General features: G+C 43.8%; 1 protein-coding gene across 1 annotated transcript; it reads left to right on the top strand.

Moving 5' to 3' along the window:
• The first annotated feature begins 14,867 nt into the window (after positions 1 to 14,867).
• On the top strand, positions 14,868 to 58,511 carry fbxo42 (F-box protein 42). Its single transcript, XM_038773133.1, has 10 exons — positions 14,868 to 15,029; positions 21,756 to 22,013; positions 24,952 to 25,068; positions 27,155 to 27,289; positions 44,795 to 44,948; positions 49,580 to 49,690; positions 51,765 to 51,861; positions 53,371 to 53,427; positions 55,494 to 55,610; positions 57,256 to 58,511. Exons 1-10 carry the CDS (start codon positions 14,978 to 14,980, stop codon positions 58,390 to 58,392), a joined length of 2,235 nt encoding a protein of 744 aa, XP_038629061.1. The 5' UTR covers positions 14,868 to 14,977; the 3' UTR covers positions 58,393 to 58,511.
• The last annotated feature ends 491 nt before the right edge of the window (positions 58,512 to 59,002 follow it).

The following is a 59,002-nucleotide window of genomic DNA, read 5'->3' as shown; positions in this document are numbered from 1 at the left end:
GTTTTAAAGGCTTTTGTCTGGCAGAGTAGATGTTAGGAAAGGGAAAGTGTTTCTGGTTTGATTCTCACTGGACTGCCTGGACTCTCTTCAGCTGTCCGACAGAGTAGTTCAGGGTGAGGAGCTCACATCCGAATTAAGAAACTCAGACCAGGAGAATGCTGTTGAGCAAAGGGCTGACTGAGGTCACCATGCCAAGGGTAATCTTCAGGTTTCCCAGGGCTGGAAGTGGACCCCTGTCCCAGGGAAGGGTGTCCCACGGGTCAGTCCCTCAGCCAACCAACCAGGACCCTTGGACCTCCCATTGCAGCCTGACAGTGACAGAGGGGCACATTATCAATGCCTTGAGCCCCCTTCAGCTGTCATCACGGCAGGGCAGGACTTGGCCAACCTTGCACTAAGGCCTGCCTGGTGGATTTCCCAGTGGAGTGGTCAGTGAATCACTGTGTGGGGGGTAATAATCAGGCATCCAACCCGTGAATTGCATGCTAAACCTGAATTTGCATCTTCCTGGACGGTGGTGGTGCAGCAGAGCTTTGCAATGGGTCTGGCGCCGATCCCATTTTATAAGCGACCCGCCACTCTCTGTCTTGTTATGCTCTAGGCGTAGCATAAGCGGCTTCCTTGTGGTGCACTTGACAAAGGAAGGTTCAGACGTGGAGATAACTTCAACACGTTTATTAAACTATTTACACTTCTCCTACTCGGGTTTGCCACTACTGTTAATCCTTCTATAGCTACTCAGACTGACTAACCAGTCTGCTACAATCCACGTGGTGGGAGTGATATTGAATCAACCCTGTGTCTCTACTCACTGACTGTCTCCACTGGAAAGAGGCAGATCATGTGTGTGGTGTCCTTTATATATGGTTGGTGTAATGCCCTCCTGTAGTCGCATCACCTCTGTGTGTATCGTGAATGCCCATTGGTCGTGTCCTATCTAACTGTTCTATTGGTTGAGTGTCTGTGTGTCATGTCTCTGGTGCTCCCTCTAGTGTCTAGCTAGTCTACATGTATTTACATTAACCCCTTGTGTATTTACAGTGATGCACATCACCACACTCTCCACCCAATCGGGAATCGGGATACCGGTGTCAGACAATGAAGAATCCACCCCCTTATCTTATGCAGTAAACTTTTATGTGGAACTTTATCAAATGCCTCTTAGAAATCCAAATGTTGGTTGCACTTTATCACCCTGCTTGTTTCATCCTCAAAACACTCTAATAAATTTATCAAACACAATTCCTTTTCACAAAATCATGTTGACTCATGTTATGTTTTTCTAAATGTCCTGTGTAATGGTGTGTATATTGACTGGGATGTAAAGAGTTAACAAGTTAATGATAATGCTTCTTACCACTAGAGGGAACCACAGAACAGTCATATCTATATATGAAATGAAATGAAATGAAAATCGCTTATTGTCACGAGTAGGCTTCAAATGAAGTTACTGTGAAAAGTCCCTAGTCGCCACATTCCGGCGCCTGTTTGGGGAGGCTGTTACGGGAATCGAACCGTGCTGCCAGCTTGCCTTGGTCTCCCTTCAAAGCCAGCGATTAGCCCAGTGAGCTAAACACCATGTGACTTTGGGGATTCTGGAAGTAACCAGTTAGGAGAGAGCTGGAAGAGTGCCAGGCATGGGAGCAGGTATACTTGAGAAGTTATGTTAGATAGAACATAGAACATAGAACAGTACAGCACAGAACAGGCCCTTCGGCCCTCAATGTTGTGCCGAGCCATGATCACCCTACTCAAACCCACGTATCCACCCTATACCCGTAACCCAACAACCCCCCCCTTAACCTTACTTTTATTAGGACACTACGGGCAATTTAGCATGGCCAATCCACCTAACCCGCACATCTTTGGACTGTGGGAGGAAACCGGAGCACCCGGAGGAAACCCACGCACACAGGGGGAGGACGTGCAGACTCCACACAGACAGTGACCCAGCCGGGAATCGAACCTGGGACCCTGGAGCTGTGAAGCATTTATGCTAACCACCATGCTACCCTGCTGCCCCATAGATAGAGATAGAGATAGATAGAGATAGCATAGTTTAATATAGAAACCTTCTACTTGAGGAATGGGAATGAATCTTAATTAATAGTGTAATAAATTTATAGTTTTGTTCGTTTTTGTGTTTTTTTAAAATTTAATTTAGAGTGCCCAATTAATTTTTTCCAATTAAGGGACAACTTAGCGTGGTCAATCCACCTAGCCTGCATATCTTTTAAGTTGTGGGGGCGGAACCCACGCAAACACGGGGAGAATGTGCAAACTCCACACGGACAGTGACCCAGAGCCGGGATTGAAGCTGGGACCTCGGCACCGTGAAGCTACAGGGCTAACCCACTGAGCCACCGTGCTGCCCTATAGTTTTGTTCATTAACAAAGCTTTGTGTTCTTTATTCAACACTACGCATTCAAGCCTACCAGATAGAGCAAAATAGAGAACACAACCTCCTGCTACTACCTCCTTAATAATGGATTCTAGCATTTTCCAGTGATATTAGACTAATTGGCCTATAGTTTCCTACTGTCTGTCTCCCTCTTTTCTTGAATGGTGGGGTTACATTTATGGATGTAGGATGCAGGCCATCAGGTCCAGGGATCTTGTTAACCTTTAGTCTCAATAGATTATCTCCCATAATTTCTCTAGTGATTGTTTAAGTTCCACCCTCCCTTATGTCTTTTACCGTGAAGACAGAAACAAAATACTTCTTCAAAGTCTCTTCCATTGCCTTGTTTTCTATTATTAATTCCCCATCCTCATCCTCTAAGGGACCAAAGCTCAGTTTTTCTACTCTTTCGCTTTTCATATACTTGTAGAAGCTTTTACGTCTGTTTTTATATTTCATGCTAATTTTTACTTATACTCCAATTTCTCCCTCTTTATTTTTTTTATGTTATTCTTTCCTGGTTTAAAAAAAAATCACTATCACTAATCTGTGTAGCATTGTACATCTTTTGTTTCAATTTAGTACATAGATAGAACAGTACAGCACAGAACAGGCCCTTCGGCCCTCGATGTTGTGGCGAGCAATGATCACCCTACTCAAACCCACGTAACCACCTTATACCCGTAACCCAATAACCCCCCCTTAACCTTACTTTATTAGGACACTACGGGCAATTTAGCATGGCCAGTCCACCTAACCCGCACATCTTTGGACTTTGAATTTGATACCATCCATAACCTCCTTAGTTGGCCACGGATGTTGCATCTTTCCTGTAAAGTCTTTCTTTCTCAACGGAACATTTCTTTGTTGAGAGTTATGAAATATCTCCTTAAATGCCTGCCACTGCTCTTCTATCTTACCTTTTAATTTCCTATTTCACTTCAGCAAACTCGACCTTCCTATCCTTGTAATTGTCATTATTTAGGTTTGTGATTCAATCTTACATTTCTCATCTTCAAATTGAATGTGAAATTTTACCTAGTCATTTGACCATTAAGTCATTAATCCCGACTCACTACACATTATCAGGTCTAAATAGCCTGTGTCCTAGTTGGCTCTGTAACATATATAACCCTCCCCTTGCCCCAGTGATTTTCTTTTCTATTTTCTTATCTCCAAACTGATTTTACATCTTGATCCTCGGAACCAAGATCATTCACCCTACTGTATTGATCTAATCAATTATTAACAGAGCTACCCCACCTCCTTCTAATTTCTTCCTGCCCTTCGAAGTGTTAAAGACCCTTAAGTAATCAGGTCCCAGCCATGGTCACTTTGCAATAATTTTTCACTATATTTGAAACTGTCTCAAATAATAAAGCATCTAAAGTCTGTGTCTTTTTCAGAATCTGAGTCTGATGAATGTGATATGAACATTCAACTCCGTGGATCCCCTGCTGTTAACATGCAGATAGGCAAACAAGACTGCTGTCCAGATGTAATTGAGCATTTTTAATATCGATTGTCTTCCCTCTAAACTATAGTGCATCTCTTTTTCCTTGCACCACAATCTATTTTGCCATTTAATCTCTGCTGCCTCCCACCCTATCACAGATCCTTCTTTTTGTTTTTAACCTCCGTTTCCCACTTTTCCAGTGCCTTGTTTAAAATATGTTTCATCCGTAACTTTTATCAATTGATGCTGAAAGGCCATCAATGTGAAATGTTAGCTTTGATCCTCTCTCCAAAGATGCTGTCTGCCTTGCTGAGTGTTTCAAGTAAATTCTGTTTTAATTCATCATTACTCACTGCTTTCTGTCTCTCAGCCAGTTTTGTATCCAAGGCACTGTTCCTTTAATCCATCAGTTTTAATTTTGCTGACAAGTCTATTATGGGGTGCTTTGTCAAATGCTAACCTTCAAACTAATAACTACCCCCAGAAATATTTCTATTTTGTTCTACTTGCCCTCTCTGCAAAGGCACAGAAAATTGTTTGTTATGGGCCAGCGTTTAGAGAACACCAAAGTGTATCATGGAGTTGATCTGACCCACGACTTTTACTAGATTGTGGTATGGGGAGCACACAGCCCACTCTACAGGTGTGGTACAGCAGAAATGGAAAAGTATTTTTTAAAGCAAAACAATGTTTATTCTATTAACTCAAGTTAACCTTTTTAAAACAAACAGTGAACATCTTAGCAACCATTAATTCAAATACAACCCCCAAAGAATACAATGCGCATGCTGTCCTTTTAACATCCAGAAGACTTACAAAAAACATAACCTTTAACAGAAGCACATCAGGTTAAAGTCACTACTCAGAACATTTATAATTCTGAATTCACCAAATCATCAAGAGACAGTCTATCCATGGCAGAGAGAACAGCAGTACAGCTGCTTTGTCTGGCTTCAGCTCCAACACTGAAAACGAAACCAAAAAGACTCAGGCACACCCAAGCTTTTCTCAAAGTGAAACTAAAAAGCAGAGCCAGTGCTCAGCTCCACCCACACTCTGACATCACAGCAGTAACATGAGCAGACAAACACGTCTTAAAGCGACATTCTCATGACACTCCCCCCAAGAAAAAAATAACCTATCAACTTCAAGATGGTTTCATTTTTCACCTTTCCACCATCCTTTAAGAAATGCACACAGTAAATATACTTTATCATTTAAAAAAAACACAGGCAAACTGGTACAACAATATAGCCCATTTTTTTTGTTGTTCTTCTTCCAACTGCAATCCTTCTTGATTGACAGTCTCTTTGAACAAGAAGGTCCTTGCATGATCCATGCATTTCTCTACGCCTTGGCATTTCTCTTTAAAGTCAGATACTTTAGTTCAATCTGATCACAGAGTCCCTTGTAATTCTCCAACACATGAGCATTGGTTATCACAGCTTTCAGGCAGTCAAATGCCTGCTGAAAGTCCGCTGTCCACTGAAATTTCATCAATGGAGCAACCATGCTACAAAAACTTTTCACAAATGTTCAATCAAATCCACTCATGCCAAGAAATCGCATTATTTCCCTTCGTCTTGAGGGAGTACCTTCAAGAAATGGGTGTTTAAGAAATGTACCTTTAAGAAATGGGTGTTTAGCAGTGATGCCAAAGTGTGGGTGGAGCTTGGTTGTCTGTCAGCGTTTTACTTTTGTTTTAGGCTGTTTGCTGCGGGGTGTGTTTTAGTTTCGTTTTCAGTGTTGGAGAGTAACTCCTCCACAATCTTTTTAGCTGTAATATTACGTACTGGAATGGCCTGTGGAAACCTAGTAGACACATCCATTATAGTCAAAAGATATTGATTCACACTTTTCGTTTCAGGAAGCGGTCCTATGCAATCAATTAGGATCCTTGTAAAAGGTTCCTCAAATGCTGGAATGGGTATTAAGGGCGCTGGTTTTATCACTGCTTGAGGTTTCCCTATCACTTGACATGTGTGACATGATTGACAAAATTTAACTACATCTTTATGTAGTCCAGGCCAATAAAAATGTTTTTGGATTTTAGCTTGAGTTTTTCTTATTCCCAAATGACCTCCTACTGGTACCTCATGTGCAACTCGCAACACCTTCTTTCTATACCCTACCGGCAATACTACTTGATGGACTTCTGCCCACTTTTTATTGGCCTGCATATGTAAAGGTCTTCATTTTCTTATCAAAAGCCCCCAATTTGTTATGGGCCAGGGTTGAGAGAACCCCAAAGTGTATCATGGAGTTCACCTGACCCACAACTTTTACTAGATTGTGGTATGGGGAGCACACAGCCCACTTTAAGCAGAAATGGAAAAGTATTTTTTAAAGCAAAACAATGTTTATTCTATTAACTCAAGTTAACCCTTTCAAAACAAACAGTGATCACCTTAGCAACCATTAATTCAAATACAACCCCCAAGAATACAACACTAAGTAATGCATACGCTGTCTTTTTAACATCCAGAGGACTTACAAAAACATAACCTTTAACAGAAGCACATCAGGTTAAAGTCGCTACTTGGAACATTTATCATTCTGAATTCACCAAATGATCAAGAGATAGTCTTTTCATTTTTTTTTTTTTAATTTAGATTACCCAATTATTTTTTCCAATTAAGGGGCAATTTAGCGTGGCCAATCCACCTACTCTGCACATTTTTGGGTTGTGGGGGCGAAACCCACGCAAACACGGGGAGAATGTGCAAACTCCACACGGACAGTGACCCAGAGCCGGGATCGAACCTGGGACATCAGCGCCGTGAGGCGGTTGTGCTAACCACTAGGCCACCGTGCTGCCCGAGATAGTCTTTTCATGGCAGAGAGAACAGCAGTACACCTGCTTTGTCTGGCTTCAGCTCCAACACTGAAAACAAAACCAAAAAAACACAGACACATCCAAGCTTTTCTCAAAGTGAAACTAAAAAGCAGAGCCAGAGCTCAGCTCCACCCAAAATCTGACATCACTGCAGTAACATGAGCAGCCAAACATCTCTTAAAGTGACATTCTCATGACACTTGTCATGATATGCTGACAGGCACTTAATGAGATACAGACAGGCAGCTAATGAGCACAGGGAACAGGACATAACCAATCAGCAGGCAGAACACTTGGGAGGTGGTTTCCCACTATCAAAGGCACGAGGCACTCACACTCCGCCTATTTCCACTAGGGACATCTACAGAGTGAGTCCAGTGTACATATCACGTCACGCATACAGCACGTCGAGATGAGCTAGTCTGGTTCAGTCTAGATAGAGTAATCACATTTAGGTTAACAGAGTGTTGAACTCACATAGAACTGTGCTAACTGTGTGACAGGTTCAATAAATCAAGTTGAACTAAACTCAAGGTCTGGAGTCTACTTGAGTTATAGCTGCATCCAGTTTCAACCTGTGTTATCTCAACGTGCTTAACACACCACTTTAACAAGTTATGTAACAGAAGCGCACTTACGATTCACAGTATAGTGACTGATCCACAATGTAATAGATTTATAAATGTGTTGATAGATATTTCATGATTACCTTCAGCACAGATAGTATAGCTGAAAGCATACTTCAAAATGCCACTAACCAGCTTGTAGCTGGAGCCCTCTTCACTGTCATCGTCCTTTGTGACAGATGTCTCTCTGGAGGAAGCAGAGCACAAACCACCTGGCATCCTTCTGTGAAATTCATGGCACTAAAACACGACTGGGAGTAGGTTGGCTGAACTTGAATTACATTAAGGCATTTTGTAAAGTTATAAAATGTAGACTTAGAGTGCAGCTGTGGTATGCAATATTGAAAAAGCTGGCTCAATGCCTGGTGGTTTGCGTGAGTACCATGCAACTGTTACACAGCATTACACAGGATAAATGGCACAGAAAGATGCCATCTGGCTCAACCGGTCTATATAAGTGCTTGAGCAATACTTGAGCCTCCTTCCACCTTCCTCATCTAAATCCATCCTTGTAACCCCGTGTTCTCTTTTCCCTCGTATGCTTGTCTAGATTCTCCTTAAACTATTGGCTTCAATTGCTCCTTATGGTAACAAATTCCACGTTCTCTCACACTCTTTGGGTAAAGAGGTTTTTGAATTCTCCACTGGATTTCTTGGTGCATTCTACCTAACGTCACTCCCCTGCCTTATCCCCGTAACCTTGCGCATTCTTTCTTTTCAGGTAACAATCCAATTCCTCTCGAAATATGTCAATTGAACCTGCCTCCACCAACCTCTAAGGAAGTTTGTTCCAGACTCCTACCACCCTCACATGACTTCAACTCCTTTTGCCCATTATTTTGAATCTGTGCTCTCTAGTTCTTGATGTACTTTTGAGTGAGAACAGTTTCTCACTATTTACACTGTTCGTACCCCTCAGGATGTTGAAGGCCTCTATCAAGTTTCCTCTCAGCCTTCTTTTCTCCAAGGAAAATAAACCCAACTTCTGCATTCCATCCTCATAATGACAGTTGTCTATGCCTGGAATCATTCTTGTGAATCTCCTCTGAGCTCTCTGCAATGCCCTCATATCCTCCCTCAAGTATGTCACCGAGAACTGGACTCAGTGCTCCAGATGAGGCCTAACTAGTGCCTTATACAAGTTTAACATGATCTCCTTACTCATCTACTCAATGCCCTTACTAATAAAACCTAAGATACTTTAAAAATGATAATAATTTGTCATCTTATAATTCTTATTATTCTTATAATTATTATCATTATCATTCTTATTATTATCATTATTATCATTCTTCTTCTCCGGCGTGCGATTAGGGAAGCGAAAGCAAGGGCGACAGCCCTCTTCCCCATGTGTAGCTCTGGCTGCTCTGATACCCCGAAGATTGCCACTCTTGGGCAAGGCTCCACCCTCACACCCACAACCTTGGACATTGCCTCGGGGAAGGCTGTCCAGAACCCTACAAGTCTCGGGGGAGTCCAGAACGTGTGGGTGTGGTTGGCCGGGCCTCCTTGGCACTTTACACATTTATCTCCCACCTCCGGGAAGAACCTGCTCATTCGGGCTCTGGTTAGGTGCGTTCTGTGCACCACTTTGAACTGCATGAGGCTGGGTCTTGCGCAGGAGGAGGTGGAGTTGGCCCTGCTCAGTGGTTTGCTCCAGAGTCTCCAGCACACTTCTTTACCTGGAGGTGCCTAAGTTCCTGCCCTGTTCGAAGTTCCAGGTCCTCCGTCAGTTTGCTCAGTGTTGCTAGTCTATCCCCCATGTAGACGTCCCTAACTGTTAGCATCCCCCGTCTGTCTGCATTTTTTGAAAGTGGTGTTAGCTTGGCTGATGGGAGCTTATGGTTTCCGCAGATGGGGGACATCCCGGTCAAACCGAAATGTTGCCTTATCTGGTTCCATGTCCTTAGTGTAGCTACCACGTGATTCCCGGCCGTGAGTTCTGGAGAATCACAGGAGGCCAGAGGATAGGGTGCCCAGCCCGCTAAATAGATGAAAATGGGTCATTAAAACCTATTTGCATTTATTTCCATCCCTTCACCAGCGCTCATTGTGGACCCTCATTCACGCCGCCAGCGGGAGTCAGAGAATGGCGCGGGTGCTGATCCTGGTTTTGCCTCGACCCCTAAATCTCTGTCCCATCAGGGAATGCATCCTGGGGACGGAGAATCCCACCCAAAGTATAGTAAAGCCATGGAAAAATTTAAAATTTAATGCGTTGGACTACAGTGTAGGTTATCAGTGGTGGTGGTGATGGTCAGGTACGATTTAGTATGGAACAGGGTACAGACAATTGAATTTTGGCTCAATTAGAGTTAATGCAGGCAAGCAGGATGACACTGAAGAAATCAAATCCAGAAGTGACAGAAGCATGAATAATGATTTCAGTCACACAGCAGCTGTGGGGGGAGATTTGGCAGCATGCAGCCTTGGTGATGAAGCTTAACTCTGGTTGAACAGGATGCCAAGGTTTCGTCCAGTCTGATTTTGCTTCAAGAAGTGGTCAGGTGAGGGTGGAGTCAAGGACAGAAGAACAAGGGTCACAAACACTTGCGGAACACCTTTACTCAGTTTGCAAGCATGACCCCAATCTTCCTGTTATGTGCCATTTTAACTCTGCACCTTGCTCTCGTGGCCATATGTCCATTCTTGGCCTGCTGCAATCCTCCAATGAAGCTCGGTGCAAGCTGGAAGAGAAGCATCTCATCTTCCGGGTGAGCACGTTGCAGCCGTTGGAACTCAACGTTGAGTTCAGCAACTTTACATTTTGACCTGTCTCCTCCATGTTAAACTGCCACCCCTTTTTTTAAGATCCCACACCTGTATTGCCTCTTTGCAAACTCCCCCCATCTCACACCGGGTCATCTGTCTTTTTGTTGCTACTTTCTGTTGCAGTTTCTACAGTTTTAACACATTCTCCCTCCCTTCAGTTCTGAGGAAGAATCTAGAGACTCAAAATATGAACTCTGTTTCTCTCCTAATAGATGCTGGCAGACCTGCTGGGTTTTTCCAGCATCCTCTGTTCCTGCCATGAACAATAGCTCTGGTCTTCCCAAGGAAACTGATATATCAATGACAAAGTCAAATAGGTAGAAAACTAAGGGTAGATTCTGGCAGGAGCTGGGAGATGATGGTGAAGGGGATGGGGAGAGGCCTTTGCTGGAGTAACCAATTTAATTTCCATTGGATAACAGTATATCAATAGAACATAAGATACTGACAGATAGACATGTAAACTGGTTATTCATAGATCCCAGTTTTCTCCAGATGGATATTATGGAATGTGAATAAACTTGCTATAAACCTATCTTGAGACTCTCAGCAAGCCTGAACATACGACAGTCTCTTTGGGCCAGTTAAATTGTAACTTTCAATGTGACAATGAAATAAGCTTTAAAGTCGCCCACATGTCAGGAGCAACATTATTAAATTAACTTCAAACGGAAAAGAAAAAGTAAAACACTTTTTTTTAAGAACCCCAGAGAACAGCTCACTATTTTGTATTCTGACTGCCCCCGAATTGCCTCTTGTCGACACATCCAAAGAAAAACCCATTCTCCATGTTTGAAGGATTATCCAATTTCTGCACTAGAAGGTTGCAATAGTAAATGTTTGCTTTATGTTCCCCCTCACAACAGTACTTCTAAAACCACATAGGAACAGAGCCAAACAATGAATCATCCTAAAGTTTGCGATACTAATTTTATATTGTAAATTCTGTCATAAATTAAATAAATGTGTGAAATCCAGCATGGTGTGCACCATCTGGCAGCTTGTAGAGACTGAGTGCGTTCAGTTTTTCTCTTCTCACCATTTTCTTTTCTCTTTTCTTGCCTCCATCACAGACTCCTCTTTTTCATCTATTTATTCTTTGCACACTCCTGCTCTTGGATTGTATCCGGCATCAAAGGCAGATGGAAAATTAAAGGGAGGGATGGTGCAGGTAGCCCACCAGCAGGATCTACCAGTGCCGCCATTGACAAAGGGATTTCCCGTTGACTTCACCCCTCGTTGCCGGGAAACCCGTGCACTGGCGTGGGACCAGAATATCCTGTCGGCGTGAACAGCCGGTAAATCCCTCCCATGGTCTAAAATATACTTCAATTAGACTACAGCAGTGGCTGCACTGACCCTACTTCACCTCAACTCACATTTATGCCCATTGTAAGGGTCCTTCACGTTCATTTCCTTTGTTTCCATTTCTTTTATTTTTATTAATTTGGCCCGTGAACCCATATTGGGATGTGCCTTTAAGCAGAAGATCAAAGTTGAAACAGCCTGCTTGACAGGATATTGTGTTCCTAGGCTTTGTATTTTGGAAAAGAGAAGCCAAACCCTTCTCACCGAGTGGATCTTAGGAACCAGCTTTGGAGGGGATTGGTTTGATTGGTTAACTGGCAACAGTTCTGCCTGACAACGGTCAGTGATTGATTCCTGTGTGATGCTTTCTGAGAGAACCTGCTGAAGTGAAAGAACTGCTTTAATATTCTGAAAGCAGCGAGTGCCCAGCATGTCCTTTGTTGTAAACCTGAAATAATATTGAGTCTGCAGAGAAAGTAGACAACCTTACCATTGGAAACCATCTTGAGTCTAGAAGGAAGAAGTACCAACGTGAAGACCTGAACCTCAGAAAGACATTGACTGGAAGTCATCCCAGTGCATCAAAGATCCGTATCCTTTTCTTTTTATTATTTTTTTCTAACCATGTCCCCTCTGTGTTGTTTGTGTGTGTGTGTATAGAGAGTAGGGTGAGTTAGGAAGGGTGTTTAGAAAGGGGTTGCAGATAGTCAGTTACATTTACTGCCCGTTTAACTATAATACTGCACATAATAAAAGGTTACTTGTGTTTTAAAGTTACAACCTGGTAACTGTAGTTTATTGGCTCAACCAAGGACCTTGGGTATTTTAAATAAAATATAATTTCACCTGTGTTGTGAGTCCAGGTCAAGTGGGGCTGGCATTAACCAGCAGTAGCCCAGGATATCGTGACACCATGCTGGGTTTAGGTAATAGAGTTAAATTACAGTCATTTTGAATACATAGTTACAATACAAAATTCCACCCCAAAGGGCAGCATGTTGGCGCAGTGGGTTAGCACTGCTGCCTCACGGCGCCGAGGTCCCAGGATTGATCCCGACTCTGGGTCACTGACCGTGTGGAGTTTGCACCTTCTTCCCGTGTTTGCATGGGTTTCACCCCCACAACCCAAAGATGTGCTGGGTAAGTGGATTGGCCACAATAAATTGCCCCTTAATTAGAAAAAATGAATTGGGTACTCTAAATTTAAAAATAAAATTCCACCCAAACACGTTTCATTGATCAGTGAGAACCTCTGGTGAAAATATATCTAATTGATACTGTATAAAATATTCTGACAGGACAACATAATCCATATAGTCCATTCATGTAACACAGTGAGGGATTGAGGAGGCCGGCAACTTGGTGTAGTTGGCATTTGCCAAATGTAAACCCAATGAGCAAGGTGTGATCATCGGTCCATTTCTGTGGTTTACTCTGCTGCTGAGGGAAGTCAATTGAGAACAGCACAGGGCGGTATGCTGGCACAGGGGTCAGCACTGTTGCCTGCGGCATTGAGGGCCCGCGTTCGATCCCAGCCCCGGGTCACTGTCTGTGTGGGGTTTGCACATTCTTCCCGTGTCTGCGTGGGTTTCATCCTCACAACCCAAAGATGTGCAGGTTAGGTGGATTGGCCGCGCTCAATTGCCCTTTAATTGGAAAAATAAATAAATCATTGTGTACTCTAAAATCTTTTTTTTAAAATTGAGAACAGCACTAATTGTTGCACACAAAATTAATCACATGAGATGAAACACAAGACTCACAGAATAGGCACCAGCAGATCGATCACCTGTTAAACACTCTGCCCAATTATCCTTTGCATTGTGAAAAGTGAAAAGGACTACTGTAAGGGTGTATAATGGGTGGCAGTTTCCCTACAGCCCATTTTGCACCCCTGCTGCAGTTGAATTTTATCTCTGGTTTGCAGTTTAGAAATTTGTGCGGCATTTGGTCTAAAGCAGGACAAATTTGCAGTCGTGCTGTCAGGAGGCTTGCTGCTATTTCCAAATGCAGTCAATGGCACAACTGTCAATGGAAAGGTTAAGAACCGTGTCTATTTTTAGGAGTGGGTCTTATTAAACAATTGAGATTTTTGTGAATCTGAGCCGATCTTACGGTGATTCACTGTAATAATGTAGAGAGGAGAGTGGGCAAGTCAGTTTGACACCTAGGTAATGTGGCTGGCGAAGAAAGATTGCAGCTAAATTGAATACCTCTGCATCACAGCTGGTAATGGATTGGAGAAGTTAGGATTTAGGAAGTTTGAAAGTTGAGAGAGGGCGACACTTGGTTAGCACTGCAGCCTCACGGCACCGAGGACCCAGGTTTGATCCCGGCCCCGGGTCACTGTCCGTGTGAAGTTTCCACATTCTCACTGTGTTTGCGTGGGTCTCGCCCCCACAACCCAAAGCTGTGCAAGGTAGGTTTCATAGAATTTACAGGGCAGAAGGAGGCCATTCGGCCCATCAAGTCTGCACCGGCTCCTGGAAAGAGCACCCTACCCAAGGTTAACACCTCCACCCTATCCCCATAACCCAGCAATCCCACCCAACACTAAGGGCAATTTTGGACACAAAGGGCAATTTATCATGGCCAATCCACCCAACCTGCACATCTTTGGACTGTGGGAGGAAACCGGAGCACCCGGAGGAAACCCAAGCAGACACGGGGAGGATGTGCAGACTCCACACAGACAGTGACCCAAGCCAGAATCGAATCTGGAACCCTGGAGCTGTGAAGCGATTGTGCTATCCACAATGCTACCGTGCTGCCCTCATGTGGATTGGCCACACTAATTTGTCCCCTAATTATAAGAAAAAAAAAATCTAGATTTATTTCATGAACTGGATCAAATCCCCCAGTGGGGAGGTCAGCACGGGGGTGCAGTGGGTTAGCCCTGCTGCCTCACGGCGCCGAGGTCCCAGGTTCAATCCCGGCTCTGGGTCACTCTCCGTGTGGAGTTTGCACATTCTTCCTGTGTTTGCGTGGGTTTCGCCCACACAACCCAAAGAAGTGCAGGGTTGAACACACTGAATTGCCCCTTAATTGGAAAAAATGAATTGGGTTCTCTAAATTTAAAAAAAATCCCCAGTGTGATTTGAACTCCTGTCTCCAAATCATTAGCCCAAGAATGCGGATTGCCAATAATAACAGGAAGCGCTGGAAAAACTCAGCAGGACTGGCAGCATCTGTGGAGAGAGAAACAGGGTCCAAAATGTACTTCTATTGTGAATTGCCAGTCATTGCAACAGAATCAAACGATGCTCCTCTCCTGTTTTATAACCCATTGATGATGTACATGCAGTGGAGAGATGGGATGTGAGGGCCATTGGCATCTCCAGGAGGGGAGTAGCCACTCGCACAGCTTGGCCAGGGCTCAGCGGGCGCTGGAGTGGCCGCAGCGTGACGCCGCCGCCAGGGGGGGTACGTGAGCAGCTGTGACGCCCTGAGTGCGTGCGCGCCGCCGCGGCGCTGTCGCTCCTGGCGGAAGATGGCGGCGATGGCGGATCGGAGCGACTGAGAGCGGGAGGCGGTGAGAGCCACGGGCTTCGCTCACACAAGCGCTGGCCCCGAGTGCATGACGAGTCGGCACAAGGCGACGGCGGGCAAAGGGGAAGCGAGCCAGGCCGGTGAGTGGGCGAGATCTCCGGCGTGGCAGCCACACAGCTGGCGGGGGGGTGGGGGTGGTAAAGCTGGGCCCCGGCAGTGGGGTGCCAGACTCCCACCCCCCACAGGGGGCTGTGGGCAGGGTGGCGCCCACCTCCGGGGTGAGGTGCATCCTCCACTGCCGGGTGAAGCAGACAACCCCAGCCAAGCTGGGCTCACTCACTCAGCAGGTTGCTCACCGTGAGTCCCGGGTGCTTTGCTTCGGCGTCCGGCCCTTTGTATTGGGAAGACTCCCCGGAGCCCAGTTGAGTAAGAATTGGGCATAAGCCAGCGACAGTCTTGGGAGGGTCTGGGGTCCAGGGTCAGGTGTAAAATCTCCTCTACTGAGACATGAAGCTGAATCTGGAACCACTGAGCAGGGAATTGAAGAGAGGGATATTATCCCAAATGTGATATGGGTAAAGTGAGGTGGCATAGATAGACTCTTGAACTCTATAATGTAAGTACAGTAGCTGTATGGCCTTTGCATCCTATAATATAAAAGGTGGCTAGCATAATCCTGGGAACAGATAGTGTAGGGAAGGAAGAGGAGCAACATTGTACCTCCATCCTATAATGTATGTAAGGATGGCTGACATGGAACTACTGTTAAGTGTGATGGCTCCTGAATACCATGTAATATGAATAAAGAGGGCAAATTAAAGCACTGTATCTGCCCATAATGTGGTTAAGAGAGTGGAGAGGCGTTTATATATCCCAGGTGTGTACAGGGGATTAAAAATGAGAAGCTGACAGGTAGCCAGAAGATCTTGACTTGATTTTGGTGGTCTTAGTCTCCGTGTTATTGTGAAGGGTTTCTATTTCAACATAGCCTGGAATGCTTGAGGTGAATGGTCCAATCTCGGGTGATTTATAATGATGGAACTGAATCTATCCTACCCAATGGCATTTACTTTATTCTGAAAAAGCGATCTATAAATAAATAGAATCTAGGGTCTAGCAAAAACTGCACTGTGAAAGTCATTTTAATTTACCTGGAGAAAAGGTTTGAAAATGTAATTGTTTCAACTGAAAAAGAAGGCAATGGTTGCCTATTTCAGTCCTGTTGTTAGAAAAAGTGACTGGGAATGGAGATCAAGGAGCTTGCTTTGAATCAACCAGCTCAGCACCTGCACAGTGCATCTTTGGAGTGCTGGGTTATCATAGCTGGTGATGTGTGGATGGTTATTGGAGCTGAGTCTCTACAGTATGGATGCATTTTGAATTGTGCAAGTGTGGAGCTAACTGTATTGCTGTCTTGTTTCTAGGATTTCAGTAACACATGATCGTACGCACATTAAACTTTCATATTATTGGGTGCCAAGGCCCCAGTTTCGATACCCGGCTCTGGGTCATTGTCCGTGTGGAGTTTGCACATTCTCCCCATGTTTGCATGGTTTTCGCCCCCACAATTCAGGTTCGGTGGATTGACCATGCTAAATTGCCCTTAAATTGGAAAAAAATGAATTGTGTACTCTAAATTTATAAACAACCTTTCATATTATGTCCATTTGAACTGGACAAGGACACTCAGCTCTACAATTCTAGGCTAAGGCTTTCCAATTGTGGGTTGTATTTGGATAGTGCTTTTTGAGCTGTATGACACTCGGGTGATAGTCTGGTTGTTAAAGGTCTCCCCCTGGTGCTGGAAATAGTTTAATGTGATAAATTGAGTTTTTCCACAAAAAGCAGTTTGCACTGTACAGTGTAGAACCTGTCACTTTTTAGCATGTTGTTTTGTACCATGTAAACTATTTGGCCGACTAAATCACTAAAAGCTACAGGTACGAAATAATTCAAAAGGAATTCCAAATGGAATGTTCGCCTTTATTTCAAGAAAACTGAATTTCAAAAATGAGAAAGAGATGCTTTAGTTGCGTGGAGCCTTGCCAGACCACATCTACATTACTGCCTTCAATTTTGGGCAGCAAACCTCAGCAAAGATGCCTTAGTCTTGGAAAAGGCACAGCGCAGATTGAGCATCTGAATTATGTCAGAGCTTAAATTCCAGCGACATATTTCGTGTAAACCCTTGAGTTTTGAAATTTGAGGATGATCTAATCGAGGCATTTAAAATAATTGAGGGATTTAATAGGGTGGATACAGAGACATTATTTTTTCTGGCAAAGAAAACCAGATCAAGAGGACATAATCTTAAAATTAGATCAAGGTCATTTAAGGATTAAACCAGAATTGCTTTATCTTCTTTGGAAATGTTTCAAAACTCAGATTTCTGTTTGGATAAGAGTATCAGGAGATGGGAAACAAAAGTGAGAGAATGTAGCTGAGGTACAGATCAGCCCAAATCTAATTTTATAATGAGACAAGCTTGAGGGACTGAATTGCTTACTCCTGTCCTTATGTTCCATATTTTTCTGATTTGGATTTTATTGTCACATGTACCGAGGTACAGTGAAAAGTATTGTTTTGCATACAGTACAGACAGATCATTCCATACATGAAAAAAAATAGGACATAAATAAATACACAATGTAAATACATAGGCACAGGCAACGGGTTAGCATACAGCGTGTAGTACTACTCAGTAGAGAAGATGTGTGAAGAGATCAGTTCAGTCCATAAGGGAGTCATTCAGGAGCCTGGTAACAGCAATGGGAAGCTGTTTTTGAACCTGTTAGTGCATGTTCTCAGACTTCTGTTTTCAGACCTGCAAGGGAATATAACAGCGAAAGGTTTGAGATAGTGTTAGAATAAAATTTTTAAAGGTTAGTACAGTTATAAGAGATGTAGGAAGAGGATCTGTGTGAGAGAGCTCACCATCCGGCACCATCTTGCCAGGCAACTTGATTCAAATAGTCAGGCTTACCAGTCCCCAAGCACAATCTAAAGAAAGTGGTTGAAAAGAGAGTATGAAAGTTGTAGTAGGTGGTCCTTTATAACTGTGTGTTTATTTGAACGAAGAAGTGCCTTCCACCAAAGAACCTTGGTAGAACAGAGGGAGAGATGGTGATGTGGTGGTAATATACTAGTAATCCAGAAGCCTGGATTAATGCTTTGGAGATATGGGTTCAAATCCCGGCATGGCAGCTGGTGGAAATTAAATCAAATTAATAGAAATCTAGAATACAAAGCTGGTCTCAGTAATGGTGATCACGGAACAAGCGTCGATTGTTGCATAAATCCATCTGGTTCTCTAATGCCCTTTAGGGAAGGAAATATGCCATCCTGTCTTGGTCTGGCCTACATGGGACTTGACCCACAGCAATGTGGTTGACTCTTAACTGCCCTCTGAAATGGCCCAGCAAGCCAGGCAACTGCAGATGGAAAACAAATGCTGACTGTGCCACAACTCGTGAAATATTTTTTTAAAAGTAGAACCAAGTTTGTTGAGAGTGTTGCCAATTTAATGGAATACTATCCCACGAGCGTCTCCAATAATGTTGCCAATCACCACCAGAGTCACCAATAATGTTGCCAATTAATAATGATGCCCTTTAGAGTCGTCAAGTATCAAATGATACCATCACAAGGCTTTACCGGATATCGATCAAAGGGCCACACAACCAGTTAGTCAGTTCAAGTTCAAAGATGGTTTATTTGCACACAAGGATTACTTTAACATGCAACACAAAACACTACAAGTTAAACTACACCTAACATCTACAATAACCAATACTTAACTTCAGGGCAACCGGCTCTATGCAGATGGACAAGGCCATTGTCCGGATCTTGGGTGGAAGAAGTGGCTCTGTTTCTGCTGGGCTCATCCATCTTGTCGCGATCATTGGTCTTGAACCTGTCTGTCTGGTGGTTATGCTGCACTTGGGTTGGCATAGGCTGGATCCAAGAGAGACTGAATTCATGGCTGCATTGTCTTTTAACTGGCTTGAGTTTTCCCAGCCCCTTTTGTGGGCAGTTTCTGGGTCACTGTCAATCAATTCCTGAGCGCTCCACCCTCTGGTCACATCCAATCAGGGGCTGCCACATCACTTTTGGGGTGGGCATCAGTGGCCAATCCTGGAAGGGCTCTGAGCAGGACCTCGGTGCTGCCTAGTCTGGAAGATGAAGTGAGGGGCCTGATGGTCCCATTGTTATTTTAATTGCCTTGAATGGTCCATTTGCAGGTGTGAATTCCTGCATACCTCTGGGCTGCCGTTTGCAAAGATACAAGCTGCAGCTTGTCTGTGTCCCAAACCTGGCCATAATTACCATCATTCTTTGCAGGTGGCCATCTCAGATAGCTACAAGAGCAAAGACAGTTGATGTGCCACCAATCAGAACTCTTGCAGCAAGATGCTTGTGGGTCTTTGAGATAGAGGGAATAATCTGATAATTCATGGAAGTAATGGTTCCTCTGTTTCCAGGAAGGGGAATGTTACCTGTGGAGCAACCTATGGTTGAATAGTGGAGGATGCTAAATTACAGTTCTGGAATTTTACTTATAATATAACCTGTAGAAGCAATTATCAATGGATTTTACTTTGCTGCTACAGGTAACAGAAATGTAAAAAAATCTAATTCAGGTTGTTGTATTTTAATTGGACTTTAAAAAAAGAAAATTAGAAACAGCTAACAGCATAATACAAATCAAATTGTCTTTTCCTTTTTTGTTCCTGGAGCACGGGTGTTTTGCTGAGACTGGGCAGGAACTAGTTAACATGCCCCTTAGTGTCCAAAAGGGTTAGGTGGGGTTCCTGGGATAGGGCGGAGGTGCGGGCTTAATTAGGGTGTTCTTTCAGTGGGTCAGTACATACTCGATGGGCTGAATGGCCTCCTTCTGCAAATTCTATGACTATGACTGACAATATTGCCACAGAGATTACAGAGCTGTGGGCAGATTTTGTTCTTTTAAAGATGGTTAGAAATCTATCTTTTTTAATGTGGTTTACTATTAACACCATTTCATCCTTAAACCAGATTGCCAATTTGCCTTTATGTAGTAGGCCACAGGAATTGAAAGATTTTACACACAACCTTTTGACCTTGCTAAATTTGTAACAGTATTGACTAAGCGTGGGAAGTATTGCTGTTTCTTGTATATAGACCTTCAAAATGCACTGCTTGTTATGAAGGCAAACACCAAGCATTCTGTGTTAGCAATGTTGAAATGTGAAAAACATCCAGCAGTGTATTAGATTTTGTCCTCCTAAACTAGGGCTGTGTGGAGGGAGCATTTTGAGCTGAATGACCCTGGGGTGAAATACTGGTGAGTTCAGACCTGTCATAGGGATTGATGTTAGCAGTGGAATCAATTTGAGATGATGAGCTAAGAGCATCACATGAGAAGCTTATTGCACCTTTACAGTGTCATTTTAAGTGTGATTTTGGTCTACTGTATTGATGTCGTTACATAAAATGTTTCATGACAACATGAATGAAATCTGTGTATTATTGGATTGATTGAATGATCAAGTTCTGAGTTTTAAAAAAAAACCATTCATGGGATGTGTGCATCACTGGCTAAGCCACCGTTTATTGCCCATCCCTTGATCCCTTCAGAAGGTGGTAGTGAGTTGCCTTCTGGAACCGCTGCAGTCCTTGAGGTGTAGATGCACCCACTGTGCTGTTAGAGAGCGAGTTCCAGGATGTTGCCCCAGCAACGGTGAAGGAACGGCGATATATTTCCAAGTCAGGGTGGTGAGTGACTTGGAGGGGAACCTCCAGGTGGTGGGGTTCCCAGGTATCTGCTGCTCTTGATCTTCTAGATGATAGTGGTCGTGGGTTTGGAAAGTGCTGTCCAAGGAACCTTGGTGAGTTACTGCAGTGCATCTTGTAGATTGTACAACTGGCAGCCACTGTACGTCAATGGTAGAGGGTTTGAATGTTTGTGGAAGGGGGCGCAATCAAGCGGGCTGTTTTGGCCTGGATGGTGTCGAGCTTCTTGAGTGTTGGCTCTGCACTCATTTAGGCAAGTGGAAAGTATTCCATTGCACTCCTGACTTGTGCCTTGTAGATGGTGGGCAGGCTTTGGGGATCAGGAGGTGAATTACTTGCCGTAGGATTCCTAGCCTCTGACCTGCCCTGGTAGCCACAGTATTCGTATGGCTAGTCCAGTTCAATTTCTGATCAATGATAAACCCCAGAGGGTCTTAAGCAGGGGCCTCTTGTAAAATGCCATGAACACTGGTGGTCCGCAAATGGATGAAGAGTGTATGAGACCTGTCAGATAACCCAAGGATCCTCTATTTTATTGCAACATCTGGATGGGCAACGTCCATAAATATTTGACTTGACTGTGAGAGCTTCATGTGTACTTTGTTCTTTTTTTTTTCATTTTCCTGAAAGGACATTCTGCTTTTTAGCAGCGAGTGATGTTATACCTAATTTAAGCCAGTGAGGACATCACATGCACTTCAAGTGTGTCTCATAAGTTATGGATACTGCTAAATCCTGAGGTGCTGATAATATACCCACAAAAGAAATTCTAAATTCCCATCAGATTTTGTTGGTCTAATCCAAGACACATCGGATCTAGAACTTTGCAGACGTGTCTCCTGCATTGTGCAATTACAGATTCCTCTATTGTGGTAGGTTAGATTTGTATCCTGATGTATGTATTTTGGTATTAGCAGTGATGTATAAAGCTGTGTGAAGAGCGAGGAGAAAACAAGGCAAGTCTGACAATAGTGCCCCAGCATTCTCATGCCGCCAACATTTGGTCAATATTATAGATATGAGCATTAAGTTAATCTTTAAATCTTGCACATATCACCCTACCTTTGAACAAGTATTTCTCATTTGTAATATAGATTGGCATGCAATGGCCAGCTCGTCAGACAGCGAGGATGACAGTTTTATTGCCATGGACACAGAAGAAGTATTGGATGGACCCATGGAGCAGGACGAGGAACCTCACGTTGAATTGGAAGTTGAGGAAATGAGGCATAACCGCTCGATGATAGAGTTGCCTGAGGAGGTGCTGGAATACATCTTGTCTTTCTTGTCTCCATATCAGGAGCACAAAACAGCTGCTCTTGTTTGTAAACAGTGGTATCGACTTATTAAAGGTATGGAATGTGGTTCAGGGTGAAATATTTTTGAAGTATGATAGAGATCTGGAGCTATGAGCAAAACATATTTTGAATCACAGACCGATTACAGCATGGAAGGAGCTCAGATGGCCCATCATCTTCATGCTGGCTATCTGCAAGAGTAACTTCAATAATCCCATTCCCCTACCCTTTCTTCAGAGCCCTGCAATGTCTTTTCTCTTCAAGTACTGCTTCAATTCCCTCTGAAAGGTGCAACTGAATCTGTGTCTACCAGATTCTCGTGCAGTGCACTCCAGATCCTCGCCACTCACTTTGGAAGAATGTTCTTCTTCATGTCATTGTTGGTTCTTTTGCTATTTGCCTTAAACTGATACCCTCTTGTTCTTTGACCCTTATGCCAATGAGAATATTTCTCTCTATTTGCTATGATTTTGACCAGCTCTAGCAAATTTCCTCTCAACCTTCTCTTCCCTAAGAACCTCAGATTGCCATGTATCCATGTAACTGAAGCCCCTCATTCCTGGAACATTCTCAGAAATATTTTCTGCGTCTCCTCTAAAGCCTCTATAACCGTCCTAAAGTGTGGTGCCCAGAGTTAGACACGGTATGAGACTGAGCCAGTGTTTGATGAAGATTCATTGTAGCTTCCTTGCTTTTGTACTCTGTGCTCAGGGTCGCACATATCTTTTAACTGCGTCCCCAACCTGCTGTACCACTTTAAACTATTTGTACGCATATATCCCTAGGTATCTTTATTCCGCCCCTCCCTTTAGAATTGTACCCTTTATTCATATTGTATCACCTTGTTCTCTCTACCAAAATGTATCACTTTTCACTTCTCTGCATTTGATTTTATCTGTCATGTGTCCACCCCGTTCCAAAGGAAAGGTCTGGGAGTGGGATTAGCTGAGATGCTCTTGTAGAGAGTGGGAATGTAAACAACACACTGTTTGATCTCCTGTGCTCTAACTATTCAATGATTCAAAATAACTTCTGTCCATGTCCTTTTGAAGTCTATCACTATCCTCCCCCCAATTCATAATACTTTCAAGTTGTATCCTCTGAAAATCTTGAAAATTATCACTGTACACCCAAGTCACGAATACACATCATGAAAAGCAGCAGTCCCAATGGGGACGACATTGTATACCTTCTAGTTTGAAAAATGATTCACTACTCTGTTTCCTATCACGCAGCCAACTTTGTATCCATGCTGCCACTGTGCCTTTTTTTTGTACGGACTTTACTTGACTGACAAGTCTGTTACGTGGCACTTATCAAATGCCTTTCGGAGGTCTGTGTGCACCTCGTCAGCCATATTATCCTCATCTAGCTTCGCTGTCAAAAGACTCAAACAAGTCAGTCAAACACAATTTGCCTTTAATAATGCTCCGTTAGATTGCCTTAATTAATCCACACATGTCCAATTGGCTGTCCCAGATTATCATTTCTTACTTTTAATTTTTTATTTTCATAAATTTAGATCACCCAATTTTATTTTTCCAATAAATGGGCAATTTAGTGTGGCCAACACCCTGCACATCTTTTGGGTTGGGGTGAGACCCATGCAGACACGGGGAGAATGTGCAAACTACACACGGACAGTGACTCGGCCAATATTGAACCCGGGTCCTCGGCACCATGAGGCAGCAGTGCTAACCACTGCGCCACCGTCCTCCCTCCAGATGATAATTTCTAAAAGCTTTCCCACCACCTAGTACATAACCTAACCTGCCTGTAGTTGCTGGGTTTATCTTTGCACTCTCTTTAAAATTAGTGTACAACATTTGCAATTCTCCAGTCCTCTGGCACCACCCTCCTATTCAAGGAGTATTAGAAGATAATAAGATATTAGAAGATAATTGCCACAATTTCCACATTTAATTCCCTCAGCATTCCTGGATGCTTTCCATCTCAACCTGGTGACTTATCAACTTTAAATTCAGCCAGCCTTTCTAATACCTTCTCTTTTTAGCCCACCCAGTATTTTACTCCTCTTCCACTGTGACTTTGGCAGCTTCAGTTTCCCTCGTAAATATAAATGTAAAATATATTTTAGTATCATGCAGATCATCATAAGTTGACTACATAAACATGATATTTCTGTGAACAGGGAAAGGTCATTAGCACCAATTAATTAGTCCCATCTTGAATAGCTGCTTGCCATTTTCAGACTCCTGAAATGCATCTGAAGCGTATCTGAAAGTCCTAGTTATTTTCTTACCTGGTAATATTGCACAACGTTGAGTAAAAGCTTTCCACCTGTCTTCCCTTCCCATTCATAAGTTCCTTATCTTTAACTTGTGTCCCTGATGTTTGAACCAGTGAGCATTGTACCTGGATCATCTTTATAGCAAATCACTTCACTACCTTGAAAACTTTAATGATGTAAAGAACATAATACTGTGGATATTTTTACACCTTCTTAGCTGGCCCACAGAATTTACCTTCCTTATTTGAGACAACTTCAGTGTTGCCACTGCGCTCACTCCCAGTGTTGAGCTGGTGCAGAAAGTCCATGTACCCTCCTAATACTGAAGATGCCAGAGCAGGTGTACGGTGGTTCAAAACACTGGAGCAGTAGTGAGTAGAGGGACCCTCTTGAACCCATTTATGCTTTAGTGTTTGGTAGCATTCCCTGTAACTTCTGCTGCAACTCCGTACCATTGGGTTTCCCAGGCTCAATTGAGTTTCCGATTTCAGTTCCTACAAGGTAGTGGGGGGTGGTCTGCAAACAAAAACAAAATTGCCACGCCAGTGCAACTCCACGTTGGCAACTGCCTCACAATGGCAGAAAAGTACTATTGTCAAGAGTTTGAAAGTTATCTGCTTGAGACAATTGACTCAGTGAAATCCAACGCGGTGGAAGTGAGGGGTGTGGGCGGCCCCAAATACAGGAATTTTCCCCCCCTTTTTGAAAATGCCACTAAGCTTCTGTATCTCTGACTCCCAGGTGTGGCTCACCAGTGTTACTATGGTTTTATAAAAGCTGTTCAAGGAGGATATATTCAGTGGGAGAGCCGGACCTATCCCTATCCCGGGACTCCGATCACCCAGCGCTTTTCACACAGTAAGTAGTGTTTGCTGATAACATTGTTTTGGGCTAAGTGAAGGGTGTTTATTAAAGCAGTTACTGTACTGTATTGGTATTCCTGCTCCGCATGAATTGTAACTGCAGGATACTGTGCTGAAGCAGAAAACCCACAGGGACTGTGCTCATTTACATGGCTTGTTTTGTCAGAATCTATTTTTAATATTGTTTTTTGGGAGATTTACCAAGATTAGAGTGAAACGTGATTTTGGTGAGTACTTGAGCAGTACCCACCATATTCTCCTTCCACTTTACATCTCTTCTGTCTCCAATAGAATGGAAATCTATAAGTAACTGCAATGGTGTAGAGCTTTGGTAAGACCGCAGCTGGATCATTGTTTACCATTTTGGCTACCTTGCCTAAGGAAAGAGGATATACTTGACTTGGAATGGGTGCAGCAAAAGTTTGCCAGACTGTGAATGGACAAGGCTCTTGACTAGCGCCAGGGATTTGGCTTGGTTCTTTCCTCTTCACAGTAGTCACAAACAGTAAAATAATGTATGCTACTGATAAATAAAAGTTTGTGATAGCTTATTATTAACACTTCCTAATGCTGAGCCAGTTTTGAATTAACAAGCCTCCACTTTCTCTTCATGATTTTTATGCATCTGGTGGTATGACCAAATATTACCTGAAAACTGAGTAGAATTATTTTTATTCATTTGAGGGATGTGAGCGCCGCTGGCTAGCCCCACATTTATTGCTCATCCCTAATTTGGGGCAGCATGGTGGCACAGGGGTTAGCACTGCTGCCTCGCAGTGCCAGGGACCCAGGTTCAATTCTGGCCTTGAGTGACTGGGTGGAGTTTGTACATTCTTCCCGTGTCTGCGTGGGTTTCTTCTGGGTACTCCGGTTTCCTCCCACAATCCAAAGATGTGCAGGTTAATTGGATTGGCCATGCTAAATTGCTCATCGGTGCCCAAAGAATTGCAGGTGGCGTTACAGGGATAGAGTAAGTGGGGGGGGAGAGGTACTCTTTCAGTGCCTCTGTCCAGACTCGCTGGGCCGAATGGCCTCCTGCACTGTAGGGATTCTATGATTATTCTATGATATTTTGCCATTGGTGGTGAGCTGCCTTCTTGAACACTGCAGTCCATGTGGTGTAGGCATATCCAGTGCACTCACCTCATTGACCAACATAATTTCCTCCTCAGAAACACTTTATTTGTGACACGACTTGGTTACTTTTAAATTTATGTTGACTGTTTCTGTGACTACTGCAGCCATCGGATGGGCAATGATGACATCATGCAAACAGCTCTCAAATGTTTTCCCCCGATTATTCATGTTTGGCTGAGATTGCATATTTATGCTGCACTCCTGTTTTGAGGATCAGAATAACACTAGTTTTACATAATAGTCTAAAATGTACAAAACTCCTAAAAGTATGGATATTTAATTAACCAGATCTTCACATATTTCAGGCTAATACGTTAGCATACGCATTGAAGTATAAACTGGTCCAAACGATGAACAAGTCTGTATTTAATTCTTTGCCCATTTTTCATCACACGGGCTTCAGTGATGGATACTTCGTTTCCCAAGGCAAAGTGGCAGGAGTCAGAATTTGTTCACTATCTTTTAGCTGCTGAAGTTTTAGCAGATCATTTTCCATAATTTTAAGTGATTATATGTTTTTCTTTACAAGGGCAGGTGTGTTATTTCATGTAAAGACCACCAAGTAAATGATGTCAATGTAACATTAGATCAATCCAATTTAATTGTGTAATCCTCCTTTGAGGATGCAATATATTCAATATGATAAGTGTCAAATGAGATTAGTGTTGCAGTTTAGTCTTATTGGCTGGCTTAGCTCACTCAGCTAAATCGCTGGCTTTTAAAGCAGACCAAGCAGGCCAGCAGCACGGTTCGATTCCCGTACCAGCCTCCCCGGACAGGCGCCGGAATGTGGCGACTAGGGGCTTTTCACAGTAACTTCATTGAAGCCTACTCGTGACAATAAGCGTTTTTCATTTTTCATTATTGTAGTGTAGCTTTTGGCCTCTGCTGTACCGCTCATACTCTCAAACAAGACCTCCAACTGTTCATATCTTTAATTCCAGGTGCTTGTTACTATGATGCCAATCAGTCCATGTACGTCTTTGGGGGTTGCACTCAAAGCAGTTGTAATGCAGCATTCAATGACCTTTGGCGGCTTGACCTCAACAGCAAAGAATGGATCCGACCTCTGGCATCAGGTATGTGGTAGAACAAAGAGATGAAGGATGTCATGAAATCTAATTGATCAAAATAGCTGAATCTGTCTGCCTGCCCAGAAGTGTTGGATAAAACCAGGAGATTGGATAAACTTCATTGTAATTCAGCACTGGGGTGTGTCAACCAGTGACACACAATGAATGGTTACACAAACAAAAGCTGGTTAATGGTGCTGAAATAGCAAAGCAGAAGTGTACCGAAAATGTTACAGCAATCTTCCTCAATGGCCTAGTGGGGAATGCAATAAACTGGATCATATATTAAGCCATTAAAACATGAAGGTTCGATGTAGCTGAACATGCAGTTTGAGTGCAGCTATTTGTTTCAGCACCCCTTGAGTTGGGTATTGAAAATTAGCAAGAGTTTCTGATGCTAATTATTGTTCAGCGTAACCTCAGTGAGAACAGATTGGGTCAGCCATGATGCTTTCTATAGTTGAATAGCATGCCAGCTGAGCACAATTAGGAAGACCGAACACTTGATTGAAGTCCCAAAAGACTGCTGGAGCCTTTGGAACCCATTCTGCATCAGGGCTGGGGCTGTTCAGAAAAATAAAGAATACAATTGTCAAAACCTGAACTCCACAAGTTACAAGCTCATTATAATTAATACTCTTCTTCATTGGGACTTGAACCACATTAAAACTCTGAGGGGTGGGGCGGCACAGTGGTTAGGGGGCAGCACGGTAGCACAGTGGTTAGCATTGCTGCCTCACGGCGTTGAGGTTCCAGGTTCGATCCTGCCTCTGGGTCACTTCTTGTGGAATTTTTACATTCTCCCCGTGTTTGCGTGGGTTTCGCCCCACAAACTAAAAAATGTGCAGGGTAGATGGATTGGCCACTCTAAATTGCTCCTTAAATGGAAAAAATAATTGGGTACACTAAATTTATTTAAAAAAAACTGAGGGGATCTTAACCAGAAATGACGAATTCCAGAAGGAATTGCATCCCTTGTGCTTGAATACTTTGTGAATGCTTTCAGCTGTGCCCTGAATTTTAGAAGCACAGCCATATCTTTTTATGAAAACAGTAAAAAATATACACAAGGCCAAACGGTAAAAACACTCATTTTGTGTTGGAGAAACAGGATATCCTCCCCTCAATACCAATGTACAGGGAGGGGGGGATTCTCTGATTATTAAAACAGTTCACAACACGTTTGTACAAAAAAACAAATGGTACAAGCACTAAACTGTGTGCTGGGGAGACCAGATACCCTTGCCTCTGTACCAACAGAAGGGAAAGGTGGGGGGAGAGGGGAAAGGAGGGTGGTGGGGAGGGAGGGAGCCGGAGTGTTGGTGAAGGTGGGGCCCAATAGGGCACTGCCTGAACTATATACAGAGGCAGAAAAACAAAAGAACCTTCAATTATGATGTGCCAGATTCTGGGACTTCCCCAGAGGGAGTGAGGGGCAACATCGTGTCAGACACGAGTGAGACCTGCACCCTGCTACAGAGCGTCTCGTGCACCCTGCGCTCCCGACACTGGGCGACTGACAGCCTTCGAACAGTCGCCCTCCGGGCCCGAATCCTCCACCACACCGAGTGCGGCGGGCAACACAGGCCCACCAACCAACTGAGGGGCTGCCTTGATCCCGCCACCGGGATCATCAACGGGCGGGATCTCCTCAGGCTCCTCCCGGGGTCCCGGGCCAGCGGGAGGCGGTGGTACAGATGCCTGCTGAGGGGGGGAAGGGGGAGGAGGGTGGGGGGGAGGGGGGCTGTGTATGTTGAAGATGGCTATGGGTAATCCCTGATTCATTTTTTTTTTCTCTTTGTCATTTGTTTATGTTAACATGCGGGCTGATGTCTGGGCATGGTGGGAGGATGGGATCATTGTTACTGTTATGGGTTTTGAGATATTGTTGTTGGTTATTGATTGTTGTTGGGTGTAAATTCGGGAGAACAATTGTGAAAAGGGGAGAATAAAAATATTTTTAAAAATAAAAAAAAATTCATACTGGGGACAGCTAGAGCAGAATTGAACTGACTCTTTGGGGCTGAATCATATAGCGGTCAAAAGTTGTATGAACGGACTTCCGGTGGCAGCCATGGAGGGGTAGGTCGCACATTTGATAGTTCCTGCCTGTAAAGGACTTTTGGACCTTTTCCCCCCATTTTTTGGGGGATTTTATGGGATAAATCAGTGAAGACTGAGATAGTAAGGAGAAATCCCCCTCCTGTGTATGGAGAATTGGACCAGAAGTGGCTGTGTGAGACGACAAAGTCCTATAAGGGAGACGCAAGCAGAGCTGGTAACACAGGACAGCATGGTGGAGGGCAAGGGCCGTGGGGAGACGGCACAGTGGTCGATGGAGCAGCTGATGAAGTTTTTCGAGGGTTGCTTCGCCAAGCTGAATAAGGACACGCTGGACCCGATTAAGGCTTCGATTGATCAAGTGGTTCAGAATCCGGAAACCCACGGGAGAGCGATCCAGGAGGTCGAACAAAAGTTGTCCGAACACGAGTATATAACCGTGCTGGAAAGCAAGGTGGGGATGATCAACGACCGCCAGAAAAGAATGCAGGAGAAGCTGGAGGACCTGGAGAATAGGTCCAGGAGGCAGAATCTCAGAATTGTTGGTCTCCCTGAAGGCAGTGAGGGATCGGATGTGAGGGCCCATGTGATGGACATGTTGGAGAAGTTGATGAGGGCTGGGGTGTTCCCTCAGCCTCTTGAATTGGACAGAGCGCACAGAGCCCTTGCGAGGAAGCCCAGAGCGAACGAACCGCCAAGGGCCATGGTGGTACGTTTTCACTGTTTCATGGACAAGGAGCACATTTTGCAGGGGCCCCAGAAAGAATGGAGCAGCAAGTGGGAGAACTGTGAGTTGTGCGTCTATCAGGACCTGGGAGCGGATTTGACCAAGAGGCGAGCTGGGTTCAATAGGGGTCAAATGACCCTCTTTAAGAAGGGGGTGAAGTTCGGGATGTTGTACCCAGCCCGCCTGTTGGTCACACATGAGGAACAGGACTTCTACTTTGAAACGGCAGACAAAGTATGGACCTTTATTAAAGAAATGAAGCTGGAGGCGAATTAAAAGACACTTAAGCCTTGGAGAAGTACTGTGGCAACGATTTGTGGTGCTGGATTGTAAAATTTTAAGTAGCTCAATGTGAAATAATGGGCTGGATGGATGGTTAAACGTTGATCTGTCTTGTAGGAGCCTTGTTAGAGGGGGGATGGGCTTTGAATTTAGTTCTGCTTTATGGGTGACTATTTTCTAAAGTGAATGTTTCTTCACTGTTTATTTTTTTGTTTGTTTACTGGGGAATGTGATGCTTTAAAATGTTATTCATGTGTGGGGGGAGAGGAGAGTACAATAGGGAGACAGACTGCTTGGTGCCAGGGGCAGGAGCTGATCGAGGTCAGCTGACTCTTGGAAGCGCAGTGGGGGGTGGGCAGTGATAAGCTGGTGCTTGACTTGGGGTATTGGGTTTTTAGTGTTGTTGCTGGGGGGGCTGCTTTGCTGACAGGGGAGGAACTGTTACTAGGGGACAAATGGGAGGTTGGGAACGGCGACAGCCCGAGTGGGGACTTGAGGAAGTGGAGGGCGCGTGCTCGAGGCTGGCCTAAAAAGAGTGATGGCTAGTTGTTGGGGGGGGGGCTTGGAAGTCCCTTGGAAGCCCCCCCCGGTCCAGGCTGATCACATGGAACGTGAGAGGACTGAATGGGCCGGTCTAGAGGGCTCGCGTGTTCAGGCATTTGAGGGAACTGAAGGCGGACATGGCAATGCTACAAGAGACATACCCAAAGGTTACAGACCGGGTGAGATTGAGCAAGGGGTGGGTTAGCCAAGTGTTCCACTCAGGACTGGACTCAAAGACCAGGGGGATAGCGATCTTGATCAGCAAAGGAGTGGCATTCGAGGCAGGGAGAATCGTGTCAGGCAAAGGGGGTAGGTACATAATGGTGAGTGGGAAGCTGGAGGGGGTGCGAGTGGTACTTGTGAACATATATGCTCTGAATTGGGACGACATGGAATTTATGAGGTGGGTGTTCGGTATGATCTCAGACTTTGTGTCACACAACCTGATCATGGGAGGGGACTTCAACACAGTCATTGATCTGGAATTGGACCGGTCAAAATCCAGGACAGGGGGGAAGCCGGCTGCGGCAAAGGAATTGAAAGGTTTTATGGAACAGATGGGGGGAGTAGACCCATGGAGGTTTGCATGGCTGTGGACGAAGGAGTTTTCCTTTTTTTCGCATGTCCACAAGGTATACTCTTGCATCGACTTTTTTGTTCTGAACAGGGCGCTAATACCAAAGGTGGTGCATACTGAGTACTCAGCAATTGCAGTGTCGATCATGCCCCGCACTGGGTGGATCTACGGGTTAGTGTGGCGAGAGGGCAACGCCCGCTGTGGGACTGGATGTGGGGCTTCCTAGCGGACGAGGCGGTCTGTGGGCGAGTCCATCCAGAACTACCTGGAAACAAATGATACGGGAGAGGTCTCTGCAGCAACGGTCTGGGAAGCTTTGAAGGCAGTAGTCAGAGGGGAATTAATCACGATACGGGCCCACAGAGAAAAGGTGGAACGGGCTGAGAGGGATAGATTAGTGGAGGAGATACTCCAGGTGGACAGGAGATACTCGGAGGCCCCAGAGGTGGGACTACTGAGGGAGCGGCGGAGGTTACAGGTGGAATTTGGGCTGTTGACCACAGGGAAAGCAGTGGAACAGTTGAGGAAGGCAAGGGGGGTGATCTATAAGTACGGGGAAAAGACAAGCAGAATGTTGGCGCATCAGCTCAGGAAAATAGAGGCGGCCAGGGAGATAGCTAAAGTATAGGGTAGAGATGGTAATACTGTCCTGGAACCAACGGGGGTTGAACGAGGTGTTTAAGGACTTTTATAGTAAATTATATGAGTCGGAACCCTGGCTGGGGTGGAGGGGAGGCAATTTCTGGATCAGTTGAGGTTCCCGAGGTTGGAGGAGGACCTGGTGGAGGGGCTGGGAGCCCCAATTGAGATTGAGGAAATAATCAAGGGCTGGAGGGCATGCAGTCGGGCAAGGCCCCGGGGCCTGACGGCGGCCCAGTGGAATTCTATAAGAAGTTTTCAGAGATATTGAGCCCGCTGCTGGTGAGGACATGTAACGAAGCAAGAGAGAAGGGAGTCCTCCCCCCAACAATGTCGCAGACCTCGATTTCATTGATCTTGAAATGGGAGAAGGATCCGGAGCAATGCGGGTCATACAGGCCGATTTCTCTACTGAATGTGGATGCCAAACTGCTGGCTAAGGTACCGGCCACAAGGATAGAGGACTGTGTCCTGGGGGTGATGGGGCAGGCAACTCGAAGGCTTCTAAATGTTATTATGATGCCCTCAGAAGGAGAGGAGGCGGAGGTGGTGGTAGCGATGGATGCGGAGAAGGCTTTTGATCGGGTGGAGTGGAATTACCTGTGGGAGGCGCTGGGAAGATTTGGGTTTGGTGAGGGCTTTATTGACTGGGTGCGATTGCTCTATCAGGCACTAGTAGCGAGTGTGCGTATGAACCGACTACGGTCGGGGTAATTTGAACTACACCAAGGGACGAGGCAAGGGTGCCCCCGTTACTGTTTGCTCTGGCCATAGAGCCATTGGTCATGGCGTTAAGAGCCTCTGAGAACTGGAAAGGGCTGGTTTTGGGGGGGGAGCACCGGGTCTTGCTCTACGCAGATGACCTGCTCTTGTAGATTTCGGACCCGTTGGAGGGGGAAGTAATGCAAATCTTGGGGGAATTTGGCAATTTTTCGGGGTATAAATTGAACATGGGGGGAAAAGCGAGATGTTTGGATCCCGGCAAGAGGGTAGGAGAAGAGACTGGGAGAGCTGCGCGTTAGAATGGTAGGGAAGAGATTTTGATATCTGGAAATCCAGGTGGCCCGGAAATGGGAAGGTACTACACAAGTTAAACCTACCCCGGTTGGTAGAACAAATGGGAGGGGACTTTAAGAGATGGATATGCTCCCGCTATCACTGGCGGGGAGGGTACAGACCGTGAAAATGACGGTCCTCCCCAGATGTCTGCTTGTCTTTCAGTGCCTCCCCATCTTCATCCCTAAGGCCTTTTTCAAGCGGGTGAATAAGATTATTTCGGGTTTTGTATGGGTGAGTAAAACCCCGCGAGTGAAGAAAGTTGCTCAAGCAAGGGTGGGTTGGCGCTGCCGAACTTCTGCAATTACTGCAGGGTGGCTAATATAGCCATGATTAGGAAGTAGATAGTGGGGGATGGGTCGGCATGGGAACGGATGGAGGCGGCGTCATGTAAAGACACCAGTCTTGGAGCATTGGTAACGGCACCTCTGCCGTTCGCGCCGGCCCGATACTCTACAAGTCCGGTGGCAGTGGCGGCTCTGAGGATCTGGGGCAGTGGAGGAGATATGAGAGTGGAGGGAGCATTGATTTGAACCCCAATTTATAACAACCACAGGTTTGTACCGGGTAGGCTAGATGGCGGGTTCCGGAGTTGGCAGAGGGCAGGAATGAGAAGGATGGGGATCTGTTTATAGATGGGAGCTTTCCCAGCTTTGCCAGCAGGGAATGGTTTTAGGTATTTGCAGGTGTGCGACTTCCTGAGAAAACAGGTGCCAGCCTTTCCGCTGCTGCTGCCACGGGGGATACAGGATAGAGTAGTTTCCAGTACCTGGGTGGGAGAGGGGAATGTGTCAGATATCTACCAGGAACTTTCAGAGGCAGAGAAAACTCCGGTGGAGGAGCTTAAGGGCAAGTGGGGAGGACGAGCTAGGAGGAGAGATAGAGGCGGATCTATGGGTGGATGCCCTAAGCAGGGTTAATACCTGCTCATCGTGCGCTAGGCGTAGCCCGAGCACACGTGACAGTGGCTAGGATGAGCAAGTTTTTCGGGGCTGAGGATATGTGTGTGAGGTGCGCGGGAAACTCAGCAAATCATGTCCACATGTTTTGGGCATGCCCGAAGCTTAGAGGGTTTTAGCAGGGTTTTGCTAAGACAATGTCCACGGTGCTAAAAACACGGGTGGTGCCGAGTCCAGAGGTAGCGATCTTTGGAGTGTCGGAAGATCCGGAAGTTCATGGAAAATGAAAAATGTCAGCAGATGCAGTATTCCCCGGGGGGGGGGTTGTTGTTGTATGGTTGATGTGTGTGAAGATTGGGCTGTGGGGGGGAAATGTTTATTTTATCATGTTGATGTAATTGTTTTCATTACTGTTATAAACATTTTCAAATACCTGAATAAATTATTATTTTTTAAAAAGTTGTATGAATGCATTTGGATCTCTTTATAACATCAGGCTCCTGATATATTTTTGAAAATGTTTGGAACATTTCTCCTGGTAATGCTGTGCGTATTTGTCATTTCAAAAAAGACAAAATCAATTAGAATGGAAAGAACTGTGCAGAAGCATGTTAATCATATTAGCAGCTGAGTTTTAACAAGATCTTGTCAGTTTTCTTCATCTGTTCCAGCAATGATTCTTGCTTTTGGATCTGTGGATGTTGTGTGCCTTGTGACACTCCACATGTGGCCATTCTTTATGTATTGGCCTCGGTGATAGTTTGCAAGACACTCGGCCGCATGGGGCCACCCTCCACACACACATCCTAGCAGGGTTCACTGGAGAACGATTTGGAGTGGATGCAGTGGCCAATTTCCTTTTCTTTAACCTGGGTGAAGTGGCCACTTGTAACCCTTTGTTCAGCTGAAAGCAAGGAGAAAGAAAGGGTGCATTTAGATGGCGTCTGTCATGACCTCTGGGCATCCCTACTTTGCAACCGTTGATTTTGTTTCAAGGTATATTCACTGTTGTTTGTAGGAAAATGCAGCAGCCATTTTACACGTCAGTCCTGCAAATGATAATGAGACAAATAACCAGTTGAATCTGTTGGTTGAAGGAGGCATTTTGGCTAGGACGCCAGGACACTCCCTTTTCCTGTACGGAAAAAGTTTTGTAGCGCCTGAGCAGGTTGTAGGGGCCTTGGTTTAACAGCACATTCAAAATAATTCCTCTTATAATTCAGCATACTCTAGGTGCTGCACTTTAGTGTCAGCCTACATTACGTGCATGGGTCTTTTGGTGCAATTCGAGTCGCAGAACCAGTAGATGAAAGTGCTGCTATTTAACCAAGTCATTAAAGCAACTAACTCGGACTAACTGAACATAGTACCGTACTTGTCTATGGTTCAGTCTTCACTAAACTCCATAACTAACGATGAATGTCTTCATTAGCATGGAGGGTGGAATTGAATGTCGAGAAAGATTTGGGTTCGGTATTAATATTCACTGAGCATCAACAGTAAAGCTGTTCTCTGGGAGAAAATCAGGACCAGAATTAAACTTACAGCTATTTGATTGCAAGTTTAAACTGATTAACCAATATGAGTTGATTTTGCCACATTTTGGGAGCTTGCCCTCAAATGAAACTGATAGACTTGATATTGCTGAGAAATGACAGGAAGGATGAATCCAGAAGGTAGAAATTACATTGAGAGAATTAGCCATTGACCTTGTTCTTTTTCCTCAATGTGGGCAAGTTATTTTTAAAATAGTTATGCAATCAGGTTAATGGTTACATAAACAGGTTAATTAAATTAAATTTGTGAATACAGAATGAGGGGACAGAAATTTTGACACTGACTTTTTCCCTCTACAGCGCAGTATTTAATGTGGAACTAACTGATCAAAAACAGCAAATGCTGATATACTAAAATGGAGCTGGCTGATTATCTGGTCATGGGTGGAATAATGGTTTCTAAGAGTGAGTATAGGTCTCAGTGGTGCAATACTGCATGGAACACAATGAGTGCAATCCCATTGAGACCAAGGGGTTTTCATCTGGGGTGTAGCTGGTCAGAATTTGAGGAAGTTAGCTGGTATTCGCCATTTGGGCATCAGAAAGGAAATAGAGTTTTTTTTTTAAAAGGTTTACCTGTAGCTGGACTTCAGTTAAACAGTCCCTGATATGCAAATTTTACGTAGTCTGTTAGAGATGGGAGCACAATCACCCTTTAAATAATAATATGTTGTGTTTTATGAGAAATAGGAGGAGGCTATTTGGCCCCTCAAGTTCTGCCTCAATTCTCCATCTTCCCGGACTATCCCCATATCCTTTGATTCCATTAGTATCGAAAGCCTTTTGATTGCTGTTAATATACTCAGTGACTGAGTATATTATTCAGACCCACAGCCATTATGGGTAGACAATTGCAAAAATTCAGAAGCTTTTGAGTCAATAATTTATCCTCAGCTCAGCTCTAAATGGCCGACACCTAATTCTATACTCCGCAGCCAGGGTAAACATCTTCTCTGTAAAGGCCCATAAGAGTTTTATATATTCAATGGGTTCACCTCGCATTCTTCTAAACTCTTAAGGAGTTTGCACGTTCCTCCCGTGTCTGCGTGGGTTTCCTCTGGGTGCTCCGGTTTCCTTCCACAGTCCAACGGTGTGAAGGTTAAGTGGATTGGCTTGCTAAATTATCCCTTAGTGTCCAAAGGTTTAGGTGGCATTACGGGGATAGAGTAAAGGGATGGGCCTTGGTATGGTGCTCTTTCAGAGGTTTTGCAGAGACTTGATGGGCTGAATGGCCTTTTTCTACACTGTAGGGATTCTATAAATGTAGAATACTTCTCAGTCATGCTCCAAAGATCTCAAAGATCTTGACACAGGAGTACATGTTCAAGTCAGGTCAGCAACCTCCAACCAATACTTGAACAAAGATTTCTGAATAGTTACTGAATGAACCCTTCATGGACAACCGCACTCTCTTAGCACATACACTGGAGAACATTCAGCTAGCTGTTTGCTGATCACTTTGACCTAGCCTGAGAACACTTTGGCTTGACAATAAGTCTGAAGAAGTCAGAGATCTTGTATCCGCTGTCCCTGGCCACGTATTCCAAGACAGATATTTTGCTATCTTGTGTAGAGAATTTGATGATCAGTTTTAGTTTACATACAGTCGAAGTATGTCAACCCAATATGGTTTTATGCTGAATTATGGGGCACAAGTTCATCACATGACTTGGTCTTAGCATCACACTCAGACTTGCTAAGGGACAAAAAATATATGACCTTATGGCAGTGAAGGAAGATGTCAGGTTGCACAATTACTGGTACGGAACTATCCAACTCCCTCGCAATTCAAATTCTCAGCTCCATTCTCGAAACTCAAAAAACTTTTGTGCAAAAAAACAAATATGAAAACGTCCTGCCTTGTGCTTTGGTCCGGGCATCTAGGTTACTGGCCCAGTAACATCACAATGCTGATGTCCCTTTCATAATTCTGCATTGACTCTGTCCATTCATATGATGACTTCCTAAGTGCCTTTACCATGTGCCAATAATAGATTGTAGCATTCTCCCTATTTCTGGTATCAGGCTAATTGTCCTTAAGTTCTGTTTTCTCTCTCCTTGCTTGTATATTTGGGTTACATTTATGCTGTCACATTGTGTTTTTCACTGCATTAACTTGGGTCTTTAGTACTTTCTCATATTTTATTCTGCATTGTGGTTTGCACTGTGAGGTATGGAATCTATTTTGCATTTGATTTTGCGCTGCAATTTTGCTATCTTGTATTGGACTTAGCACTGCTTTGTTATATATTGTGGTATGTTGAAATTTTATGTTGTGCTGTGTACTTCACGTTGAATGACCTGCTTTTGAGATCATATGTTAATTTGTGTTGTGTTTTCTAAAGTCGAATTTAGTTTAATTTTGCTTTGGATTGAATATTCTATTGGGTTGTAGCCTCTTGCTTTGGGTGTTAGGCTGAATTGTATCATGTTTTTATGCAATAGTATTATTGGTTTTGTATTGTAAGGATTTTAGCTTTTAAGCTGAGCTTTTATGCCAACTTGCTTTTGGTTGTCTGCTGTGTTACATTACCTTGCTTTGAGGTTTTAGGCCAGTGGTGGGGGTGGGCAACTGTGGCCTGCGGGCCATATGCGGCCAATCTGGGTTCTGAATGCAGCCCACAAGACTTTTTTTTTTAAGTGTTCCCAATTCATTCTTTCAATTAAGCGACAATTTAGCTTGGCCAATCCACCTAGCCTGCACATCTTTGGGTTGTGGGGGCGAAACCCATGCAAACACGGGGAGAATGTGCAAACTCCACACGGACAGTGACCCAGAGCCGGGATCGAACCTGGGACCTCAGTACCGTGAGGCAGCAATGCTAACCACTGTGCCACCATGCTGCCTTCCCACAAGAGACATTTTGTTGACTGTTGCCCACGAGCAAGGTTGCCACATTCCGCTGATTTCCGTCCGTGCAGTTTTTCTCCTACTGGTATGACTGAAGTGATTCCCACGTAAAGCAAGGGCGAGTGAATTGAGGTGCGTGCTGATTGCTCACAACATTGACCGTGAGAGCCGTGCGCTCCCTCTGTGCCCAAAGTGTAAATATTTATTTTGTTTTTACTATTTGAAGTTGATGATTGTTCAATTAATGTATAAATGATGAAGCATTTCTATAACCCGTTATAAAATATTCAGCATGTATTAAATGTATTAAAAGGTGGGGGGGGGGGGGGGGTCAGAACTTTGACCCAGCGATAGTGAATGAATGGCAATTCCAGTTCCAAGTCAGGGTGATATGTAATTTGGAGGGGGAGCTTGCAAGTGATGGTGTTTCCATGTCCTTTCTTTCTTCCTGGGTAGTCAAGATTGTGGATTTTGAGGGTGTTGACAAAAAATGTTCACGAGTACTCAGTTTGATTAAGAATTTTTCTCATTGGGTAATATCTTGCGTTGTTTGTATGGAAACTGGGCTTGTTGGTATGTTAATGTAGGCTGGTTTGAAATCAGAATGAGGTGACTCCCTGACCTCTGACTCAGAACTCAGTTGGAGGATCACTAGATTTGCTCAACGTCATTACTAAAATGCATGAGGGAGTGTTAGAAGAAATTAAATTACAATTGTATTCTTGGTACATAAAGGAGTGTTAAGTGCTAGTTTCGTTGGGGGTTCTCACATTTACCACTAGGGGATTGAAGATATCATGCTTTTTGACACCGTCCTTCAATAGCCTAGCTCTAATATTAAGGTTATGTCCCGGTGTTTTGGATTCTCCCTAGAGAACATCATTTCTCATCTATCCTATCAAATCCTTTGATTGTCTAAAACACTTTAATTAGATCACCAAAATCTTCTGTGCTCAAGAGAATATGAGCCTAGTCTATGAATCTTATTATTTAACCCTTTTAGCCCTGGTATCATTCTGGTTAATCTATGCTGCAACCTTTCCAAAGCCAGTTTACCTTTCTGGAGGTGCGGTGGGCAGAACTGAATGCAATACTGCAGCTGATGTTCAACCAGAGCTCGGTTATAGCCGTGAAGAGGATAATTTGGGCGACTTTAAATATTAGATATTATGCTCCAAGCAGTTTTTAAAAACTCTAGTTCCATTATTTACTAGAGAAGTTAAAATCTTCAGTCTGACTCTGAGAGACAAGCTGCCAATTTGTAAAAAGACACCACGTGGACAATCTGTTATTTGGGGCCAGTTTCCAGGCAGGAAACTCTGCTGGTGTTAAAACCCGTCTGTATAACAATGTGGGTCTCTGGCTCCAGGGTGTCTGCTGATAATGACAGGGAGGGGTGATGGATAGAATCACCAGAGGAGCCATTAAAAAGCAGGGAGGAAGGTGATTAATAGCTACACCCCAGATATTGGACCACCGATATCACTTTTTAAAAAAATATATAAATTACCCAATTCTTTCTTTCCAATTAAGAGGCAATTTAGCGTGGCCAATCCATCTACCCGCACATCTTTGGGTTGTGGGTGTGAGACCCACGCAGGCACTGGGAGAATGTGCGAAGTCCACACGGACAGTGACCCATGCCCAGAACGAATCTGGGTCCTTGGTGCCGTGAGGCAGCAGTGCTAACCACTGTGCCACCGTGATGCCCCCAATATCACTAATTGCAAGACTACATACATGCCGTTGTAATGATTGGATAGTTTAATTAAGCATGTGGACCTTTTATGTGCTTGGTTACTTATTCTCATACATGATGTATGATGTAACCTTAATTGATAGTCATGATTGGATGTAGATAACTAGTACAAATGATTGGTATATGCTAATTTCTTGTAACTAAACCTCAAAGCATATCTGTCTGTACCATTCTTGAATCTGTGCTCTCTGGCGTCCCAATTTGGAATGCCAATAGCCCCTGCTATGGCTTGTAATAAAGGATTAACCTTTTTACCTCCTAAGAGTCTTCGTCTGGACTCTCATGAGAGTGAGGGTGAAGTACATGACAGTCGAATAGCTGTACAATTTTCCTTACTACACTCTGTATCAGAACTTCCATCCCATTGTAATCCAGCTCTCTTGAGGTAAAGGCCAACATTGCATTAACTGTTTAAATTATTTTTCATTTCTATCTGCTGTGTCTTTATTTTTGCACTTGGGACATTAAACCTGTTCTCCTCCTCACTTCCTAGTTTCTCACCATTTAGAAAACAGTCTAATCTATCATTTAAATGGTGGTTGATCTGAAACTTTCCCACATTGAAAACCATCTGCCATGGTTTTGTCTACTTTTCAGTGAACTACATTTTTCAGCCGGAATCGCATGATAACAATCAGAAGTAGCATTTGGCTGATATCCTCCACAATTATTGTGATCTTAACCTCAGTTTATTTAGCACAGACTAACATGGAATCTGTGACGCACTCTTTCTTTTATGACTAAAAATAACACGCAGTTGAAGAGCTGAATGTTGATGATCTCATTTTGATTTTTCTTTGTTTCCTCGAACTTTCCTGGGGTCATTCAGAGCTTATATTTTTACTCCCAGTGAGTATGCTTTTTGTCATCCCTGATAAATTGTAATGTTTTGTAACAGCAGTGTGGGTTTCCTCCACCCACAAAGACTGGAAGCCATTTTTTTGGGCACCTTTGTGCTTGCCCAAGCAGAGTTCTCCCCGTGTCTGCGTGGGATTCCTCCGGGTGCTCCGATTTCCTCCCACAAGACCCGAAAGACATGTTTGTGAGGTGAATTGGACATTCTGAATTCTCCCTCAGTGTACTCGAACAGGCGCTGGAGTGTGGCGACTAGGGGCTTTTCACAGTAACTTCATTGCAGTGTTAATGTAAGCCTACTTGTGACAATAATAAAGATTACATAGAACATACAGTGCCGAAGGAGGCCACTCGGCCCATCGAGTCTGCACCGACCCACTCAAGCCCTCACTTCCACCCTATCCCTGTAACCCAATAAACCCTCCTAACCTTTTTGGTCACTAAGGGCAATTTATCATAGCCAATTCACCTAACCTGGACTTCTTTGGACTGTGGGAGGAAACTGGAGCACCCGGAGGAAACCCACGCAGACACGGGGAGGACGTGTAGACTCCGCACAGATGGTGACCCAGCACGGAATCGAACCCGGGACCCTGGCGCTGTGAAGCCACAGTGCTATCCACTTGTGCTACCGTGCTGCCCCTTGTGCTATCATGCTGACAAATTTGCGTGTGGTCTGCCTGATTTTACCTCGTGCAAGCATCTCACATCGGAGGAGAGACCGGCAGGTACAAATTCGCTTCCTTTTTTAAAAAGCATTACACTCGTAAATCAGCTGAACGGGAACTGCCTTGTTCGTGACCGCATCGGCGCAACCTGAAGTCTGCATCTAGGAAGGTAGGTTTCGCATCAATGTATGAGAACATCTGGCTGTAGACTTCAGCCAGGAAGTGACAATGTGAGTAATGTTACTGGAAATATCCTCTCTCTGTGATCATAAGATGCCAGCCTTCAATCCATTTGGATCTGAAAAGAGAGATCCATAAAATGTTTGTCTCGACGCTTGCTTTATCCCAATTTGCAGCAAAAACGCAGGAATGGGGTTATAGCACAATCCATTCAGCATAAGAACATCAAATAAATGTTCACCAGAAATTGGCATGGATGATTATTAGGAACCATGAATATTCTTTATGAATAGGTGCTGCTACTCAGCCTCCACAATTCTTTAACATCATTTTATTTGAAACACTTACATTTAATGTGTGTGTAAAAATGTAAAGCTCCCTTTACAGGCAGTTGTGTCTTGCAGCCAAAGGTTTACAGACGGTCTTGTATGTATGTCTAATATGCTAATATAAATCTATTGGTAAACTCCTGTTGTCCTGAAAACATCAGTTAGTTGTGCGAATTAAGGCGGTTGGACTTTTACTGCAACTCATTTCAAAGAAAATTTACATACCAGAACTTCCTTGTCATAATTCCTCTTTATTTCGGTAAAATTATATAATGTGATGCACAGCGACAATACATCTTAACTGGACTGTAATTTATAGAAAAAGAACCAAGGAGTGATTGAGCTGTGCAAAATGTGAATGCTGCATGTATGCAAGTAGGTCATACTGCTTCTATACAACTATGTTCACTGCTGACTCTTTTCTGGAAATGCCATGCATTGAATATGATGGAAATAACACTACATTATTTTTAATAAAACAGAAAATACTGTAAAAATGCAGGTCTGGCAGCGTCTGTGGAAAGAGAAACCGCTAACATTTCGAATCTGTATGACTCTTCAGAGCTAAAGAGAGGGAGAAATGTCTTTTAGTCTGTCTGTTTTCAGAATGAGGGCTGTGACATAGCTGAAGAAGGCACAGGACATCCCCCCCCCCCCATATCTGTGTGGGTCTGTCTCTCTCTCTCTCTCTCTCTCCCCCTCCCCCCAACCCAAAGATATGCAGGGTAGGTGGATTGGCTATGCTACATTGCCCCTTAATTGGAAAAAAATAATTAAGTGCCCTAATTTTTTTTTAAAAGGCCAGGATAGTAAGTAGCTTTTCAATCCAATTTTGAATTGTCGACAGCTTTAATAGATTATTTGTTCACGATCAATATAATAATCTATACTATTATAATCTATACTTCCTCCAATATGGAGTAGCCCATGCTAGTTCACAATAGGACATGGTTATTCTCCAGGCTTGTGCCGACAAATGGAAGGTAACATTTGTGCCACATGAATACTAGACTTTAACAACAAGATAAAATTGACCACCTTCCCTCTTTCGTTCAAAGGTATCATCGTTGAAGTGCCCACCAATATCTTGGTGGGTTGAGGTGTTGCAAAAGAAACTTTGATAAATTAACTGTCGATAATAAATATAGCTTTTGAGCATCGATCAAGCTGATAGTTCTGTCTTGGATGGTGTTGAACTTCATGTGCATTGTTCCAGTTGCACCCATCCATACCGTGTACTTTTGAGGTCAGGTGGTGAGCCATTGATCAGAAGCTTAACTGGACCGTTCATATCATTCATATCATTTCCACAAGAGCAGGGACACAGCATGTTGCATTATATAAATTGGTTCACCACCTGAAAAAGGGTAAGAGATTCATGATCATGGGCGCACCATGACTTTCAAAGTCGCTCAGCATTCTAAGTTGAACATATATCATTCAGGGGCGACACGGTGGCAAGCACTGCCGCCTCATTGTGCCAGGGAACCGAGTTCAATTCCGGCTTTGGGTGACTGGACGGAGTTTGCATATTCTCCCCGTGTCATGGGGTTCCTCTAGTTGCTCCGGTTTCCTCCCACAGTCCAAAGATGTGTAGTTTGATTGGCCATGATTGTGTTCTAATATGTGTAGTTTGGGTGGGGTTACAGGGTTGTGGGCCTCAATAGGGTGCTGTTTGAGAGGGTTGATGCAGTCTCGACGGGCCAAATGACCACCTTCTGAACTGCAGGAATTCTATTCCTTCCTATTGTAGGTCAATATCCTGAAATTGCTCAGCAGCAACATGGATCACTCCAAAGACTGCAGCAGTTCAATCCCACTATTCTTCTCAGGGCTGCTTGAACTGGGCCCAAAATATGGCATTATCAGCGATGTTCCCTCTAACTTCTGTTTGCTGTGCACAGCCAACTTGTTGCACTGCACTGCCCAGAGGGAACATTGCTTGCCAATGTCATTGCATCCTGGGAATGAACAAAAAATATATTTAGAGTTAAGCCATTTCAAAAGTAGTGCAGCATGTAGAATAGAAACAAATCTCCTTTTTTGAAATGATTTTCTTTACACGTGTTGATTTGTTTCCCCTTTTCCTATCCAGACCACTTCTATCGTAGTTCACTTCTTTCTGGATCGCACAGGTCACTTCATGTACCTCACTTAGATGGATATCCTTTCTAAATCAGTCTAGACAATGAGTATGGGCAGGTTATTTTGTAATAGAGTATGGTAGACTAGTCTGATCCTGTACTTATTCAACACTTGCACACACAAGCTTCGAGAAGGACTCACTGAGCAGCGATCAGGGATCTTGGATGATATTTTTGTTTTATTTTTATCCTTGCCTTCTCTTCCCAGGAGTTCTTTGGTGCTCAGGATTGTAGAACCCGCCTCCTTGCCCTGGAATTAACAATTTTAGCACAGGACAGACATTGAACCAGAATGTCACAGCACACAGCACATTGGATAAGCATTTCTTACGCTTACTCTGATGTTTTACACAACTTAATTTTTTCCCTTCCCTATTTCTCATAGGTTCCTATCCTTCTCCAAAGGCTGGAGCCACATTAGTTGTGTACAAGGACCTTCTGGTATTGTTTGGAGGCTGGACCAGGCCAAGCCCCTACCCACTGCATCAACCCGAGAGGTTTTTTGATGAAATACATACCTACTCGCCCTCCAAAAACTGGTAAAGATTTCATTATTGTTTAATGTGCTACTATATTTGTGAGATATCTTAAAGCTTGAACTTAATGAAAGAGCTGTGTTAAACGTTTATTTTGGGCGGTGCTGGAACAGGAGTAGGTCATTCAGCCCCGCAAACCTATCCCAGCATTTAATGAGATGATGAATGATCAGTGTCCTAACTCTATTTACCTGACTTTGACCCATTTTCCGTAATATCTTTGCTTAACAAAAATCTATCTATCTCAGATTTAAAATTACCAACTGTTCTCGATTCAAATGTGATTTGCGGGCGAGTGGTCTCGACCTCTACCACCCTTTGAGTGAAGAAGGTCTTCCTAAAATCTCTTCTGAACGGTCTGGCCCTAATTTTTAGATTCTGCCCTCTAGTTTTAGAATCTCCAACCAGTGGTTTATCTTTATCTACCCTGTCTTTCCCTGTGAATATCTTTTTTAAAATAAATTTAGAGTACCCAATTAATTTTTTTCAATTAAGGGACAATTCATTGTGGCCAATCCACCTACCCTGCACATCTTTTGGGTTGTGTGGGCGAAACCCACGCAAACACGGGGAGACGCAAACACGGGGGTCTGTGTGGAGTCTGCACGTCCTCCCCGTGTGTGCGTGGGTTTCCTCCGGGTGCTCCGGTTTCCTCCCACAGTCCAAAGATGTGCGGGTTAGGTGGATTGGCCATGCTAAATTGCCCGTAGTGTAAGGTTAATGGGGGGATTGTTGGGTTACGGGTATGCGGGTTACGTGGGTTTAAGTGGGGTGATCATGGCTCGGCACAACATTGAGGGCCGAAGGGCCTGTTCTGTGCTGTACTGTTCTATGTTCTATGTTCTAATGTGCAAATTCCGCACGGACAGTGACCCAGAACCGGGCTCGAACCTGGGATCTCGGCGCGTGAGGCAGCAATGCTACTCACTGCGCCACCGTGCTGCCCCCCTGTGAATGTCTTGATTGCACCGATCAGATCACCCCATAACCTTTGAAATTCTAGCAAAAACAGGTCTAATTTGAGGGATCTCTCCCTGTAAGTCCAGGTATCATTTTTATAAACCTCGTGACGTTTTATTTTTGCAGCAGACCAGTGTGAGTAGTAGATGTCCAGTATATCTCGCCAGCTAAGTGCTGCATCTTCAGGCTTCTTGAGATGGGTTAGTTCTGGGTCCTAGTCCAGGATGTTCAGCCACCTTGCTGTTCCTCATTAAGTGTCCACTTTTCATGTGTCAGGCTGAGTGCACCTAGAAACATAGAAAATAGGAGTAAGAGGAAACCATTTGGCACTTTGAGCCTGCTCCGCCAGTCAATATCTTTTTAACAATCTTTATCATTATTATTGCCACAAGTAGGCCCACATTAACACCGCCATGAAGTTACTGTGAAAATCCCTAGTCGTCACATGTTCTGGTACACGGAGAATTCAGAATGTCCAATTCACATAACAAGCACGTCTTCTGGGACTTGTGGGAGGAAACCGGAGCACCCGGAAGAAACCCACACAGACACGGAGAGAATGTGCAGGTTCTGCTCAGGCAGTGACCCAAGCCAGTTATCGAACCTGGTACCCTGGTGCTGTGAAGCAACAGTGCTAACATTGTGATACCGCATCGCCCAAGCTACCGTGCTGTCCATGATGATCATGGCTGATCATCCAACTCAGTAACCTATTCCTGCTTTCCCCCATATCCCCAAGAGCTATATCTTTAAAAAAAAAAAAAAAAAATTTAGAGTACCCAATTAATTTTTCCCAATTAAGGGGCAATTTAGCATGTTCAATCCACCTACTTTGCACATCTTTGGGTTGTGGGGGCGAAACCCACGCAAACACAGGGAGAATGTGCAAACTCCACACGGACAGTGACCCAGAGCCGGGATCGAACCTGGGACCTTGCCAAGAGCTATATCTAACCCCTTGAAAACATACAATGTTTTGGCTTAACTGCTTCCAGTGATAAGCGAATTCCACAGTACCACTTTTTAGGTGAAGAAATTTCTCATCTCAGTCCTAAAAGGTTTACCCTGTATTCCTAGACTATGACCCCTGGTTCTGTACACCCCATAATCGAGAACATCCTTCTTGCATCTACCCAGTCTAGTCCTGTTAGAATTTTATAGGTTTCTATGAGACCCCCCTCATTCTTCTGCACTCCCAACGAATATAATCCTAACCAATTCAATGTCTTCTCAGACATCAGTCCCATCATCCCAGGAATCAGTGGTAAATATTCTCTGCACTCCCTCTATAGTAAGAATACCTTTCCTCAGATAAGGACTGCACACACTATTCCAAGTGTAGCTTCACCAAGGCCTGTATAATTGCAGCAAGGTTCCTGTACTCAAATCCTCTCACTATGAAGGCCAACATACCATTTGCCTTCTTTACTGCTGGCATGCACCTTCATGCTTACCGTTAGCGGCTAGTGTACGAGGACACCCAGGTCTCGTTGCACATTCTCCTCTCTTAATTTATAGCCATTCAGATAATCTGTCTTCCTGTTTTTGCTACCATAGTGGATAACCTCATATTTATCCACATTATACTGCATTTGCCCACTCACTCAGCTTGGCCAAATCACACTGAAGCATCTCTGCATCTTCCTTACAGCTGACCCACCCACCCAGTTTTGTGCCCTCTGCAAATTTGGAGATATTACATTTAGTTTCTTCATCTAAATCTTTAACATATATTGTGAACAGCTGGAGTCATAGCACCGATCCCTGCGGTACCCCACTAGTCATTGCTTGCCATTCAGAAAATTACCTGCTTATTCCTGCTCTTTGTTTCCCGTCTCCCAGCCAATTTTCTGTCCATCTCAATACACTATCCCCACAGTGGGACTTTATTAAAAGGCTTCCGAGTGGCTCAGTGGGTTAGCCCTGTTGCCTCACGGCGCTGAGGTCCCAGGTTCGATCCCGGCTCTGGGTCACTGTCCGTGTGGAGTTTGCACATTCTCCCTGTGTTTGCGTGGGTTTCGCCCCCACAACCCAAAGATGTGCAGGGTAGGTGAATTGGCCACTCTAAATTGCCCCTTAATTGGAAAAAATGAATTGAGTACACTAAATTTTAAAAAAAAGAAGCCTTCCGACAGTCCAAATAATCCTCATCCACTGGCTCCCCCTCAACAACTCTGCTAGTTACATCCTCAAAGAATTCCACTAGATTTGTCAAGTATGATTTCCCTTTTGTAAATCCATGCAGACCCCGTCTGATTCTACCATTGTTTTGCAAATCCTCTGCTGTAAAACCTTTGATAATGGACTCTCAGAATTTTCCCTACTACTGACATCAGGTTGACAGGTCTATAATTCCATGTTTTCTCTTTAATAATAATAATCTTTATTACATAGAACATAGAACAGTACAGCACAGAACAGGCCCTTCGGCCCTCGATGTTGTGCCGAGCAATGATCACCCTACTCAAACCCACGTATCCACCCTATAACCGTAACCCAACAACCCCCCCCCCCCCCCTTAACCTTACTTTTTAGGACTCTACGGGCAATTTAGCATGGCCAATCCACCTAACCCGCACATCTTTGGACTGTGGGAGGAAACCGGAGCACCCGGAGGAAACCCACGCACACACGGGGAGGATGTGCAGACTCCGCACAGACAGTGACGCAGCCGGGAATCGAACCTGGGACCCTGGAGCTGTGAAGCATTTATGCTAACCACCATGCTACCGTGCTGCCCCTATTGTCACAAGTAGGCTTACATTAACACTGCAATGAGGTTACTGTGAAAATCCCCGAATCGCCACATTCTGGCGCCTGTTCGGGGGTACACAATGTCCTGATGAATGTCCTAATTACCTAACAGCACATCTCTCGGGACATGTGGAAGGAAACTGGAGCACCCGGAGGAAACCCACGCAGACGCAGGGAGAACGTGCAGACTCCACACAGACAGTGACCCAAGCTGGGAATCGAACCTGGGACCCTGAGGCTGTGAAACAACTGTGCTACCCACTGTGCTACCATGCTGCCCATGCCTCCCTTTTTAAATAGCTACCCTCCAGTCTGTAGAAACTGTTTGAGAGTATAGAATCTTGGAAAAAAACACCAATGTATCCACATTTCTAGGGCTACCTAAGCACTCTGGGATGTAGATTATCAGGCCCTCTCATCCGCCTTCAATCCCAGCAATTTCCCCAACACCATTTCTCTACTAATACCAATTTCCTTCAGTTCCTCCCTCCTGGTGTTCCCCAATATTTCTGGCATGTTATTTGTGTCTTCCTTTGTGAAAACATGATGTGGAGATGCCGGCGTTGGACTGGGATGAGCACAGTAAGAAGTCTTACTGTGTTACTGGTGTTGTAAGACTTACTTTTTGAAAATAGAACAATGTATTTAGGTGGTTACCATTTCTTTGTTCCCCGTTGCAAATACCTGAACCCAAAACTGTGTTTAACCAACAATTTGCACCAGGGCAGAACTTGAGCTGATTCCCTCTGTAGTCTTGGTGCACTGAGTACCATTGTAGCACCTAGTTGTAGCTCTGGCCGAAATTGACTGGAGAAAAATTCTTTTAATATCTCTTTGCTGTTTGGATTATACTGAGCATGGATTGGGTTGTGAACATTTTCTTTTCAATAACTGATTTCTCTGTTACTCTCTCTCTGAAGGTGGAACTGTATTGTAACAACTCATGGACCCCCTCCGATGGCTGGCCATTCATCCTCTGTAATAGGAGATAAAATGATTGTATTTGGAGGGTCGTTGGGCTCTCGGCAAATGTATGTATATATACACCTTCAGGAATTTGCAGCTAGGCTTAGGCAGAAACTATTCCGTGCTGGCATTTTGCAATGACATCCAATATTTAGGTTGTCTCGCACTTTGAATGTGCTGCTCATTTTTAAAATTAATTTTACTGCCTGCTACAAGGTGTGTTGCTTGCATGCTCTTCACTGGTTTTTAAGAGTGTGTCGATCTCTTGACCTGACTCCCAGGGGTCCCCAAGAGCTGCTTGACATGATGCATCTGATTTTGATCACACTTCTCTTGTGGAGTGTCAAGGGTTCACTTTTGGTGGCACCACTGAGATCAGGAGATTGCTGTGTGTGGAGTCACAAGTATAGCCAACATCCTACAGCTGCAGATGATGTGTTTGATCATCAATATGTCGGCTTTAGAGGAGCTTTTCACAAATGCCAGGATTTCCTATTATTTTGTGAAGTTACTTGTGCTGGAAGATCTGTGATCAGCCTTAACCAATGTGACTGAGTGACCAGCTGCCACAAATCAGTAACAAACAACAATAAAACAACATAATAAGCATAACACCCCCAAAACCGTAGCAACGCATATATCGAACCCCCCAAACCCGGTAAACGACAAGAGAACTTGAAAATAAATTAAATTAAATAAACAGTCAACACCCCCCCCCCCCCCCCCCCCCCCGGGGTTGCTGCTGCTGCTGACCTAGTTCCCTATCGCTGAGCAAGAAAATCGAGGAAAGGCTGCCACCGCCTAAAGAACCCTTGTACCGATCCTCTCAGGGCGAATTTGACCTTCTCCAGCTTAATAAAACCCGCCATGTCATTGATCCAGGTCTCCACGCTTGGGGGTCTCGCATCCTTCCACTGTAGCAAGATCCTCCGCCGGGCTACTAGGGACGCAAAGGCCAAAACACCGGCCTCTCTCGCCTCCTGCACTCCCGGCTCCACCGTAACCCCAAAAACCGCGAGTCCCCAGCCTGGCTTGACCCTGGATCCTACCACCCTCGACACCGTCCTCGCCACCCCCTTCCAGAACTCCTCCAGTGCCGGGCATGCCCAGAACATATGGGCATGGTTCGCTGGACTCCCCGAACACCTGACACACCTGTCTTCGCCCCCAAAGAACCTACTCATCCTAGTCCCAGACATATGGGCCCGGTGCAACACCTTGAATTGGATGAGGCTAAGCCGCGCACATGAGGAGGAAGAGTTAACCCCCTCCAGGGCATCCGCCCATGTCCCATCCTCAATCTGCTCCCCCAGCTCCCCCTCCCACTTAGCCTTTAACTCCTCTACTGACGCCTCCTCCACCTCCTGCATTACCTTGTAGATATCAGATACCTTCCCATCCCCGACCCAGACCCCCGAAAGCACCCTGTCCCTCGCCCCCCTCGCGGGCAGCAAAGGGAATCCCTCCACCTGCCGCCTAGCAAATGCCTTTACCTGCAGGTACCTGAACATGTTCCCCGAGGGGAGCTCAAATTTCTCCTCCAACTCTCCCAGGCTCGCAAACCTCCCGTCAATTAGTAACTTTCTTTTTGATCAGATTTAGTGCCCCTGATTTAACCCTAATCCACATTTTGAAAGCTTTGATGTTGCGCAGCAAGTATTCAGATACTGAGTTACATTGTGTACATTCCATCACCGCTTGGCTTCAATGATCTTGTCACTCTGATTGTTGTATTGCTCTTAATGCAGCCCTTTCTCTTTGATAAGCAGAATCCTGGCAGTCTAATTCTTTTCCTTTTTTAAAAAAAATCCAATTAATGGGCAATTTAGTGTGGCTAATCGACCTACCCTGCACATCTTTGGATTGTGGGGCGAGACACACGCGGGCACAGGGAGAATGTGCAAAATCCACGTGAACAGTGACCAGGGCTGGGATCGAACACGGGTCCTCGCCGCCGTGAGGCAGCAGTGCTAACCTGTGCCAACGTGCCGCCCGTCTAATTCTCTGACAGTCGCTTTGCTCCAATATTAATTTCTCATGATTTATTCACGTGTTGCTCTTCCTTTCTTGATCTTTGCATTATCTGCTGACTTAGCTTTTGTATTTCTTTCCTGACCTGCACTGTTTTGACCTGTTCAGGAGTAATGAAGTCTGGATCCTAGATATGGAGCAATGGGCCTGGTCCAAACCGGCAACATCGGGTAGCATGCCCCATCCGAGGGGTGGGCAGTCCCAGGTAAGAGAAAGGGAGAGGCCAGACGGTGACTTTGCTTCTTGTTCAGTGTGCACGGTTTTTTAAACTTGGTTCACTGAGGAATGTGCATTTGAGATGTGATCTATGTTGGTGCCATTGTAGACCAGGTTTTGGTGCAGTTAATCAAGGAGTAGCAGGGTTGCTGGAATATCAAAAAGCTGCCTGAGGTTAAACATATCCTCAACTCAGAGCTGAAATAACTGAGGTGTGGGATATTCAGATTTGTCTTTCTTCCCCGATATGAAGTGCTGTTCTATTTAGATAGATACATACCAGCAAATGTGATATGAGATGGCATTGTGAACTTACAATTAAAAACCTATATTCAGGTAGCTTCATTCAGTTGTGATATAACAGTTTCTAAAAGGACCTTACCATGATTTCATCGTGTTCTTTGTGACAATTCATTTCCTTAATTTGTTTCCTTTTAGTGTTTTGTCTTCACTTTTTTCCCTCATAATTAACTTTTCTATTATTTATCCTATCTTCTTTTCACCTTTTCTTTTAGAGCTCGTTTTCTCACCCATATAGAGCCATGGAATCATTTTAGATACTGTGAAATCACTCTGGTTTAGCATGTGCCATCTTGTCTCCACATTGAAAAAAATATTCTGGGTACAAATTATTATGTTGAGATGTTACTGATAAACAGATTGTTGCCTCCTCTTCTCATTAAAGCAGATACAGTTTAAAGTATGAAGTTCTCAGCTTTGGCTTGTCAATACATTCTCACCTCTGAGCCAGAATGTCGTAGATTTAAGTCTTATGACAGAGACTCAATACAAAATCTGTGGTGGGGCTTCAGTTCCATGCTGAAGTTTTTGTATTATCAACGATAAAGGCCTAAATAAAGGCCTTGCGTGCTCCCTCAGGCTGGTTTAGCACACTGGGCTAAATAGCTGGCTTTTAAAAAGCAGACCAAGGCAGGCCAGCAGCTGGGTTCAATTCCCGTACCAGCCTCCCCGAACAGGCGCCGGAATGTGGCGACTAGGGGCTTTTCACAGTAACTTCATTTGAAGCCTACTTGTGACAATAAGCCATTTTCATTTCATGCAAAGTGCATTTAGAGCAAGAAAGTTCTCTGTGTCCTGATCAATATTTATCCTTTAATCAAAACTAAAACAAAGTAATTGGTCATTATCTCATGGGATCTAGGACCTTGCTGTGTACAATCGATTGCTCCTTTTCCTACATTATGACAGTGCCATTCTTCAGAAAGAATGTCATCACCACTTTGTTTGATTTCTGTAAAAGTAAGAGAATTCAATGCCAGACCTACCACACTGATTTGCAATGTTAGTAAATGGTCACCTAGTGAACACAGTTCTGCTTCTGATTTAAATGGGTCAGCTTGTTCACAAAAAAGTATGCCCTATATTTTAGACGTGCTTTGCAGAAGAGCTGTCAAGAGTATTTGATTAATATATTACTTCTGATGTAGTCACTGATGGATAAAGACTTTGACATAAAAAATTTTGAACTTTGATTTAGATTATTATTGATCATGAGACTATCCTGATCCTGGGAGGCTGTGGAGGACCCAATGCAGTGAGTATCTGCATCTTCATCCTATACAATGCCCCCCAATGGTCCCTATCTATTGCATCTAATATTTGGGCTAGTTACAGTAGATGCCAGTAACACTGATGAAAGATTGCTATGTAGTAATTGGGAAAAACAGTCTTTGAGGACAATTACTTAATTCTCTTAAACGTTTCATGCTTTCTGTACCTTTAAATGTTCAATGATTTAGGAAATTAAGTAAGCAAATTTTGATTGGATCAGTAATGCTCAGTTTTCATGGTTGTTAAAGAATATCAGTTTAAAATAAATCTGGGAGAAAAACAAACTTGTGGACAGAGGGTTGTGAGAATTGTGACGACAGGAAGATTTTAGGAATATTGGATTCTAAATATTGGGACAATTTAAGCGTTAAAAGCCTTGAGTTATAGTGTATCTGACTGCAGTCGTCATGTTTTTTAAAAGGATGGTGTTATGCAGGGCCTGGGCGATTTAGGAGCCAGCCAAGGTGAAATTGACCAGAGAAATGTGTTTTTCAGTCTGGGAAAATGCACTGTGGTTTGACTGGAGAAAGTCTCTGAGGAGTTTATATGGTTTCAGCCTGTAGAGTTATTTTGTTTTTCAGCTTGGGGAGATGAGGTCATTGCTGGGTGGAGCTAAGGAATGCAGAGACCTTTGGAGAAAGCTTTGGAGAAGGGTTGAAGTCTGATCTGTCTGACACTTAAGTCCACAATTCTCTCTCAGTAGGATAGTTATAAAAAGAGTAATAATATTTAAAGCAGAGCAGTCTTGTCTGAGGACAAAGAAGAAGCTGAATGATGCCAAGTGAACCAGCATTTTGAAGACATTCAACCAGAGTCTAAAGGGGTTCTAACAGGAAGCCAAATCTGTTCTGTGAAGCAAGTATTACTCTATGCCATGCTGATTTTAAGATGGATTGAGAGCTGTATGTTTATTTTCTTATTGTTTACTGGAGATTGAGGTGGTTAAGGGGTAATTGTAAGCTGTTCTTTTCAGGTGTGAAGTTAAATAACTTAATATATTTATAATTTTTGTTTTAAAAATACCAAATCCCTATTTCTTTATGCAATTGCTCCTGGAGTGAATCATTCATTCTCCAGAATCTTACAAATAAACTAAAATATTGGGGTTTTGGTCCAGTATCCTAGCCACTGTTGGCGTCTGGTCTGGGATTGTAATAAAATGAAGAACATAATGCTCTAGAAGGCACGCTTGATTGAACTCTTTAAAAAGAAGGTGGATGGATACTTGGGAAGTATAAATGCTAAAGGTTTTGGAGGAAGAATAGGAAATTAAAATGAAAAAGATCAAGAGATTCTACAATTAAAAGGTCTGTGCAGGCTGTGTCGGCTGAATGGCTGTGTTTTGCTAATATGAGAGATACTGATCTGACAGACACTGAATTATAACTCCACGTAATTTCAAGTCACATTACTAATTCCGATTTTTAGTTCAGTTTTGAGAAAAACAATATATGAACCATTTTTTTTAAAGACTGCTTGAAAATAAATTTAGCCCAAAATAAATGGCAAAAACGATGGGTGTTAAATTAAGGCAGCAACCCTAATAATGATGTAAATGTGAAGGGCCATCGGCTGTGTTATAAATCTGGTGGCTGCAGTGCTACACGTGGTCAATTTACAATTCCATGTTGTTACCTTTTAATGCGGTATAGTGCAAATGTATGTTGATGACACCATAAACAGCTGTTGGATACATCCAATTTCATGTTTTAGAGCATCTACAGATTTTTGATAGACTGTCACCCTCTACCTAAATGAGACATATACATAGAGTTGTGCATGTTCAATGCCTGCATAAATAAAAGGTGTATTGCAGTAACAGGGAGCTACTGCACACTATTTAAAAAGCTATATTTCAGTATCTTGTGAACCTAAACCTTGATGTGGTGTTGAACCTGGTAGACTGCCCTGAGCCAGGGTAGTTTGAATTGATGTCAACATTGTGCTGTCTGTTAATTAATGGCCGATTGTGTCCACACTACTAAATGACCAAGTCAGCATGCTTTTTATTTATACATTAAAACTTGTTGAATTGCTATTTTGATACAGCTGTTTAAGGATGCCTGGCTGCTACACATGAACTGCACCCCTTGGACATGGCAACAGCTAAAAGTGGAGAATGAGGAGCATGGGGCACCAGAGCTATGGTGTCATCCGGCCTGTCGGGTAAGACCACGTTTTGATAAATGTGGAGATTAGAAGACTCAGCTGGTTAACCCCAAGACCAGCTGAGAATAGACTAAAAAAATTCTGGGTAGATTTATACTGAGTTAGCTGATTTTGGCTAGGGTTTAAGGGTATTGACTGCCCTTCTGGTTTAAAAAAAGGACAAATTGATCAGAGTCTTTGCCGTTGATTATTTAATAATCCTTGCCAGAAGTGCATCAATGGTTAGGATGTAGGTAACAGTCGAATAGCACACAAACGCTCACTGTCTGGAATTGTGGCTAATGTACTGAACAGTGACTGGCACCTGTGCAGCTGTACTGCAGACAGAAGTTGGCACCTTCAGGAGAGATGGTATATTTGTTTGGATTACTTCTGGATTGTGGCTTATGCTATGAAACCAATTTTAATTGCAGCCATTCACCCTCCTATCATGGCAGCACGGTGGCACAGTGGTTAGCAATGCTGCCTCATGGCGCCAAAGTCCCAAATTCGATTCTGGTTGAGTCACTGTCCGTGTGAAGTTTGCACATTCTCCCCGTGTTTGAGTGGGTTTTGCCCCCACAACCCAAAAGATGTGCATGGTAAGTGGATTGGACACAATAAATTGCCCCTTAATTGGAAAAAATGAATTGGGTACTCTAAATTTATAAATAAAATTAAAAATGGTTGCTTTACAAGAGATCACGCTTTGATTTATTCCTTAATTAAAATCTTACCATGTCAAGAACCTTCCACATCTGACGGAGGTCAGTCTCTATATACATAAAGTAATGCAATCAAAAATTTGGAAATCATAATTTCTCACCATAAGTAATATCTGGTTAGCTCTGGGGCGCGAGGAGAGTGAGTGCACTCCAGAAGTTGGCTAATCAGTTACATCTCATTATCCATTTATACCAGGTTACTAGTAAAACCATGACTCAATTTGATTTTTATTTTCTAAAAGTCATTTGTTCTCTCTTGCATTATCCTGTTTTATATTCTTTTCCACAAGCTCTACAAATAGAACAATCTGTAATTTGGTCCATCAGTATGACTTTAAGGGGCAAGATCTCTGCAATAGTTGTGCAAATGCACTGGAAACAACTTTTATTGAATGAAGTTCTTTAATAATGAACTCCTGAGGTACTAGCTGATGGTATTGCAATTTTAAATGCTAAATTAAGAGACATGATTGTAAGCTAAGTTAATTTGAGATAGTTATATCAAATTAACTAACTATTCACAATCACTATTAATTTATTAATCATTGCACCCATTACAGTGAACATGGGCTCTTTTTAATGGATTGCCACTCATCAAAATAAGTATGGATTTAGTTAGACTGCCACCTAGCAGAGTGACTGTGGACTTGAATAGACCGTCACCCGGCACGGGCTAATTAATTTCAGAGTGACAGTGGATTGTGGGAACGAGAATAATCTTATTGTTGAGGCAAGAAAGGGATTAAAATAATTTTCGGTAAATTAAATGAATTATCAGAAGAAATAGCTTTTCTCCACCCCCATAATTTTGTCCAATCCTTCATTTAAGGAGGGCAGAGGAGATGATTTGTTCATGTAAAACTTTTAATAGAATTTATGTTATAATTTTGTTAAGAATTGTGGATAAGATTGACCAATCTTGCTCATTTAATTTCTAGGTTGGACAGTGTGTGGTAGTGTTCAGCCAAGCACCTAGTGGTCGAGCCCCTCTCAGTCCCAGCTTGCATTCTCGCCCATCTCCTATCAGTGCCACACCACCAGCCCTTGGCGCAGAAATGAGAGAGCATCGATCGCAATCTCCCGTACGAAGTACAGATGAAGTTCCTTGTGTGAATGGACGCTGGGGTACTTTGCGGCCAAGGACGCATAGGCCAACAACATCCGGTTCTCGGGAAGGTAGCCTATCTCCAGCCAAAGGGGAAAGGTCACCAGTTTTAAATGGTGGAACATTATCCCCAGGATCCTTAGCTGGCTCTTTGGATAGTCCAGTACAGCCAGGATCTCCTGTCACATCAGTTGTGGTGGAGGGTTATGATCTTCGAGGTTCTATTGGAGGACTTCCGCATGTCACGAGGCAAAGCACACCAGTGGAACAGAAGGTAGATTCAGGATTAGATCCTTTTAGGTCACAGGACTCCGTCAATTGGGACTCAAAAGCCTCTTCCAGCAGCAACCATGGAGAAGATGGAAATGGGACAAGTCCAGGAGCTGAGATTAATGTTGGCAATACTCCAGAGCAGACAAATGGAATTCACACACCACCTCACATTACAAGTGCTTCTCCAGGCCCAGTCTCACCAGGAGCACTCCGAAGAGGACTGGAGGCCGTCAAAGATTTCTTACCACAAAGTTCATCGTCTATTGTTTCAGCTAGCGGAAGTTCAGCTCCTTTATCTGTAATACCAGGAAACCATGGTCAAAGTTCAAACAGTACTGATGCACCACTACGCCCTGTACCCGCCCAGGCAGATGGACATACACTGCCACCAATTGCACGCCGGTTAGGCCACCACCCACCTCAGTCTCTCAATGTAGGGAAACCCTTGTACCAGAGCATGAACTGCAAGCCAATGCAAATGTATGTGTTGGATATAAAAGATGCAAAAGAGAAGGGAAAAGTCAATTGGAAAATATTCAACACCGGCTCAGTTGTTGGCCCACCAGAAACCAGCCTCCACACAGTGGTACAAGGCCGAGGCGAGTTGATAATTTTTGGGGGGCTAATGGACAAGAAACAGAATGTGAAGTACTATCCAAAAACCAATGCATTGTATTTTGTGCGAGCTAAGAGATAATGCACCATCTGAAGGTATTTCACATTACCTGATGCACACCCATGAGCTGTGAATTCAAAAAACATTTATCTGTAAAACTACTCTGAAAGTGGCTTAAAGTTTGCTTGTTAAAACACAAATTTTACTCCATTTCAGTGAGTTTGTTACATTCGGACTGATCTGTCTTAATTTGGTTCTCGCTATGTTCTGAAAAGCTTCTGCTGCCTTCAATACTGACTGGATAAGGAAATGGCGTGTGAATATTTCCACCATTGCAGTAAATCATGTGTGGTATGTTACAGGTTAGCAAACATGCTTTAGCTAAGTGAGATCTTACTATAAACAAGTGCATTCATTGGTAGTGGCACAGCGGGTTTGCAGAAGTCTGCAATGCCTGGTTTGAAGTTGCAGCTTATCTATAGGAGCTAATGCCCACTTCATTGAGATGGGTTATTTTTGCGATTCAATATTTTGGTCGCAACCTTCAATCTGCTCAGTGACTATTCTTTATCAGATCAGCTAACTGACATAAACCAAGTTCTCCAAAAATTGCACATGCTGACTCCAAAGCCAGTTAAGTTGACACGTACATTCTGGTCAATGAAAGAGTTTAACCTTTTTCTTTACTGCA

Source organism: Scyliorhinus canicula, chromosome 16 (assembly GCF_902713615.1).
Source record: "Scyliorhinus canicula chromosome 16, sScyCan1.1, whole genome shotgun sequence".
NCBI lineage: Eukaryota > Metazoa > Chordata > Chondrichthyes > Carcharhiniformes > Scyliorhinidae > Scyliorhinus > Scyliorhinus canicula.
The sequence above is the reverse complement of the archived record's forward strand: the minus strand, read 5'-3'. Positions and strand labels throughout refer to the sequence as shown.

Bases quoted from the DNA above. Each gene is read 5' to 3' on its own strand.
- fbxo42 (XM_038773133.1), top strand. From the start codon at position 14,978: ATGACGAGTCGGCACAAGGCGACGGCGGGCAAAGGGGAAGCGAGCCAG. The intron at 44,949-49,579 runs GTAAAGATTTCA...CTCTCTCTGAAG, and splicing joins TACTCGCCCTCCAAAAACTG to GTGGAACTGTATTGTAACAA. The intron at 49,691-51,764 runs GTATGTATATAT...TGACCTGTTCAG, and splicing joins TCGTTGGGCTCTCGGCAAAT to GAGTAATGAAGTCTGGATCC.